The sequence below is a fragment of the Neomonachus schauinslandi genome, chromosome 1 (assembly GCF_002201575.2).
Source record: "Neomonachus schauinslandi chromosome 1, ASM220157v2, whole genome shotgun sequence".
NCBI lineage: Eukaryota > Metazoa > Chordata > Mammalia > Carnivora > Phocidae > Neomonachus > Neomonachus schauinslandi.
The window spans coordinates 83,801,782-83,873,870 of NC_058403.1; the positions used below are offsets into that span (position 1 = coordinate 83,801,782).

The window sequence follows — 72,089 nt, forward strand, 5'->3', positions numbered from 1 at the left end:
ATTAGCCAAACTTTGGTTAATTCTCTATCCTTCAGGATCCTGAACTTTGGTCCATCCTTAACATGAGCAAGCATATAACTGCTCCTCAGGAATGAGACGGTAGGAGGGGAGGAGAGAGAGAGCAAGCTCTTTGGTGTCTCTTATTATAAGGGCACTAATTTCACTGGGCCAGGGACCCACTCATGACCTCATTTAATCTTAATTACTTCCTTACTTTGAATGCAGCCACAGTGGGGACAAGAGCTTCAACACATGTATTTGGGGGGTGGGGGTGGGGTGTCACATACATTAAATCCATAGCACACATACTTACTCTAAAGATTTAAATAATGAGTATATAAAATAAATAGTGAAAGTGATCCCTTTTCCTTTTACTACTTCTACCCCAGAGACAACCACTGTTCCAGTTTTTCCCTGTGCTCACACAAACATATATGGAGGATATATATATATATATATATATATATATATATATATATATATACACACACACACACACACTTATACATGCATACATATAGCCACATGTGTAATATCTTTTTGGTTTTAATGGAAACATACATTCCATTTTCTGCATTTTGCTTTCTTCATTTCACAATACATTCTAGACAGCTTTCCAATTCAGTTCATATGGATCTATTTTATTATTATTTTTTAAAAAGATTTTATTTATTTGACAGAGAGACAGAGCGAAAGACAGAGAGGGAACACAAGCAGGCAGAGGGAGAGGGAGAAGCAGACTCTCCGCTGAGCAGGAGCCCGACACCGTGCTCGATCCCAGGACCCTGAGATCATGACTTGAGTCAAAGGCAGACGCTTAACTAACTGAGACACCCAGGCACCCCTATTTTATTATTTTAAATAGCTACTTAGATTCCTCTTGGTACTATCATTTGTTGAAGGACATTTAGGTAATTCTCATTATTTTTGACTATGCTAACTTTTAAACATTTTAAAGCAAGGACAAAAATCTGTTAATATGGTACAAACCTGGTTTTGAATAAATAAAACATTTTTTAAAGGCTAGAATGAAATAAATCAAAATGTAAAGAGTGCTTATTTCTATAATGGCAGAAATACAGATAGTTTTATTACTTTAAAAAATAATTTCCTGTATCTTCTTCACACTTGGTAAGTTACTGAACAATTTTTTTTTCAGTTTCCACGTACAGTCTTGCATCAGAGTGTTGGAATTTCTGCTGCAAAAGGGATAAATACTTCAACTATTGTGTAAACTACTTCGTTTGGCTATAAACAGTTACCAGAATTACATTTAATTGCATTGTCATCACCATTATCGCTTTAATTACATAAAGCAGTAGCTTCTTTTTGGAGAGATTGTGGTCAACGAGAATGTATGTGGGATTTTGTATTTGATAGACTTGGGTTTCAAACCTAGTTGAACTCTGTGACTTGAAAAGGTAAACTTTACTCCTCTTGACTCAGTGTCCTCATCTGCTAAACATAGAGTTGTGAAAATCAAGAGGTCAAGGGCGTGAAGAGCCCACTTGTTGCATGCTTGCGCAACAATGCTAACACGCCATTTCTTTCTCATTGTATGTGTGGGTGGGGAGTGGAGCCCATAGTGTGTGTCCTGTTCTTCTGGCCCTCTTTTGAATGTGTTTGAAATATATAAGAAATAAAATTGAGGTTCTCGCTCTATAACAAGTTTGCACAGTGGTTAAGCCAGACTTATGTGATTTCTCCCTTAAGTGGTTTTATTCTGTGCTTGCCTTTTTTTGTTATGCAAGCATTTTAAAAGTTATTTTGAGGGGAGGAATATTGCTAACTCCAGGCTGTTTTTCAAGAAAAGGTCAGGACAGATTTTGATGGGTCAGGTTACTTCCTCTGGCATCCTGTGGGAAAGCCTCTGAGCGGCTCTGCAGTGCCCTCGGACACTTCTTCTGCTCAGTGTGAGCAGTTGGGTTCCTGTCACACACTCTGGCCAGGTCTGTTCCCAGACTCTTACAGTGGGAGGGTGTTGGGGTTGAAGAATTGGCTTTCTGAGCACTTTCCCCAGAGCATCAGAAAATGACCTGGCTGCTGACTGTTCACCAAAGCCTGGGAGCACAGGTTTTCTTTAGTTGGAGACAAACTCCTTCCCTTCTGCTCTTAAAGGAAAAAAAAATAAAGCATAGATATCATAAGCTATTAATACAAAGCCGAAAGTATAAAAAACAAAACAAAACTAGAAAGTCTTCCATCTTTGCCCTCCTACCCACTGTTATAAAAACCAGTGTACACAGCTTGATATATATATAAAAATATAAAATATATCCTTAACCCTACATATAGGGTTTCTCTCTCTCTCTCTCTCTCACACACACACACACACACAATCTATCTATATCTATTTTACCCTCGCTGTATGTGTAAATTTTTTTTCTACTAAAAGTGGTGTCATGTTATACATATGTTAGATAGTATAACTGATGCTGGGGTGGCTGGACATAAAATTACAGAAGCATTTTGGCTTCCTTTACTTTAAAAAAAGTAATTTCACGTATTTAAACTTCTTTCCGTCTCCCAGTCCTCCCAGCCTCCCAGCAGGTAGGCCTTGGAAAGCCTCACTAAGATCTTTCTTCTCAGATTTGCCAATAGTTTCTTCCGTGACTAAGTTTCTCTTAGAGTTTGTGCAGGAAAACGGTCTTTCTTGCTTAGGTATTATCTTTGTCATTCATTTTTTTACTTCTTCCACTTTGGAGATTAATAGATGGAAGACACTTTTAAAAATTTTTATTTTTTTAAAGAATTTTTATTTATTTATTTGACAGAGACACAGCTAGAGAGGGAACACAAGCAGGGGGAGTGGGAGAGGGAGAAGCAGGCTCCCCGCTGAGCAAGGAGCCCGATGTGGGGCTCAGTCCCAGGACCCTGGGATCATGATCTGAGCCGAAGCCAGTTGCTTAACCAGCTGAGCCACCCAGGTGCCCCAGGACTTTTTTTTTTTAGAAAAGAAATAATTTAAGTATTTATTTTGAAAATCTTTATTGTATTCTGTTGGTTTTGTGTCTAGCCACACAACCCAGAGTTCAAGCTGAGAAACATACATAGTTCTCGTCAAAGCATTTATTGAATTCTGCCCCCCACAGCCAGGCATTATAATAACTACATTAAAAGGTATTTCTAAGACAATTTAGTTATGCCACAATTTAAGGCTTATGTCCTCTTATTTTCTGAGATTACACAAAGCAGTGATCATGGTTCTGACTAAGCCAATGATTGGAAAATAATCATATCCAAATGGGCTTTAGAATCTTGAATGGTACTTGGGTGCTAACAAAATATTTCTCCTCTGGGAAGCAGGTAGTGTGGAAAAGCACAAGACAAGGTGCTTTAGGGTGGGTTTGCCTAGCAGCCATTCTGTATCTTCCAGGGTTAGTTGCAGAGGGGGACTGGCAAGGAGCACTTTAGTTCTGTAGTGGAGCAAATAGGCATTCCGGCCCTCTGCCAAATTGTTTGGCAGTGTAATTTGGCAGTGTAATTTGCCAGATCTTTTAAAATAAATATATATAGTTAAATTCTGTTTTACTGCCTATTTCCAGGTTGACCCTTAATAAAGTTCTGTCTTTCCCAGGTAGCCTTTAATTCCCAAGGAGAGTTACTGGCAGCCGGGAGGAGGATGGTTTGGACCACCGCCAACCACTTGTTACCCAGAGAGAGGACAGTTGCTCTTTTTCCCTCTTCATGGTTCGTTCAGTCTTTGTCCCTCTAGCCCAAGTGAGTTGAGGTGAACAGTAGCAATGAAACAAAGCCACAACTTTGTGATTATTTTTGTGCCTGAATTGGATTTCAGAAAGAAGTCACAATGAACTGGATATGTCTTACTTAAAAAACACCATTTTGTTCCTCTAGTATATTGTGTTTTAAAGGCCTATTCATTCTTAAGACAATTTATAAGTTATTGTTGTTATTTGTTATTTGGAGCCTTATAGGCTCCATGAGAGCAGAAGTTTTTTTATGCATTGCTATATCTGAGTACCTAGAACAGTCCCTGGCACACAGGAAGCCCTCTATAAATATGACAACTGATATTGTTCCTTTACAGCTTTCAAGGGTCTCAGCCTAAGAAAGACATTATGTGTTATGTGTTGTAGCTGCTTTTTTTTTTTTTTTAATCACCAGCAAATATCCTCAGTTCAAATTCCTTGGTAAGAAACGTGTTCTCAAAGCAACAGGAAAAGAGCTCCCCATAGGTCCTCAGTGAAGGTTGCTGAGTACCGACTTCTTTCTAGTGACATTTGGTTGAGGGATTGTTCAAACTCTGAGCCTTCTCCTGAGGTGGTCAACAAGAGCACCAATGAGTACCCATTTGTTCATGTGGAACTATGGATCATGAACTTTGGTTTTATCGTTTTCTTGAACTGGTGTCAAATGAAATCATTCCTAACTATTCACTTGCATTGCAGTCAAAGCACCACATCCATGAACAACCAGTATACAAATCACCCCATTGTGATGGCCTCTATTTGTTGCATTGTACTTCTCCTGTTTGTCTCCTGATTTATACCAGAAAAGTCTTTTGCATTGTGTTTCTCCTGTTTTATACCAGAAGAATCTTTTGGATGCTTGTCTGTGCCACTATGACATTTTTATGACAAGATATAAAAGATTAGGGCAAAATAGGAACTGGTATAGGAATTATTGTCTTAGGAAGCATCATGTATAAAATGTTGGTTATATGAAAACCATAGTATGAATAGTTAAAGAATTCAATTAACCTAATAAAGTTCAGCTGAAAAATGGAATGAATGAATAAGGAGTAAATGGATAAAAAATGGTTAATATAAAAATCCATGTGTCTAGTATAATTACTCGATCTCAGGAATCTTGTTCTTGTCTCTACATTGGCAGCATATGTAAGCTGCATGTTCGCATGTTTTAAAATGCTGTGTGTGGTTTGTCTATATCACCATAAGAAGAATAGGTCATATTTCATAACTTTCACTGAAAAAGTACTGAGGAAAAGATTTGCAAAGATTGTTTTCTCTCCGTTCATTTATTCATTCTTTTTTCTCTTCTTTTGGCCAATTATTCATTTATCCCATTGCCATAAAATGTGCTAGGTTTGGGAATATCCTGGGGAAGAAAGTCTAATCTTTGGCCTGAAGATGCAATGGGGACTTTGCTATGAAGAATTTTATTAAAATAATGCCTTATTTGTGAGAGATTTGGAAATTCTGATGTCAAAGTCTGAATTAATTGCCAGAAAGGGAAAACTTTTTGTTGTCCTGTTCAATAGGCTCCTGCTTGACAGGGACCTTAAAGCCAGGGTATTCAAAAACTGAGTCCAGAGAGTTAAATGGATTCTGGTCCTCTCAAGGTGGCTCTGATAAGGCAATATCCAAGAGCACTTAGGTCAGAGTGAATGCCCATTTACTTGCTGTTTTCCTTCAATTACTACTTGACTCATCTAAACATGATCCGTGGTTATTTCAGAAATTACCCTTTTCCTACCATCAAAAATCGAACCAGATTTCTGAGAGCAAATTTAACCTATGTTTGAGAAATACCATGGTTGCTTAGAGTGCCTTAGACTATGTTTCCTTTCCTTGATTCAGTGCTTTTCATTTATAATGTTTGTTTTTAATAAAAACAAAAACTGAACTCAAAGGGGGGGGAGTCCATCCTAACATGCCTTAATCATAGGAAAACGTAAAAACATATGGGAGATGGGAGAAAAATTATATTGCGAGGCAGAAAAAAATCCCCACCCAAACACACATTGAATTTGGAGCCCTTCAATACTTTACTGCATGCAAACCTTACTCCTTACTCTTCATTGCTAAAGAAACTTGTTTTAGTTACCCAACCGAGAAGGATTTGTTTTGCACGCATTTGTGGAGATGGCTAATTTCAGTAACATTAAACATATACATTTTTTTACATGTATACATGTATACATATTTATTTAAAATTACCCTTTTTTCCTGTAGGAATGACTTTTGTTGTAAACTGTATTGCTGAGTAGCTTGTGTTTCTATATAATGAAGTACCACTGGAGAGAACAGTCACTTGTGGCAGGTAGCAAAGAAATTTCAATAAAGTAAACTCTTAGTATTATCAAAATTATACATTTGGGGCTGTTAGCATGGCCTAGAAAAAGATGAGGACAGGCTCATCTCATTAAAAGAGAAGAAATAGTGGAATTAGCTTGAATCTAATTACAAGCCACACTATCTAATGTAAAAACATGACTGTTTTTTTCACTCCCATTCATTTTGACTAGTAATTAGTTTTGGCCTCTAAAATGCCACCCTTTAATCATCCAAACACAGATGTGATTTGCCGTGCAATTTAATCTTGCTTTAATGAAGAACTAATGGACGCATCGCAAATTACTTTCCCTGTTGGAGAAAAATTCTATTTCCTGCTTTTCAAAAGATCAAGAGTATCTTGTGATAATAGCCCAAGCGGCCCTGGCAGCCTCACCGCACAGAGCAAACAAGCTCTTTTACTCAACTCCCAATTCAATGGAGAAAAAGAGGCTACAATTAGCAACAAAGCAGGGGAAACGCAGCATTACAGCCGAATCACTTTCTGTAGCTCAACCCCCAGCAACCACTGGCTTGTTAGAGCCAGGTCTAAAGTGTCAGGCACGAACAATGTGCTGTGATAAATTACTCTCTTCAAACAGCTGCACTGCTAATTTTCAATTATACACACAAATGGCTCTCAGATTGGAAGAAAATGGAGTGCATGGGGAGAACAGTAGTAGATTTCTATGTTTGTTTGGTAGTGAGGATGGAGGCGGGAGAGTGACATCTTGAAAAGAAAGCCGCAGCGAGGAGTCAGGGTTTGAAGTTCAGAAGATGAGCCATCCAAAATCTTAGGGAGACCTGTGGGTTCCCCATTTTGTTCTGGGCTCCGAAAGGTGTGAAATTAGGAGTTACTTTCCTTCCTCGGTTTGGTTTTTGTTTGTTTGTTTTGACCCGTCACCCACTTTATGCTGGAAATTCGCTGCTGACCTTGCCTCTGCTCTGTCCTGGTGAGGAATCCCAAAGCCTCAGTTCCCTGGGTCCCCTAGCCATCATCATACAGGTCCTCCCAGACCCTTCCATCTCCTTTCTTACTTCCATAGTTGCCCTCCAACCTCACTGTACTTGGCCCCTTTACTCTTTCACTCCCATCAACCGCCAGTCCGCAGAGCCAGAGTTCAGTGCTTCATGCCTAGATGCCAAAGACACACCTCCTCCACCCAAATAAAAAATTCACCCTCTTAGAGGAAGGAAAAATTTGAGCAATCTCAGGGTTTTTTCCTGAACAAGATTTTTGCCTTCAGGAATACTCGGATTTCTCCCTCAAAGGAAAACAGGCGTTATGAAATATTCCTTCTTATTTGGTGTTTGGAGCAGAGATGAGCAGTATAAATTAACACCTACTATTATTCTGTTTTCTTTACCCATGTGTTTCCCTTGTGTCCTAAGTGCCATACTATTTTTTGGTTGATTTTGATACTAGAGTTTAGGGAGGTACATGCCACTGGACCATCTCTTATTCTTTCAGGAAGGTTTCATTATAGACCTGTGCCCAAACCTGCCCCACCCCAGACCATTGGCACCTACCTTTGTGGAACATATGCTCCATCCCCTCCGCCCCCGTCCTATTTTTCAACCATGGCTATTTCTCAAGAAACAAAAGGCAAGGGGGGCGCCTGGGTGGCTCAGTCGTTAAGCGTCTGCCTTCGGCTCAGGTCATGATCCCAGGGTCCTGGGATCGAGTCCCACATCGGGCTCCCTGCTCAGCGGGAAGCCTGCTTCTCCCTCTCCCACTCCCCCTGCTTGTGTTCCCTCTCGCTGACTCTCTCTCTGTCAAGTAAATAAATAAAATCTTTTAAAAAAAAAAGAAAGAAACAAAAGGCAAGGATTGGCTTTTTCATAGAAAGTCACTTGCTAAAGATCTGAATGGTGGTATGAATTTACTTTTCTTATAGAAAACAGAAAGACTGAAAGACTGTTCTGGTTGAATCTGTTTCTGTCTTATTCCAAGCAGGAGGATAGAGCCACAAGTGTGTGACATGGGCTTCTTCCTTTAGCTCACTGTCTTGGAAATTGGTTTGTGACCACGGGAACAACTCCATTGTCTTGAGGCAGGGATGGTATAGTTGTTATCGTATTTTTCATCTTGAAGACGTTATAAATCTCTTGCTGCTATCAGCATCAGTTAATTGTGTTCAGCAACAAAGATGCATTCAGTTTGGGGGTAACAATCTGGGTAGACAGGCCCCTATTTTACTGTGCTGATTCAAGCCAGGGCTTCCTTTGACTTCAGCAGCCGGAAAGAAGACAACAAACAAATGGTCTCATCTGCTTAAGGGCCACAAATTCGCAGGATACAATCATTTGGCTAGAAGAGGATAATGGCCATTAAATGTTCTGATTTCTATTTTCTAGAAGATGAAATGCAATGTAAATCAATGTTCGAAAAAGGGGCCTCCAGAATGGAATTTGTTTTACGAAGAACCACCTACCTACCTACCTACCTACTTATTTATTTATTTATAACCATTTTAGACGGTAGGGTAGGGTAACCACTTTTGGAGTAGTGTTCTTCAGCAAGGAAAAGCTGTAAACATTATATATTTGAATTAGGAATATTACCATTCAGAAAAGACTATGTGGAAAATTTGAAATGCCAGTTATTAAAAGTTACTTTTCTTGATGCAGTTGGGGAAGGCTACTGAGCAGTGGGGGATGGTTGTGATAGTGAGTGGAAAAGCGGTACTTTCTTTTTCTTTTCTTTTTTTTTTTTTTTTTTGTTGAGGGGGATTTTATTCCTTCTACTTTATAATCGTTACAGAAATTTAAACCTCAAACCATTTCAGCCCAAGCTTATACTAAGCTTGTTAGTGGTTTCTGATGCTGTGAACGATAATGCTGTAGCATTACCATAAATCAGCAGAATTAACTATGATCTTCAGAAGCATGCTTGAAAGTGGGTGACAGAAGTCTGCAATTTGGTGCTCTGAATATGATGATAACATTCTATATTAAATGTTCATAATCTACTTAAAGCTGAGCTTCAAGTACATTTTGTATTTGTGCTTTGCCCAATATTAAAAACCAGTAACAATTATTACAATCCATGTGAGGCTTCATTATTTGCAAATGCAAAATGTAAAAATATATGGTCATATATGTACCAAGTGGCCCTTTTATTAATTTTTTAAAGTGTTAACTTGTTTTTCATTTAAATGTGGTTATTGCTTTGTCCATTTAAGAACTGGCCCAAAATTGTATCTTTATTACATTACCATTCACAAGGAAAATGATCTATAGATTCAAATCCACTTCAGATACTATATTGTAAACTTCTAAAATATGTTATTTACTCTGCCTTTTGCATCAGATGTCAGTTTTCATGTAATCTTATGCTTTGAAAAGATCCGTATTAGGCATCGAGTCCCAGAAACTAATACTCTATTTTGAAATAAACAATAATAAGGTCTGTAATATGTTTTTTTTGAACACCCCCCTCCCTACCACAAAGACATACTCTCTGACTTGGTCCCAAAATGACCCGTTTGTGGGCAAATTGAGGTTTTTTTCTTGCCCTTGCTATTCTGTGTTACATTGCACATATACCAAACCATATTGTTCAATGCTCTAGAGGTGAGAAGAAAATATCTAGGCAAGTCATTCTTAGCAAATCAATAGAAGGCGAATTTTTTTTTACAGTATTGAAAAAATACTGTTGTTCATTGCTTGACCTGAAACCATCACCTAGTTGGTTAAGCTTACTTCTAAATAGCACCTCCAGTAAGGGTTATAGCACAGTCGTTTGGCAAATTTAACAGGTAAGCAAGTTAGACACATTGAGGATTTTAAATATGTAATTTATTGGCCTAAAATGAGGATCAAATAAATGATGCAAAATGTAAACTCAACTTTATTTTCCCACTGATTTTGTGCAAATGTGTGGAAGTTAGAATTTTGACAGTATTTCCCACTTACAATGGTTATATAGAAAAGCTCATCTAAACCAGATCCTAAATGGGATTAAATATGATCTATTTTAAATGGATCATCTTATAAAAACCTCATAAATTTCTAACACTCAAATGCTCTCAAAGAAGCTTTGCCTCTCGGGTCTTGATTGGGGTTGCGGGAAGAATCTGAGTCCTTGAGATGCTACAGTGTATGTGCTTTCTCAGGCTCCCCTCGCTCCCTTCCACGGCGGTCAATGGCTGCCAGCAGCCCTGCCTCTCACTGGTCCTGGGCCCATTTTTCGTCCATAAAAAGAACAGGAAGAGAAAAGATGCACAAAAGCACTTTGAAAAGAGAAACTGCTATGTGCATGCAAGAGATACAGCAGAATAACAGTGATAACAATCACAATCAGATACCTACTAGGTGCTGCAATATTTAAATGCTCTACATACATTATTTCTAATCCTTACAAACAACCGACAAGGTAGGCATTTTAATCTTTATTTTATAGATGAAGAAATCAAATCTCCAGAGAAGGAAAAGTACCATGATCAACAATTTGAGGGGCACCTGGGTGGCTCAGTCGGTTAAGCGTCTGCCTTTGGCTCAGGTCATGATCCCAGGATGGGATCAAGCCCCACTTTGTTGGCTCTGTGCTCAGCGGGAGGTCTGCTTCTCCCTCTCCCTCTGTGCTCTCTTGCTCTCTTGCTCTTGCTCTCTCTCTCTGTCAAAAATAAATAAAAAATATTAAAAAAAATATTTTGAATCCAGGGAACTGATTCTAAAGCTCATAATTTAAATCTCTGTACTACTCTGGCTCTAATAATCTAAATATATCTATTATAGATCATCATTATTTAAAAATGTGTGTTAAAATGGATGCTCTAAATTACATGGTCAATGTGTTATCAGTTATGAAAATTAGGATTTTTGATCAATTTCTTTTCCAAGGGAACAAGATTTGAGAGACATTTATCTCTTGACCATAATATTGGGAAAAGAAGGAAAGATTGGGGTTCTCAGGGGATTGGGGTTCTCAGAACACTCAATCAGGGACATAATGGCTTTGGTATGAAGATGTAGTGGTTGAATTTGCTGCTTAAAGTAGCTTCAAACTGAGACTTTCTTTTTCTTGGCATGATATGTGTTAATGATGTTTTCATCGAAAGTATCATTATTTTCCCCATGAATTTAGCAAAGTTACAAGAATAAATGGGCATGTAAGGTATAAATGGACCCTTTGGCATCATTACTTATAATATTAAAGAAGACTTAGGAAGAGAACTATGTTTAGAGACCTGCCTTACCAGCAGCAAAAGAAGAGGGTATGCTAGCCAACATATGCTAATATGCAGAGGGGTTTTGATTCAAGGATAGACCAAGGACTCAGTGGGACAGAACATAAATATAAGATAGGTATATGCATAGGGATGTAGTTATAATAAAAGCATATTTCAAATCTGTGGAGGGTGCCTGGGTGGCTCAGTTGGTTAAGCGACTGCCTTCAGCTCAGGTCAGGATCCTGGAGTCCCAGGATCGAGTCCCACATCGGGCTCCCTACTCAGTGGGGAGTCTGCTTCTTCCTCTCACCCTCTCCCCTCTCATGCTCTCTCTCACTCTCTCTCAAATAAATAAATAAAATCTTAAAAAAAAAAAATCTGTGGAATAGGTGAACTTTTCAATCCATGTTTGAGATGATTGGTTGCCCATTTGAAAAAAAAAAATGCAATTATTCCCTTACTGTTCACAAAAAAGTCCAGAGGAAGTAATAATTTGATGTAGCAAACAGATAAACACATAACAATGCCAACAAAATAACAACACCAGAAAAATCCTAGAAAAAAATATAGGAGAATTTTTTTTTTTTAACATTAAGGGAAGAAGTTTCTAAGCAAAATGCAAAACTGCCAAGTCATAAATGAAAAAGACGTGACAAGTTTAACTACATAAAAATGAAAATATTTTCTATAGCTAAAGAAAGACCCATTAAAAAACTACTAAAAGACAAGCAATAGACTAGAAGAAAATATCCGTGATATATACAATATTCAAAGGAGTAATATCTACAATATGTAAAGTTCTCCTATAGATCCAACAAAATCCAGTGGAAAATTGAACAAAGGATATGGAGAGGCAATTAATTCTTGGAAGATGAAATACAACTAAGTGGCAAACACAGTTGTGTAATCTCATTAGCATTTAGGGAAATGCAAATGAGAACAAGTTATGTTTTATCCATTAAACTAGCAAAAATTTAAAAGCCTGTTCATATTCAGTGTTGGTGAGGATATAAAGAGCACACTCATACTGTGGTAGAATGTGAATTGAGACAGTACCCATCAAAATTAAAAATACATAAACTACCTGACCCAACAGTCTACTTCTAAAAATAATCCAATAGAAATATTTTGTAAATTTGCTCAAAGATATATGTATAAAGGTGTTCATGATAATATTTCTCATAATGACAGAAAATTGGAGACACACTAGGAGTTTGTCAACATTAGGATAATAAATATGGTATAGCCACATGTCAAATGTTATACAGCTATTAATAAGAATGGGATATAGCCATAGATCAAAGAGGTCCACTGATAAATGAAAAAAGGCAAATCTCAGAATAATATGTGTGGTGTAATCCTATCTATTTCATCATTATGTGTATGTGTAGTACATAGAAAAGTTCTGGAAATTGTTAATATGGGAGATGAAGTGAGACTGAAATTGGCAGGTTGAGGAGTGTGAGTGTATGAAGGTTTTACTCATTATACTTCTGTATTGTTTGAAAAAAATTTTTATGATAGTCTTGCTTTTTAAAAAATTTGCAGTGAAAGTAATAGTAATAAGAAACCCAACCATATAAACAAAGTATATTGTAGCGAAGACAAAAGTTCTTACTAACATATCCTTGTATGTTCTCTAGTTGCTAACTCTTTCCCAGAGTTTAAGCACCTAGTCAAGGGAAAGAGCTTTTGAGTCAGATTATGTGTGGATTAAAGTTCCAGTGGAAGGGTACCTGGGTGGCTCAGTAGGTTAAGCATCTGGTCATGATCCCGGGGTCCTAGGATCAACCCCACTGCTTGTGCTCTTGCTCATGCTCTCTCTCTCAAGTGAATAAATAAAAAATAAAATCTTTAAAGTTCTGGTGGAAAAGTCCTGAAACTTTGGAGGGCTCAGTTTCTGTATCTGGAAAATGGAGATAATGGTTCTTATCTTACAAGATTGTTGTGAGGATTTATGAGGTAATGAACCTCAATTGCAGAGCTTGCAGTCTAGTCCAGTGTCAGAGTTTGATGAATGGTGGCTTTATTTTTGTATCTTCACAACTCTGTGATGTGGGAAGACATATTTAAACTAATTTTTTACACATGGAGAAATTCAGGCTCAGATGAAATGGCTTTTTCAAGATCAGACACAATTTAAGACTAAAGTCTGGATCTAACTATTATTATCTTGACTTCTCATTATTTTTCTTGGAAGCTGAAGAAATTGAAGTTTGGATAATTTTTACTCCACAAAGATTGCCAATTTTTTAAAAAAGATTATATTTATTTGTTTGGTTATTTGATAGAGCACAAGAGGGAGCATAAAAGCAGGGCACCTGCAGAGAGAGAGGGAGAAGCAGGCTCCCCACCGAGCAGGGAGCCTCACATGGGGCTCGATCCCTGGATGCTGAGATCATGACCCAGGCTGAAGGCAGCTGCTTAATCAGCTGAGCCACCTAGGTGCCCCAAGATTGCCAATTTTTATCTACATTTTAGAAACTACTACTTTCACTTGTGAAATGAAAAAAAAAAACCCACCTAATTTGCAATGGAAATTGGCATTTAAGGAGCCCAGTAGCTCTAAATAAATTTTTTATGAATTGCCTGGCCTCTAATATAGAAATATCTTTCAAAACTGGGACCCTAGGGCAGTGAAAGAGGCAGATGCCTGCTCCCTGCTTCATCTGATTCAACTGCTGTCTCCTCCCAGTCTCCTATCTCACCCCAGGTAGCCTGCCCATTCTTGAATCTCAGCTTCCCTTTTGGTTGACAGAATCCTCTGGTCTCCAGCTTGCTCTGCTGTTACCCTGATTCCTCTTTTGCAACTGTAGTGCAATGCCTGCTACCATGTTCATTGAATGATGAATGATTATGGAATTTTACATGCTTTTTGTTTCCCTCATTTGTTAATGGACAGAAAAAGATAAAATTGTTTATTTATTTATTCACTTGAGAGAGAGAAAGAGAGCATGAGCAAGAGCACAAGCAGTGGGGTCGATCCTAGGACCCCGGGATCATGACCAGATGCTTAACCTACTGAGCCACCCAGGTACCCTTCCACTGGAACTACAGATTTCAGTTCAATATAGGGAAGAAATACCTAACAATGGGACAGGTTGTCTGGAAAGGTTTGAGGATCATCTATCAAGGATGTCTGCAATGAGTAGGGAGCTATGAGATCATACAGACAATCTCTCCTTGATTCTGGGACTCTGGGGTTTTATTATTATTATTATCTTTTAAAGATTTTATTTATTTATTTGAGAGAGAGAGTGTGCAAGCTGAGGGGAGGAAGAGGGAGAGGGAGAGAGAGAATCAGAATCTCAAGCAGACTCCGACACGGGGCTCCATCTCACCACCCTGAGATCATAACCTGAGCTGAAACCAGGAGTCTGATGCTCAACCAGGTGCCCCTGCGACTCTGGGATTTTAAAATAAATGCTGAGTATCTTCTTTTGTTTTTGTTGTTGTTGTTGTTGTGTCTTTGTACCAACCAGATGCTTGAATCCTGAAGTTAAGTAAAGGTAATTTTTTTAAAAATTTTTTTCTTCATAGAACTAAAAACCTAAAATTAGCAAGTTGACAGACATGGGAAAAAACATAATCTTAGGGAATCAGTGTTAGGACTGGAGTTTGGTGGGTAGCTTAGAGTCTGGCCAAGCAGGGCATTTGTGTTGGAGTGTGCAGGCACTTGGAGGAAATCTAGCTGGACACAAGATAATATCCTGAGAGCATAGAGACATCAGTAGGTGGTATCTGGTTAGATAGCAACATTAGGTGATACAGTAAGAGAGAGGTGTTCTCAAAGATCAGCAGAGAATCCTAGACTATGAACTATATGAAGATTCAGGAAGAAGTCTGAGGCAAAAGTGGAAGTAGGTAGCTAGACCTTAGACCTCCATCTTCAGACTGGAATTCAGGGACAAGCCTCCAGAGCTACGAGTAACTGGGGAGAATCAAGTAGGTGTCAAGGTACGAACACAGTCCAGAGCATGAAGTCAGAACTCAGTTCAAGGGTATAAGGTAGATGCTTGGTCAAGATAGAAGTCTAGTTACTAGAAATGGTACTCAACGTCAGAGCACAAAACGCCAAAGACAATGAACTAGATTTTTAAATTACTCCTACCTAGACCAACGTTAGGATGAGTTCTAAAACAACCTGTCCTGTCCCCAAAGAGCTCAATCCTGACTTTGGCCAGGTAGCATGTAAAGAACCCTGTTCTTACAGTTGATAGCCAGGTGGGGTGTTATATTGAGTGATAAAATAAACTGATCTAGAGCCCATTTAAAAAGAAAAGATAAAGATACACACTATTTCATTTTATTAAAAATGCTTTCCTCATACCCTCCCACCCCCCATTTTGTTTATTAGGAGGATTTTTGCAGGTGAAATTTCATTTAGTTTTACATAAAAAAAACTATAAAACCACTTCTTTTATGGTAGGATTATTTGCTCAAAATTTAATCCTTATTTTATAGTTAAAAAAAGAAAGATGGAAAACAATTACTGCAAAAAAAAAAGGAAGGAAGAAGAAGAACTGGGGCCCCTGGGTGGCACAGTCATTTAAGTGTCTGCCTTTGGCTCAGGTCATGATCCCGGGGTCCTCCTCAGCAAGGAGCCTGCTTCTCCCTCTCCCACTCCTGCTCCCCCTACTTGTGCTCTCTCTCTCTGTGTGTTTCTTTAAAATCTTTAAAGAAAAAATAAAGAAGAGAAGAAATGCTACTGCTTCTCTGAATTTTTTAATGTAAAACTAAATGAAATTTCACCTGCAAAAATCCTCCTAATAAACAAAATGGGGGGTGGGAGGGTATGAGGAAAGCATTTTTAATAAAATGAAATAGTGTGTATCTTTATCTTTTCTTTTTAAATGGGCTCTAGATCAGTTTATTTTATCACTCAATATAACACCCCACCTGGCTATCAACTGTAAGAACAGGGTTCTTTACATGCTACCTGGCCAAAGTCAGGATTGAGCTCTTTGGGGACAGGACAGGTTGTTTTAGAACTCATCCTAACGTTGGTCTAGGTAGGAGTAATTTAAAAATCTAGTTCATTGTCTTTGGCGTTTTGTGCTCTGACGTTGAGTACCATTTCTAGTAACTAGACTTCTATCTTGACCAAGCATCTACCTTATACCCTTGAACTGAGTTCTGACTTCATGCTCTGGACTGTGTTCGTACCTTGACACCTACTTGATTCTCCCCAGTTACTCGTAGCTCTGGAGGCTTGTCCCTGAATTCCAGTCTGAAGATGGAGGTCTAAGGTCTAGCTACCTACTTCCACTTTTGCCTCAGACTTCTTCCTGAATCTTCATATAGTTCATAGTCTAGGATTCTCTGCTGATCTTTGAGAACACCTCTCTCTTACTGTATCACCTAATGTTGCTATCTAACCAGATACCACCTACTGATGTCTCTATGCTCTCAGGATATTATCTTGTGTCCAGCTAGATTTCCTCCAAGTGCCTGCACACTCCAACACAAATGCCCTGCTTGGCCAGACTCTAAGCTACCCACCAAACTCCAGTCCTAACACTGATTCCCTAAGATTATGTTTTTTCCCATGTCTGTCAACTTGCTAATTTTAGGTTTTTAGTTCTATGAAGAAAAAAATTTTTAAAAAAATTACCTTTACTTAACTTCAGGATTCAAGCATCTGGTTGGTACAAAGACACAACAACAACAACAACAAAAACAAAAGAAGATACTCAGCATTTATTTTAAAATCCCAGAGTCGCAGGGGCACCTGGTTGAGCATCAGACTCCTGGTTTCAGCTCAGGTTATGATCTCAGGGTGGTGAGATGGAGCCCCGTGTCGGAGTCTGCTTGAGATTCTGATTCTCTCTCTCCCTCTCCCTCTTCCTCCCCTCAGCTTGCACACTCTCTCTCTCAAATAAATAAATAAAATCTTTAAAAGATAATAATAATAATAAAACCCCAGAGTCCCAGAATCAAGGAGAGATTGTCTGTATGATCTCATAGCTCCCTACTCATTGCAGACATCCTTGATAGATGATCCTCAAACCTTTCCAGACAACCTGTCCCATTGTTAGGTATTTCTTCCCTATATTGAACTGAAATCTGTAGTTCCAGTGGAAGGGTACCTGGGTGGCTCAGTAGGTTAACCAGTTAGTAGGGTAGTTTGATGAGCGCAGAAAATTAAAATAAGATTGGCATCTTTAAGCCTTGCCTTTGGCCATGGGACTAAAACTAGGTCTCTAATAAAAACCTTTTGAAAGACCAGAGATGGTATGAGTTTTCTTTTGGTTGACCACCATAAGACTTCAAGGACTTGCTTCCCCTATGGAGGCAGATTCTTCAAGACTGTGGTCCAGACAGACTCTCCGGGAAGGCAGTGGGTTGCATACAAGTTTTATGAGGGCTTTGATTTGCATTAAGTCTCCTGCATACTTCTGAGCAAAGGACGACGGGAGGGGGAGATTTTCCATGAGGAGATCCGTTGAGTTTTTGTGCCAATTGAAGACTATGAATTAATGCTTTTCTGATATTCCTAAAATTAAAACCCCATGAACTAACCATTTCAGGGTATTAAGCTTTGCTTCAAAATGCATTCTCCACAGATGAATCAAAGGGCCTAATGCATTTGCTATTTGGGAATAATAAAGCATGAAATGGGGTGCAGGACTTATGTATTTACATAAGAAGAAAGAGCTGGAAAAGTTTAGGAAAAACAACAGAGGAAGGTGCCAGTGTGAGACTTGCTCTGAAAAAGCGGACATGTAAACTGTTCCTCTTCAAACTGCCACCCGGTTTGTGACAATTGAGGTGCAGAAAGGACTGTGGAGGTCTCACCCCTTCCTTTCCCTTGGGTTCCTTAGAACTTTCCTCTAGATTTTGGCACTTCCCTCACCTTGCCGTGTACTCCTGAAAGAAGAAAGGGCAAGGAGAAACAAATGAAAAGAAAAACGTTTTGTGTTTCCCATTCAGTGTTGATCAAGTATCGCAATTAGGAAAATATTTAGAATGGAAGACAAAAAGTCAGATATAGGAACTGTAGGAATAGCAGTGATCTAGTTTTTAACTTAAAATTGAGTCAATTTAGACATTGCATTTTGTGTAAGAAAAAGTTGTCTACATCACATATAAATGTGTACAGCCTTTGCTGCAATCTCCTATACCACCTTCTGGCCCTCAAGGTAATCCCATTGAAAAATCACGGAATCACAGCTTTATAGCTATGCGTTGCGTATTCTGTTAAGATAACTAGGACTTTTTGTTGTTGTTGTTTTTAAACAAAGATATCATTACAGAATCTCTTTTATTTACTCACATCAAACAAATTCAGGTCTAGAGTCATACTGTATGCAGTCCCTGGGCTAATAGAGGCTGTGTCAGTTAGCGTAAGTTTGATTGCATGTGATGACAAGTCCAGGCTTATAGAGACTTAAACAGGATTGAAAGTTTATTTTTCTTTCAAGTGGAAATAATGTGCAGGTAATGAGTCCAGGGCTGATGTCGTAACTCCATGGTCATCAAAGATCTCAGCTTTTCCTGCTTTGCCATTCTGAGTTTATCTCGTCTAGCTAGAACTGCTCCAGTCGTCCTGTTTGCATTTCTAGCCAAGGAAGGGAGGAAGGGAGGAAGGAAGGACATAGAAGATGGAAGGCAAAGGGGATTCCCAGAAGCTGCCATACAGCTCTTCTAGTTGTATTTCTAAAGCCATTGCTTAATCAAATGGCTACACCTCGCTGCAAGGAAGGCCAGGACTGTATTCTTTATTCTGGGCAGGAAAGTGCTGGTGCTTTATTACTAAGGAAGAAGGTAGAATGAATATCAGAGTAGGCAGCCACCAGTCTGTGTCTGCATGCCAACTAGATGCTTATTCTAATAACCAGTCTTCATTCTGTTATTTATTTTGTCCAGGTTTCCCCTGAATGCATGTACAGAGCACTGAAATGTCAGTTATATTATGCAATGCCTATAATAATAATAACAACAGTTAATTGGGAAGACGAGAGGTAGAAATGGTTTCAGAGAAACAAAAAACAAGAAAAGAACCTATTCAACTTTTTTTTCTCTTTGTCTTACCCCCGCCCCCCTCCACACAAACTTGTACTCTAGTTATTTTTTTCTTATTTTTTGGCCAGAACACCTCACTGTATAGTTGAAAATGTTTCACATGATCTGGGGAAGCGAAGGATGACTATTACTTGGCTTTTTTGCACTTAATGGCAGATCATTTCACAGGAAGATCAGCTGGTTTGTCTAGGGAATTAGTAAAGAGGAAAATACTAATATATAAGAGGCATCAGTTGTAAGAGAGACACAAAATCTATTTTTTTTTTAAATCACTGTTAGCTGAAGAAAGTCAAAAGCCTTGAGTTTCTTTGGTTATTTCAAATACTGCCTTTCCTTGTATATCTTTTGCTCTCAAGTTTTTGCCAGCCAAGATAACCAGTAAAAGTGGTGGGTTTTACCTATAACATCAACAAAAACAATGCCTTCCGTGTGAGAAGTTCATTTGTTATCTGTTTCATCTTCAGGGTTGCGTTGCCTTAATCAGGAGAAGTTGTCTGGTGACATTCAAAGATAATGTAGGATGAAGACTTGATTTTGCTGGCCTTGAGAATAGAACGATGTGAGTTAAGATCAATAATGGAATGTGTTGGTTGATTAATTAGCTGGATAATAGTAGTGCAACATGGTAAAAGTAACATTTACCTAGAGTTGTGGTTCTTAAACTTGAGTGCGTATCATAACTGAGGAGCTTGTTAAAAACACCTGTTAGAGGTCCAGCTCCCAAACTCAGATTTAGTGCATCTGGGACAGGTCCTAGGAATCTAAATTTTTGACAAGCATTTTAGGACCAAGCTTTGAGAAATACTGACCTACAAATTCAGGTAGCATGAAGACATTGATAGAGAACATGAGATTTAATACAATAAGAACTGGATTTGACTCATCTTCCCCATTTATTGTGTGATCTTGGGCAAGCTACTTAACCTCTAAATTCAGTTTCCTCATTTTTATTTTTATTTTTATTTTGTTAAGGATTTATTTATTATTAGAGAGAGAGACAGCTTGTGAGTAGGGGTAGGGGCAGAGAGAGGGAGAGAGAGAATCCTCAAGCAGAATCCCCACTGAGCATGGAGCCTAATGTGGGACTTGATCTCACAAGATCAAGGTCATGAGATCATGACCTGAGCTGAAATCAAGTGTCAGCCACTTAACCTACTGAGCCACCCAGGTGCCCCCAGTTTCTTCATTTTTAGAGTGTGTAAACATATAACTCTCTCATAGAATTGTTTTTAAGATGAATTGGAAAAAGACAGGTGACAACATATTGTACATTGCTTGGTACTTAATAAACACATAAAAAAATTACTCCCTCATGGCATAACTTGATGGGGTCCACAGAGACTATGTATTCCATCATAAGTAAGCACCCCAAATTCCTACCAAAGAATCAGGCCTTTGGGTTAAAACATCGTCTTTATTATTTTTGTTTGTTTGTTTTAAAACATTGTCTTTAGAAAACACCTGTTGTGATACAAAGAAGTCACTTGGAACTGCTAATCCTTATCTGGTGCTTCCTGGGTGTGTTCTATGGAACAGGAGTCCCATGGGACATTAAGAGGGGGTATAAAAACAGGTTTCATGGTCAAATAATTTTGGAAAATATGGGATTAAATGGAATCAAAGTTTCTTTAGTGTAAGACTTCTCTGAGCCTTTAAAATATTAATGCAAAATTTGAGTCTATATTTTTTGTATAAACACCTTTCAGATTTAATGGGAAAATCTCTTTTAATGAGAACTCTCAGGGGATTTGGGTCTACAGAACATACCTGGGAAACAATGACGTATTTCCACACCCTGAAGTTTTAGCTTTGCTAGCAGAGAGCAGTAATGTAAGAGAGAGACTAGAATGGTGGTTTAGGGGAGAGGGAATAGAAAAAGGTATGGGATGTGGGATCTAGCCCAGGAGGGCACATCCAAGTGAAGAGCTCACAGCAGCCAAGGACATCCTGGGAGTTCCAGGGGTCCTGGAGGCCCTAAGTAAGAAGGCTTGAAAGTCAAAATGCCTTGGTCACAGTTTAGTGTAGTACTGCTTGGCTGGGGAAACAAGTTCCCTACTTGCTTTCTCTGTTCTAATTTTTTACCTTTATAGCTTCTGATCTCCCTAATTGAGGTCACCTAGGTACTCACAATGAAAGTTCATTTCTCCTCTCTTCCACCAAAAAAAAAAAAAAGCAAAACTCTTACTGGATATTTAACATATGTCAGGCACTGGACTTGGAGCTAAGAATCAAAAGATGAACAAGTTATTATTTATGTTCTTGAACAATGATCTAGTAAGAGAAAAATGTAGGAAAATCTCTGATTATGATTGTGTGATAATGTTAATTAAGTTATACATCCCACTTAAAGTGAATGAGGGGCAGGTTCAGGAATTGAAGGTATGAGGAAGATTTCAGGTTTAAAGTTATGGTTGAGCTAATTCTTGAGGGGATAAGAGTTGCCTGAAATACAAAGGCTTAGAAAAACTAAGGATAATAAATTTCTAGAGGACAGATTTTCATCTGGAAGCAGGGAACACAAATATTTGATAGGAGCACATGGTCCTTTTATGGCATAAAGGACTGGAGGCAAATTCTTAAAACAATGATGCTAAATCCATCCTATAGTTAAGAGCTGTTTTCCATCCATGACACAGTGACATTTATGAAAAAAGTCAGCACTTAATATGCTAGATAGGGGAACCTGATGTGCTGTGTGGGTCACCTGATGTATTCCCTCTCAGATGGGCTTTCTTGGAAACCCGTGTGGTCACTGCTGAGTCTTGAATTTATCATCTGTGCTCTTTGCTTAGACTAGTTCTTGGATCAGATTACTAATCTATTTTTATCTGAAACTGACTCATGCTCTAAAGGGGAAATTCAAACCTCATACGTAATCAGTGTGAAACTTTCCCTGAGTCTTGGTGACCCATGGTCCATAGTACCACTTTTTTTCCTGAATTTATGGTCTAAAAAGAACATTAGACACACAACTCAACTCATTTACTAGAGTTGCCTCTTATATAGGAATGATCCCTGAAAATTTCTTTTTTTTTTTAAAGATTTTATTTATTTATTTGAGAGAGAGAGAATGAGAGAGAGCACATGAGAGGGGGGAGGGTCAGAGGGAGAAGCAGACTCCCTGCTGAGCAGGGAGCCTGATGCGGGACTCGATCCTGGGACTCCAGGATCATGACCTGAGCCGAAGGCAGTCGCTTAACCAACTGAGCCACCCAGGCGCCCCTTCTTTTTTTTTTTTTTAAAGATTTTATTTATTTATTTGAGAGAGAGCACATGAGAGGGGGGAGGGTCAGAGGGAGAAGCAGACTCCCCGCCGAGCAGGGAGCCCAATGTGGGACTCGATCCCGGGACTCCAGGATCACGACCTGAGCCGAAGGCAGTTGCTTAACCAACTGAGCCACCCAGGCGCCCGATCCCTGAAAATTTCTTAAATTGCCATTTAAATTGATAGGGTTTGAGTACTCTGAAGTCCAAAAAACAAGAATTGGCGAATTTTGTTTTTCTTCTCTAATGTTTTGGTTATGTCCTTTCTTCCTTGAAGCAGTGGGATCTGAGGTTTCAATTTAACTATAGATTGACAAACAGAGAAAAGAGGAATTTCTCCCTAAGCCGGGACACTATATGAGATGTGAGGTTCAGGGACATGTCTAATATCTCTTTTTATCCTCCCTGATTTCCAGTCTTATTCCTTGTTGGTTTGTTCGTTAGTTTGGGGAGAGAAGTGCCTACATAGAATTACATACAAGTATGAAGTACTTTCCTGAACAAAAATGGTACTCACTGTGAAGGCAGAGAGAGAAGCTGTCTCTCTGCCTCAAGGCAAGAGGCTCTGATAAACTCCTACATCTTTTTTGCAATGCTCTATGTATTTAAATATTTAAAAACTGGAATTTTATGAAGTAAAGCTGTTTTACCTTAATTTTCAGGAAAAGGAATTTTAAAATATGCACAGGTAAAACAGATACATGTCTATAGACCTATTAATTAAGTTTTTAAGGGGGAAAAAAACTGCTATTAAAGAAATGAGAATGTTACGAGCCACTAATGTATATGCTTGCAGTAGTTTTTGACTAAATGTAAAAGAGAAAAATAGAACACTGTCTCCTTCATAACTGCTATTGCTCCAGGCAAAACTTTGGCCATGAGGTCTGCTGCCTTGCTTCCCTGATTTTCTTGTTTCAACAATTGCACTAAATTCTGGGTAAATTAATTTTCCCTCAAAGTGAAAGGCTCTTTTAATAATTCCTTGAATGTTCACATCATTGTCATTAATGGGCTTTGTTCTCTTCACTGTAGGATAACTTCTTTACATACTTGTCTTTTCAAATGCTTTCTTCCCATGAATAGACATCATAGTAAGTCGCTTGAAAAATCTCCTGTAAATATGAATTTTTTTCAATATTATCAACCATTGTCTCATAATTTTCTTTTATAACTTTGACTTGGAATTACAGAAACCCTGGTCATGAATACCAGGTCAAATTCTATACTTGTAGCTTGAAAAAAGCCGTCTGATAATAAATACAAAGCTTATTGTAGTTTAAAAAAAACTAGTAATGTATCAATATGGGTTAGGATTCTGAAGAATTTATTCTTTAAACATCTTTTGTTCTCATTCTTTACTTTGAGGTTTAAACTGAGAATTCAAGATAAAAATATGAATAGTTAAGAGTTCAAGGAAATGTCATTTCTGGAGACCATATCCTTGAGAAGTTTTTTTGTTTTTGTTTGTTTGTTTGTTTTTAATTACCAAGAGAGGGATTCAGGGTAGAATAGTGTTTAGACCTGTAGGCTCCAATGAGTGACACACCTGATTGACTTAATCCCTTGGTTCTTCCACTCATTAGCCGTGTGACTTTGGTGCATTCATCTATAAATTGGGGATAACAGCAGATACTTCAAAGGGCTTTTATGAAAATTAAATGAGGTAACCCTACATAAAGTGCTTTGTAGTGTTTTAGAGATAGCTATTATTATTATCAAGATAGCTGTTACTGGTTGTTAGTATTATTATTGTCTGTATCTGTCTATTATTTTGGCATTGTATGAAATTTGCAACAAGGAAACCAAATAATTCTAGGAATGAGAATTTAGAAACTTTCTTTTTTCTAGGGCCCAAAAGAACCATTTTCAAGGGTTATAGTACTTTCATTTGGGGGCTCAGGTAAGAATACAACTTTTCCAGGAGAGCTCTGTGATTGAATATTATTTTTGTGTCCTCCAAGAGGCTAGCTAGCCATGTAGAGCCCATTAAACCTATGCTCCCAGTTCTCAGTGTAGAACGAAACATCATCAGGTGGATTGAGAATAAATTTATAGGCCACATACCCAGGTATGTCAAGAAGCACTTTATTTTTCTACAGGTAAAATTAATATCTGACTGTAGCTCTCATTCCACTGAGAGGCAGGAATTCAGTTTCTACTTAATTCAGATTGGAGTCTAATCCTGGAAGGTTTACATGGAGCACTAAAGGTTTCGGGGGCGTGGTTCAGAGAGCTGGGTGCAGGATTTATTCTCCAATTCATTTTAAACATCTAGCACTATTTTCTTTTCCATCCTCCTCTCTCCTTTACCTTCCTCTAGTCTAGACAACCTCTATTTAGACTTTGGGGTAAGATGGTATATCCCCTCACCTTGTCTCCTTCCAATTTTTTTTTTTAATGGATAAGCTTTGTGTTATGAATCCTTCAGATTAGAGTTTTGAAACGCTTTAAGCTCAGATTTTGCAAGTAAAAAGTTGTGTGTTTTATTTGAGAGGCTGTCAGAGAAATGTGGCTAGATATTTGATGATACTAAAGAATTATTGTTTAATTTTTAAGTGTGATTATGCTATTTTGGTGGTGAGCGCTGTGTATTGTGTAAGACTGATGAATCACAGACCTGTACCCCTGAAACAAATACTATATTATATGTTAATAAAAAAGTAAAATAAAATAAATTGACTTAGCACTCAATGCTCAGAACTATATAAAGTCTGCTCTCATAGAGGGATTTAAATCACACCCATGCAAATGAAATAAAGAAGTCTGAACAGGAAAAACAAAAGAGTTTCTTCCAGCTAATACATCTTGTACAACAAATGGACAGGTATGTATAGAGAGAACAACAAAAAAAAAGGCTACATCTTTTGGAGATATATATTGAAATATTTGTGGGTGAAGTGATACATGTCTGGAATTTACTTCCAAAACTTCAGGATAGAAGTGGAGTGGGCTAAGGGTGTAGATAAATCAGGATTGGCGTTGAGTTGATAATGGTTAAAACTAGGTGGTATATATGTGGGAGTTCATTATATTAGTCTTTCTGCTTTTGTATTTGTTTGAGAATTTCCATAATGAAAATGTTTTTTAAAAAGCCATGAGTTCTAAGAGCTTGTTATAGTAATCAGAAAATAAGATGCCTCTCTACTCTGCATTCTTTTAGGTCATCCCTCCTTCTCTGAATAATACTTAGTTCTGACCAAGTGAGAAAAGTCACAGAGTAATATAATATTCTTGGAAGGGAGAGATCTCATTATCCAAGTTTCATCCTATTACACAAACCTACCAGTCAATTCAGACTTTGGTTGTAGACATATTTAATGATTAAAAATACGAATCATTAATACTTCCCTAAGATCCTTTGGTTATTTATTCACCATGTTAGATGTGCAAAGTGATGCAGAAAGTTTGGAACTGCTAAAGTATTTTGTAGGCTTGAGAAAGTTTTTTTATCAACCAATTAGCAAGCAGGTTTGGGGGGTAGGACTGGGATACAGATTACACTATATGAGTTATTCTGCACAGTTTAGCTAATGGGGATTATCCTCCGTGGCCGAAAGTTTGTGTAAGTTGATGTAACCACACTCTTGAAAAACGTAACAAGCTCCTGTTAGAGAAAGAAGCTGGTAAGTGTAAAACATGGTATTTTTTTTTAAGATTTTTTTTTTTATTTATTTGACAGAGAGCGAAACAGTGAGAGAGGAAACACAAGCAGGGGAAGTGGGAGAGGGAGAAGCAGGCTTCCCGCTTAGCAGGGAGCCCGACGTGGGGCTCGATCCCAGGACCCTGGGATCATGACCTGAGCCGAAGGCAGACGCCCAACGACCGAGCCACCCAGGCGCCCCTAAAACATGGTATTAAAATAAAGTGGTGGTAATGTTCATGCCAATATAAAAAAATGACAAAGACAGCTACTGTGCAGGCTATTGAATATCTAGCAATACAGTGGCTAATTTCATCCCTGATTTATCCCCTTATAGCAGAGAATTTATTCATAAAACATTTGTTGAGCACCAATGCTGTGGAAGGCACCAGACCTGAGAACAATGATACACAGACCCCAGTGTTGAGTTCATGGTAGGGTAGGTAGCTGCAGGTACAGCCGAGCCCCTCCTGATTACCCTCTCATCATCTGACTCTCCCAGTTTATATGTATTAAGATCAGGGGTAAGAAAATTCTGCAAAACTTTATTTATAATTAGTTTGAACCATTTAGAAACAAATAGATTTATTCTCCTTAATGGGAAAGCATGGTGAAGATGAGCAACCATTGGATATTATAATTGAATGCATTACTTTTCTTTGATAACTTTGAAATTCAGAGCTAGGTGTAGGAGAAAAGGTGTTTCTCTTCTCAACTCATTTATTCTTTTACCCATTTCTTCTTTTCTTCACTCCCTATCTACCTGCTAGAGCCACAGTGAGAATTATTTTAATTTCTAAAAGGCACTTCTGTGTGAGAGAGAGAAAAAAATGTTACAGTGGAAATAAATGTTGGAACAGGCAGAGTGCCCTCTATGAAGGACACTGAAGTAGCTAATAGTTCCCCTAAGATATTACCATGGAGTGGTCCTATATGAAAGAAAGGTGGCATGAAAGATCATTGCTTCAGTTATTATTAATGGATTGCTGTTCCCACAAAGATCATATGGGGAATGGTTCTGATTGGTTGACTGGTGCCATCAAAGGTAGTTTGTTTAGCTGTGTGACTAATGCCACTGTTTTCAAGGTCTGCTCATGGTACTTCAATTAGATAGGCAGTTAGAGAAGCTTTCCTGAACTCTTTGCTGAGTTTCAGGAAAGGAAAACTTTTCCATTAACTGTGAAGTTTAGAAAAAAAAAAAATCCTGTAATGTATTTCTTAACCAGATTAGAAACCAGAACCCTGGTAGGCTTTTGTTTAGCTATTTTGCTGAGGGTGTTCTGCTAAGGCCATGCAAAGAATGAATAATTCACATTGAAAACCTTAGCATTTTACTTAAAAGCCTTATTTTCATTTTTGGAAAATGTGACAGCAAGAATTAGTACTGGCACTTCTGTTTCAATAATGGTGGTGATGTTTAAATGACAACAAACACATAATTGGACTTACATGCACATTTATGGACACAAAAATGTCATTACCTATTTTAGTGGAACATTTTACACTTACTCTATAAACAACAAAAATCAGCTTATGTTGTTTTTATCTATAAGCAATGAATCAATGTGAGAAACCCTTGTGGCATTCACACTTTGAGAAAAATATCCTTTTTTAAATTCCCTGATTTTGAAAGGATGAAATTGTTTGTTTTAAATAAGATCTTGATGAGTCCTCCTAAAATAAATGTTAACCCATTTTCATAACATTCCTAAAGTTCCTTTGAAGATCAATAATTAGACTCCTCCTCAGATTAGAGATAAACTGTAGCAGAATAATTTAATGCTTCCCTCAGTTTGATTGAACTGAAATTGTCTGAATATTACAGGGTATGAGATTTAGCATTTTATGGTGAGAACAGAGAAAAGAGATTAGGAAATAGAATGTTGTGGGAAGAATGGGGGAACTCATTGATAATACCTTGGGTACCAATCATTTTACCCATGGAAAACACAGGATAAAAACAACTCTTCTCTCAACTATTGCATATATTTCCATTTTTAGAGTAAAAAAAATAAATTTAGGTATTAATGAGAAATAATAATGAGCTCAAAGACTTCCTGGGTCTACTCAACCCCAACAGTGAGGTCTGAGTATTTCCATGCCTCATTGAGTTTTCTGAGACCCACAGAGTCACAAATACTCTTATTATTACTTTTTGTCTGCCAATCTCCTGGCATTATACTGTAGTTCTATTTGTTGACTTGAATTAAGTTTCTTTTTTTTTTAAGATTTTATTTATTTATTTGAGAGGGAGAGGGGAGAGAGCTCAAGCCCGACACAGGGCTCAATCTCATGACCCTGAGGTCATGACTTGAGCTGAAATCAAGAGTTGGACACTTAACTGACTGAGCTACCCAGGAACCCCTAATTAAGTTTCTTTTAAAAATATATTGCTTTAGGGCGCCTGGGTGGCTCAGTCGTTAAGCGTCTGCCTTCGGCTCAGGTCATGATCCCAGAGTCCTGGGATCAAGTCCCACATCGGGCTCCCTGCTCGGCGGGAAGCCTGCTTCTCCCTCTCCCACTCCTCCTGCTTGTGTTCCTGTTCTCGCTATCTCTCTGTCAAATAAATAAATAAAATCTTAAAAAAAAAATATATATATATATATTGCTTTAGGGGCACCTGGCTGGCTCAATCAGAAGAGCATGCAACTCTTGATCTTGGGGTTGTGAGTTTGAGCCCCACATTGGGTGTAGAGATTACTTAAATAAATAAATAACTTAAAAGTATTGCCTTAGTAGGGTGTTTTCCCAGCTGTTGCTAACCTTAAACATTACACGTGCATTAATTCAAGTGGCCATGAAACACTGATAGATTTCTCCTGGAGACCATTTTAGTCCACCTATTCGTTGGGACATATGGATAAACTCTAAGAATTAAATCTATAAAACAACTAGCTATAGATATGTTAAGATCAACTGTTCTGTCTTGAACAGCTTTATAGGATGAATCTGTGTTTTCTGTCTTGCAGTGGCTCAAGAAGCATATGGCTGCCGCTCTTCGTTTTATGTGTTCCTTGTTCCTTTCTCAGGTCCAGGTGATTCTCTGTTCTTGTCTGATCAGGTTGCTCCACAACTCGGGGGCCATCAGGGGTTTTCACATATCAAGAATGCAGTGTCAAACTAATTTACATTTTTATACAGATCAAAACAGATGTTTATTTAGTGCCATGTTCATATATGCATTGACTATGTAAAGCGAGTTAGATGAGCCTCTGAAGACATCTCGTACACTTTGGGCTCCCACTGTTTCAGGTTCCTTTAGTGTCTGAGAATTCCCAGCTAATTCTTCAACCTGCATTTCACATAGTATTTCACCAGATAAATGGTTTTTCTGTTCTTCTTCTACCATTTTCTTTCTTAGATCTGCCTCTGAATGTATTGTCAGTTTAAGTGGTAAATCTTCAACTTTCACAAAGTCTTCTTCATCAGATTTTTGACTTATGTTACCAGATTCTGCTTCATAGTCATTCACTAACACCGGAGATTCAGTATCAGGACTTCCAGCCAGAGAGCTCTCAGGAGTTTCCTGAGCAGATTTAACTTCTTTGACTGTAGGCACCAAGGTTTCAGTTTCAGTTAAAGGTAAAGGCAAAGGGTTAGGCTGTTTAGATGAATCAATGGTAGTGAGAGAGTCCTTCTGGACAGCGCTATTTAAAGGCTGCTCGTTTTCCAAGATATTGAGGTAACAGGGTTTCACAGGAGTGCTGTCTTGGTCATCTTTACTAGTAGTGGGTTCTTGTTCTGATGAGACATTTTTGCTTTCTCCTGATTTTTCAAAGTCATGTTGTAGTACAACAAATACAACTCACACTTCTCCAGCAGATGGTTCAGTACAGTTTGTGTTTATCTTGGGTGAAAGCTTTCTGCTCCTCTCCCATCATATCCCAGCTTGGTCACTTAGTGCCTTTATGCCCTTTTTTCTTTCAAATCTAACCCCAAGAAAGAAGCTTTTAAACTCAACATGGTCTAGGGGCGCCTGGGTGGCTCAGTTGGTTAAGCGACTGCCTTCGGCTCAGGTCATGATCCTGGAGTCCCAGGATCGAGTCCCACATCAGGCTCAGCAGGGAGTCTGCTTCTCCCTCTGACCCTCCCCCCTCTCATGTGCTCTCTCTCTCTCTCATTCTCTCTCTCAAATAAATAAATAAATAAGATTTAAACTCAACATGGTCTAAATGAATTATATTGTTTAAAGTGTTATGTTTCTTAGGCACATCTCCATTTACAAGCCCACACAAGTTTTAGATAATAAATTTTGTCTTTATTGGTAGAATTTGAAGTCTCAAAAGATGTATTGGAAAAGTTTTCTGGGGATGGTGGGGGTGCAGATGAGTCAAAGGGTCTTGTCCAGCACCTTGGAAAATACTCCCAGTCTCTTACTTTGCTTACTTATAAGATTAGTTCTGGTGAGGCATAACTCCCCTTCTCCCGAACCATCTCTCTCTCCCACCTTTATACTGAAGATCAGGGAAACCTCCACTAAGAAGCTTTTCTTGATTAGTCTCACCATGCTTCAGCCAGCCTGTTTAAATTCTGGCCTACTCTTCCACTGTTATCAGGCTGTTAAAGACCTCCCACTTTTATAGGCCTTACCCCACATCATAGCAGATCAAAATGCACAGACATCCCACATTAACTATATTTATTTTTTTCCTGTAAATACAATTTAAAAGGATCATGATACTTTTACATCTAAAATTTTTTAGTTTTGTATAACTTAAGATTGACTATAATTTCTTGGTAATCGTGTATTTTCAAAAATCTTTACAATGAGAAAATATACCTTTTTTAATGTAATGAAGTTTTATGAATATTAAATTTCATAGGCAATGAAGAATGCACTATAGTGCCAGTTTATGGAAATTTAATTAGCACTTGCTAATTTACTTTTAAGGTTTTTTGTATTTTGTAATAAATTTTTTTTTTCAGGTTTCAAATGTTTTTACAAGTTCACAGGATGCACGTAGGCACTCATTTTAGTGAATTCTATTTATCAGGCAGTGTACTAGCAGCTGGAGTTAAAAAGTTGAAAATGCAAAGCCCCTGCCCTCAAAGAGTTCAAGGTGTGAGAAAGATATTTAAGTAAATAATACCGACGCAGTGTGGTAAGTGTGCTAATAAAAATAGCATTAGAAACACACAGAGGACTCTGAATAACTCTGCCCAGCCCAGTTCTCAGAAAAGGTGGCTTTTGAGCATAGCAATGACTGGCTTCATTTATTCCTAGATTGAAGAGCCCCTGGTTCTGGGTACTTCATGGAGGATTGTCTCATTGATTATTTTCACATTCTATTTCATAACTAATACAATCTTGAGTTCTTGTAGAAATCTGGAAGACCTTCCAGAATTGGTCTGACAATTTTCAACCCATCAGGCCACCCTCTGTTTCCAGGTGCCTCCCCTTCCACTGTACAGATAGACCATGAACCACAGGGTGATCCAGTTGCATGTGATCTTCCTCAACGGAGAACGTTCAAGGTCACTGCTATCATGATCCCATTATATAGGTGAGGAAATAACACCTCAGAGAATGAAAGTCATTTGTCTAAAATCAGGTGGGTAGTAAAGTGGCAGAGCTGAGACTCAAATCTACTGTGTGTGTGACTCCACAGCTCTTAACCTCACCACTCTGTAGTTTGGGACACCCAGTAGCTCATTTGCAAACGCATTCATGTGGCCTCTGTTCTCTAGGTAACTTTGTGTGTACATTTTCTCATTAACTTCCTTCTCTGTCGATGAAGTGTAAAAGGATTTTTAAAAAGGGAAAAAAAAACCAACCCTCTCTGTACCCAGGAAGAGGTAAAAACTTATATCGGGAAAAGATAACTCAGAAAGGAAGAAATATTGAGTATAAAATCATTCCCCAAATACCCCTCGCTTTTCCCATAGCTTCTTTTATAAAGTGACAAGCATTTCCATCTTCACCTTATATTTTTGCCTACATTAGCAAGAAATATTTTGCTTGATACATAATTTTTGATAAGGGAAGATTCATCAGAATAAAAAAACTATAATATTTCATATACTTGAATGAATTTTAGGATGGAAGTTAAACAGAACAATAGGAGTATTCATATTATAATCACCATTTTTAATGATCTAATTTTAAGATTTTGTTAGAAGCTGAGAGTAGAATCCACACAAACATTGAGTTAGTGAAAGGTACTAATAGCAAAAATTCCTCAGAGCCATGAAGATTAGTCTTTGCTGTAAGTTAGGATAATATTCTGTTAGAAGAGTTCTGATTTTAGTATTGTGTAAGCTGTTTTCTTAATACATATCTACCCTCTGCCTAGGTAATATTCATGAAATAAGGCATAGATAATGCATTTAGTAACACTGAGCTGAATCATGCAAAACACAATTTGTGTGCAGTTTTGGGGAGTATAAAATAAAAGTTGTTTTAAATGTCAAAAAAAATCCATAAAAATAAAGCATTCTAATCAGGGAAAAAATTTAAAAGCTTGTGTCCTAAAGGAAAACAATTTACTTGTGCCGGTACCCTTAATAAGTGCCCCAAAGCGTTCCAGTGCTGTTACATTCTCTAATGATATTACAGTATGTGGCACATCTCATCTAATCTGTTAGTAAAATCCTAAAGTCACTTATGTCAGTCTCTAATGCAAGCCAAATGAGTCTTTCCAGTAATAAGAAGCTTCACAGAATTAGTTTTCGTTTTGCAGAAAATTGCCATTGGGGCTGGCACTTTTATCTAAAAATTTCACTCGTGCATAAGCAAAAAACTCATATATTATTTGGTTACATTCCATCAGTATGAGAAATAACATTGTGAGAATTCTATGCATGCTAATGATATATAGAAATCCACCTGCTTTCAGATAAAATGAGTTTAATTTTCTGTTGCCCACTGCCTGGTTGGCCTTTCATAAATTACTTATGCACAGCTATTATTAAAATAGAGGGAAAGCAAATTAGAAAGTCCTCCTATCTCTCTACTGGATTTAGCCAAGGCAGGGCTGTGACAGCTAGAGTCAGCGTTTTTGAAAAAATTCTGCTCTCTTGAAAAATTTTGCATCTCTATACAATTCTATACCACTGTTGTAAACGTTCTGACCTGCCTTCTTACCAAATTAACCTAAATCCTTTCTATTTTTCAACATTAATGGAATCCTCTAGAGTCCTGCTGATATATATTAAAATATATTTATTGGTTAATTTGAATTCCAGCATCTTGTACCTCATTTCCAGCACTCCTGTTATATCTGAACAGCTTTGAGCTTTAGCATTAAAAACTTACAAATTAAGATACATACAGTACATCTTACAATTATCAGATCAAAACAACTTAACTTTTATTGGAGTATAGAATGGGAAATTTAACTTTCTGATAAAACAGAAAATGAAGACTGTGTGAAAGAGTTAATTGGATTTCAAAAGGTGTTTTCTAGTTGATGGGGGGTCTTTATTGGTCAATGAATACTTGACCTTTTGGTTTTGGTTTTAAGGACAGGTGAAAAGTTTTTATTTTGAAGTCCAAAGTTCCCAATCACTTACACTAATTTCTGTTAATTATTTTGCTTTGTTCAATTATGGTTACAAATTTCTTAGAATGTATCAGGTGATGACCATGTCTTTGAAGGCTGAGTAAGCATTGATGAGGCTCTACCCTTGCAGTGAATGCTTTGGTGTTAAAAGAGATATCAAAATCCTGTTGGAAGAGCAACTTCAGCTGCGGTTCATAGTGAAAAAGATAACACTTCCGAGCCATTTCATAAAATTTCAGTATAAAGAGATCAGTTTCTAAGACAATTGCATCCTGTGTCAGGAAGGATGGTTACATTACCCAAGTAGTGTCTTAACCTAATTCTGGAAAATAAAATATGCTCATCAGTTTCTGCTGTTAAGATCTTTTTCATAGTGTTTGGATATAAGCTTTGTGCCTAGGTGCAGTTTTTAAGAGTATCTTGGTAATAGAAGTTATTAACACATATAAAATAAAATTAAAAATATGTATTTGCAGTATATGTGTGAGGTAAGAGTGGAGCAGTTTTAGAAAAGTATGTTAGAGTGGGGAGGGAGACACCTCTTTTTTTTGTCATCTGTGCCTCTAATCTTACCTCACCATTTTTTTTCCTCTTTGGGAGAAATCTTTCAAAGATAACCAACAAGCTTATATTAATGTTCAAAATGGATGTTCAAAAAGAATCCCAAACAAACAAACCTAGCAACACAACTAAAAGACATACAAATGATTTTGAAAATCTGCTGTTGTAAGATACTGGAAGAAAATTTCATTTTCAGGTCTGGTCCACAGCAGTGTTCGAATAGAGTCCTCTCTCCTCCTGATAAAGTTTAATGATAAAGTGTTTGTTTCTTGAGAAAACTGGATGAAAAATACTATTTCTATGTCCAGCATCATTAATCCTAAGTTCAGTGTGTAATTATGTGGTCTTAGGATGCCTTTAAAATACAACTATTCTGAAATTTGCAAAGTGAAATTCACTAATAGAGTTTTGTCAGTTGTCTCAAAAGACAGAATACAGAGTTTAAGATCAGTCAACTCCTTGAACCATGATATGTTAATTCTCTGTTTATAAAATACATAACTAGCTGAAACTTCTTAGTTGTCTTGTTTTTATCCTGGCACTGGTGGTTTGAGCCAAGAAATCCCACGGAAGACAATCAGAGTGTCATTACTCCCTAGGCGTCTGCATAAAGTCTAGCACCTGCATGAAAAGAGAAACATCTATTCCTTTAGATAAGTTTAAGTTGTCAGTATGGTTGGCATTGTGCAGACACAGCTTCCTATCCATTCTAAGGGTTGTAGACTAGGAAGAAACATAAATCTAAATTGAAAATAGAAAATGAATTAAATTATCAGGATCATTCAGACAAAAAGCCAAAATAAAGTTTTGCAAATAAACCAATCACATGCTACTTCTCAAAAACTGTAGCTTGCTTTTCCTGTCAGACTGTTTGCTTTAAATTAATTCATCATTTAATTGATCAGTTGTTTCTCTATAAATTGATTGAAAGGCAGCATGAGTGGGGTTGTACAAAGCTAGGAACTACTGAATTTGACAGAGCTAGATTTGAAACTTGGTTATAGCATTACCTAGTGATGCTATTCTGGCTAGGTATATAACCTTACTTGAGCCTCAGTTTCTTCATTTATAAAAATGGGATAATATCTTACTCATAGTTTGTTGGGAGGATTGAATAAGATTATATATGAAAATGATTTACTTTTGAGTATGTAGGTGCTCAATAAATGTTAGGCTTACTTTAGTTCATGTAATCAGCTATAGGTATGAAGGCTTTTTAGAATGTGCTTCAGATCTTATACATTTTTTTTTGTAGTATTAGAGGTATGATTTCCATGTATAACTTTCCTTTGGTCATTTGTAGGTATGTAAAAATATTTTTGTTGTTGTTCTACTCTTAGATCTCATATATGTTTTTATAGTATATTGGTATGACCTCCATATATAGCTCTTCAATATGTACATCCATGAATGAAGCAGAGATCTTGTTTCTTAAAAGAGGACAGGACTTTGAAAATATGAAGGATTTCAGTACATTCTTCAACAAAATCCTTAGGTGCTCATTGTAGAATATTTGGGAATTATAGAACAATATAAGTTAAAAAATGAAAATCTTTCCATATTTCAAAGATCTTTGAATATATTGTCTTTTCAGCTTATTTCTGAACGTATATCTATATATCTTTTTACAAAATTGAGATCATAATGTATTTCCTAAGATTTTTTTTTAAGATTTTATTTATTTATTTGACAGAGAAACAGCGAGAGAGGGAACACAAGCAGTGGGAGTGGGAGAGGGAGAAGCAGGCTTCCTGCGGAGCAGGGAGCCCAATGTGGGGCTCGATCCCAGGACCCTGGGATCATGACCCGAGCTGAAGGCAGATGCTTAACGACTGAGCCACCCAGGCACCCTATTTCCTAAGATTTGATACACATTTAATTTAGTAACATTTGTGGTTCCTCATGACTTAAATATTTTTATAAGCAGAATTTTTAATGACTGCAACATATTCAATTGAATGATCTTACAGTAATTTATCAAACCATTTGCTATTTTTGAATGCTTAGATTGTTTCTAATTTAGTGCTCTTGTATAAATTTGTTTAACATAAATAAGACTTTTTTGTTGCTAGTGGGTTTGAACTTTTAATTGGAATTTTATTGGAATTTGAATTGTCTTTGGTGAATCATCTTTTCTTATCCTTTTATCATTTATCTATTGGTGTGTTTATCTTTTTCTTATTGACTTATAAGAACTACTTATATATTAAAATATAAATCCTTTATCATTTTGCATTTATTTTTGGCCTTTTAATATTATGATGTTTTAAACCTTATATAGTTTTACATTTTTATGGTGAAAAAGAAATCCTTTCTTTTATTTATAATATTATACATTTTAATACTTCTATAAATATTACTTCCAAATATTTTACTTCAGAGAGGGGAAGAATTATTGCTTAAAATTAATTCTCTTTTTATAATTTTATTTTTTACATTTTATACAAATCATGTGAAAGTAATTTTTGTATTTTATGAAGAGGTAGGGTGTTAGTTTTATTTTTTCCATAAAGTAGGGCACTTTTTCCTATTTCTTATATTGGATAAATCTCATGGATTTATGATACTTTCTGACTTATTTCTCAGTTATCTATTAGATCTATTTATCTGCAGATATTTCCCCGCTAATATTGTGTTCTTTTATACAATACAAATCTTAGTTATTTTATCACTATTTTGGCAATAATAAAATAATTATTACAATAAATGGTAATTATGAAGAGGACAAGAATGATCAGTTCAGTCAAGTCAAAGTCAATTTGCTGGGTAACCTTGGTTAAACTGCTTACTCCACTTGGGGTAGTAAAGTGGGAAGGATCTACTAAATGGGGAGAATAGTACCTGGTGAACACTGTGGGTGACTCCTCACTAGGCATTTTAGTCCCACTCTTTAGTGGCCAATTATGGTGGTCTTATCATGGTTAACACAGATTGGTTTAGATAGGGTCCTGTCTAAGCTAATTTGGGCCAAAAAGACTTTAGAAAAGTCTTGCTCGGGGTTTCTGGGAAAGAGTTTCCTACAATTTAACAGATGGGCAGGCTAGTTTCTGTCTGTCTCTGACACACACCTACATTTCCCTTGACCATGAACAAGGAATTCCATTTTTCTGTCTACTACTGGCAGTCATCTTGAGATTATGAGGCAAGCCAGTCTGAGGACTAGAACTGACCCAATGAGAAGGGAAAAGCTGAGAAAATAATGTGAAGTAGATCCTGAAGCCCTTGTATCCCTTTGTCTGAAGCCCACACTACTTCTGACAGGTGACTGTTAGTTGCAGCTGTAAGCATCCTGATTGATACATATTACCTCTTCCAAGTTTAGTGTGATAAGCAAATAAAAGCAGGATTCCATAGTGCTTTAGACTATTGCCAGGAATATGTGATTGTCATCACCAAGATGTCATTAGATATGAAAATGTTACTGTCATTATGCACGAGTTAGTGGATCACACATCTCAACCAGCAAAAAATGTTTGAGCATGTTGCTTTGATATATTTATTTATTAGATGCATTACTGTACACATATGTGATAAAGAATGTATATTAGATACATATAGCATTGTGTATTATGTACATTATAAAAATTCACAAAATAAGAAACTAGAAAGAGATAAATATGAGATAACTAATTTAAAATCATTTATTTTGTTTACTTATGTTACAGAAAACTTGTTTTCCTCACTAACAGCATCATCATTATTAAATTTATTTTATAAAAGTATCTGCTGGTAACACCCCAATGCCAAGCACTTACCATCTTAGAAAAGGTCAACAAATCATGAGCAGTTGTTTTTAAAAAAAATGTCACAACTCTCCTTTACATTCAACTCTTTTAAGTAGTTTTTGAAGAAACTACCAGCACACATCTATAATATACCAGGCTTTTCTTGCTCCCTCCCAACCTACTTCAGATATTGTAAAGTAACATCTGTATATATAGTTAGCCTCACACATAAACTGCAATAGGCCAAAATATGCCGAAGGTTTGTGGAAGAATTAGGGCTTCCCTGTTGACCCTCTACATTGCTAAAATCGCGTATTTCCCTCCACCACACTGACAAACCTTTTACGTTAGGTTGACCAATTTAGGGTGTCACTGTCAAGTATATATTAAATACCACTAGGGTTTATTTTATTCCTTTTTAAGATAAAGATAAATAAAAACTGATTATTTCTTCCCATAGGTCAGTGGCTTCTCTTATGTCCTCTTGGTCTACGAGTACCCTGCATAGGGATCCATCAGTTAGATATCAAGTGTGAGCTACTATTAAAGAAAAATTAACAAAGCCTTTATACAAATCTATTTTTTTGTTCAAAAGCAGCAATCATGAGATAACATGTTGAAAGAGTTGGAAAACAGATCCTAAGCAACAGACAGACTACTCTAGTACACCTTCCACAGCAATGGAGAGCCGATAATATCATATACTTGTGGTAAAATTGAGCTGGCTTTAAAATAAGGTAAAAACATAGTTACATCTGGGTACTCTGAGTTCTTGGCAAGTGAGTTACATTATATAGCCAAAGTGTATTGCTTCTTACAGACTAAACATTCAAAAATCAATGCTTTTATTATATTTTAATATTTCTAGTATGAATTTCAATCATTTGTGCACTAAATAAGCAAATATTTCCAAGAGTGTTCTGTAGATTATTATAGAGGGCTCATGTGACGTGTGTGAGACCATTTGCCACACCCTTAAGTAATTCCACATGGCCATCCTTTTTGAATTCTTGCTTCGCTTTTTATGGTGTCTCTTTTCTTTTCCTTTTATATTGTTGTTTCTTGTTAATATACTAAGGTCTGCTTCTGCAGCCCTTCTCTCCCTTCCTGATTTGCTGCTTTAAATCACTATCGGCCTCGAAACAAGTTAGAAATGTCCGTTAAAGACTAAACTGGTTTTGATTACTGTTCTAAGTTCTCTCCTATGAACACTATAAATTTTACTGCTTGGGTGTTATAACATACATTCTGGTTACTTAATATTCTTTTTATTTTTTGGTTTTGGGATTGGTGAGGAGGCTACAGACCCATGCTTCAGAATGGGTAAACTGTTACTTAAGCACATAGTGTTTTCTGCTTTTGACTTGGTGGTAGTGGATTCCTTCAAACTTGATGCATCTGTTGATCATTAAGCCTTAACTCCCAAAAGGTAATTATGACCTATTTCCTGTTTTCCACCTTCTTAAAATTTTTTTTTTCCTCAGAATAGGAAATTTGGAAAAACATAAACATCCTAAGGAATGCCAAGAAGGAATCCTGTACTGAACACTAGTGACCTCCTACTTAATTTTTGTTATTCCCTTAACCTGAGACCAAATTACAAAGTATTCATTGACCAAGAATTGTTTCTTTTTGACTTCGGGAAATTCAAAGTCATTGCCTAAATTTTTGGCTGAAATGAAGTAAATGAATGAAATTAGTAAATAAAATAAAATAATACATATTTGTTGTTTGCCCTACAATAACTTTCAAATCATTTGACTACTTACCAAAACTAGCTAGAGTTGACAGTATTCATTTGATATTTGAAGTGCATTTCATAATAGATTTTTTTTGCAATTTTGAAGTTATTTAACACCTATTCTTTGAGAAATTACAGAAATGTATTAATCACACAGAATGAAGTCCAATAATACTACCACTTTCTGTCTGCTTTGTATTTTACAATTTTTAAAGCATTCTTTCCATAACTTAATTTTTTTTTAGTTCTTGGAACAATGCCAAGAGGCAAATGGGGCAGGTATTATTAACTATTTTACAGATGAGAAGACTGAGCCACATTAAAATTGCACCTAAGGGACTGACCAAGGTCACAGAGAAGGCTTATAATTAATAGAACTGGGATGAGAATGCTGAGTCAATGCTTTTTGCCCTTCAGCATGCTGTCTGAGGGGACAGTTCACAGAACTCCTGATATGAAAATGAATGCTTAATAAAAACCTGACTGGGGCACCTGGCTGGTTCAGTCAGTGGAGCCTACCAGTCTTGATGTTGGGCTTGTGGGTTTGAGACCCATGTTGGGTGTAGGGATTACTTAAAAATAAAATTTTCCCAACCACCCCCCACCCCACTAATTAATTGATAAAGAAGCAAAACATCTCTAACTGAAGTGAGAAGAGGCAAAGATCTCAGAACAGACCTGGAGAGGAGCTGGCATGTGCCTATGCATTTTTGCTCTCAGTCACTGCTAGATTCTGTTCCTACACTTGATGAAATGGCCCAGGAGTCCTTCTTCCCTGGCCATGGCTATAGCCGCTGTACGTGGAACCACTCTCCATTTAACTAGGATTAAGGAGGAACCATAGAAGAGAGACAAAGGGAGTCCTAAGGGAGTCCTCTCCTTACTAAATAGGCTGAAAAAATGTTCAGATTCACAGCTGTTAGAAACAGCAGGTCTTTGGCACCCTCCCCTTGTGGAAAATGATGATGAGAAGTTCTAGTCCTTCAAAGTTCAAAGTTCCTGGACTTCAGAGTTCTGTTGTTTCTTTGAGTCTTGGGAAAGGACTTTAGGATGACGTAGCACATATCAGTACATACAATATTTTACAAAAGTCAGTCCTTTGTCCCCAGAAATTAATTTTCCTTTTTATTTAGCATAGGACATATCCTAGAAATTTAGTAAAGGGCATGCTACAATACTAAGAATTCTATAATTAATGTTGGCCAGGATTGAATTTAAATCCCTTACTTTTCAGGGTCTAATTAAACTGAGACATTATTGTGAGTGGAATGAGACATTTTCCTGACCAACCATATATTAATGGTTTAATGGGTAAGGATTTTATGTTAAAAGTTTAAAACATATTTGGAATAATGCATTTTCCTTTGAAGTTGAAAAGAGTGAAAAGTTATCTTGCCTTAACATAAAAGGAAATCACCTTTGATATAAGAGGCCTTATTAGGGCAGATATTATTTTATTTCTTTACAATTCTCAGTAGCTCTAAAATACACTACAAGATTGTAAATATAATCATAGACACTACAGCAAGATAACCATTGTAGTTTAGTAGCTTTTGGTTCTAAATTACTAATTCATTTTAGATCACATTTTTAGCTGTTAAATTGAACTCTGGAATAAATGTTAATATTTGTGGGTAGCTTCACTGTAAAACTGTTGATACAACACAATTGTGCATTCAAGTGCTTAATTCAGGTTTTACTTGTGCTGTAAAAGGTAGTTTAATATATGTTCTAGAAAGTAAGCTATAAGAAAATAATCATCTGTTGATGTTTATGGTGTACTCTACAAAAGAAATACTGTTCATTTTCTGGCAATCATTTGTTCCCCCAGAATTATAAATTATATGCATTAACAGCATTAACATCTTAGATGTCTGTAGCAACTTTTTCTCAAATAATTCAAGTGCTTTTTACATCTATTATTTCATTGAATCTTAACATCAATATTCAAACTCACAAATCAATGTTAATTGAAAATAGTATTATAAAACTTAAACCTGAAAGAGCAGTGCATAATATGAAGTTTATAAACTATAAAAATTATAAAAAAGACAAACCTCCAAAAATGTTCTGTTCCATAAAAGAATATTCTTCAAATTTCACAAAGACCAAAATATTAGTTAGATTATTTAAAACTCAACTGATATTGAATAAAATCATCAGGCATAAATAAAGCAGCCAGAAATGCTATAAAATAAGCCTTCAATTTTTGTGTAAAATAAAAGTGTGTTTTCATGCTCATACAAGCTTATAATCTTCTTCTGCCCTACTTCTCTGATCTCAGGAAGAAAGGATCAAATTCTTTTGCTTTTTTCAGTTTTGTCGAAATAGAAATCATAGATCTTAGGAGAAGGGGACAAGGAAGCGCAACAAAGGTCAAAGCTAAGGGCCAAGTGGACTGAAAAGAAAGCTGAATTCATTTTCCCGAATCCAACTGCTCTCTGGAGTTGGCTTATCAACGTCTTGTGTTGTAGTAGTAATGTAACTGTCACTCGGATCTATATTCCTCCTACAAATAGAAAGGTAGCCTGTTAATTTCAGGAAGAGTATAATTGTCACAAAGCCCTCAGATTAAGGCCCAGTGACCGAAAGGAATGGAGGAGCACTCAGAGATGTTCAAGATTGAACTTGGATAATTTACTTTTGTCACCACCAGCAAATCCCAGGCTGGATCTCTTGAAGCTTACTGTGTTTGGTTTCAGTAGCACAGGGGTTAAGTTTTCTTCCAGCTTTTGCCCTAGGCTCTTCTCAGGAGCTGGGAAAGCAGTTCTCGCAATTCCCAAGTAAGTGCATTCAAGACAGCATAAGGCAGAGCTCAAATTCTTCTGTTGAGAACTCATCACTACTCAAACCATAAGGAAATCTAAAGGCTGCCAAAATGCTTCTCTGCTGCCGTCCCCCACCGAGAGAGAGAGAAAGATTTACAGAGCAAACTACAGTGTATGGAATACACACACGCACACACACGCATAAATTTTTAAAAACCCTACCACTTTGTCTTATTTGCATGAACACAAATCACTTTCAACTTAATGCCAGAGAAAAAGGCAACATTCCCTGTGATGACTTGCTGAAAAGCTCACTGTATTTGTTTGATAATGGATTTTAGTTCATTGTCATGTACTTCACTCTTCATCAGCAGGAGCACTTCAGGGTAAAGAAACAGGCTTTTACCACACTGGAACAAAAGCTATATAAGAAAAAAAAAATCCTGAGCAGATGGAATATTATTTGCATTTGCACAAATAGTGCTTTTTAGCACAATTCGTATTTCTCCATTGTGAGCTAAAGTAAGCCAGATGTGTCTACAGCATGCTGCAGACGCAGAATCGGCTTTTTGTTTGTCAGACTCAGAGGTCCCAACCTTATGATATCTTTGTACTTGTATATCCATTAGTTTTATTTCAGTTACTTATCAGGAGGGAAAAGAAGGAAATGGCACTATGTATTTAAGAGGACCATTGCAGAGATGGCCAGATTAACTATTTTTTATTTTCATGAATGAGGATCAAATAGGTTTTAATTATCTGAATGTCCATCTAGAGATCTAGATGATGATGTAAAATTAAAAAGCAGAATGTAAGTGCAATAAAATTCAGTTCTCTATGATTACATTAAATAATCTTTGACATTTTTTCTTAAGTATCTCATGGAATGTAGATCAACAAATTATTTGACATGATTGAATTAAAATAGAATTTTAGGTCTGAAAGGGATCTTGGACATTATTTTGCACAATGCCCTCATTTTACAAATCAGGAAACAGGCTCTGGAACTGAAGTGACTTATAGGGAGTGGTACAAACAAGATTGACCCTTGGTCTCCTGACCTTGAATCCAATCCTCTATCTCTATATCAGCATTTTTAAAAATGGCTTACTTGGGCTCTAAGCTCAAACAGGTTTGATAATTTAGGCTTTGAAACGTTAAACTAACAAATTTTTCTCAGCTGTTAGTGTGTGCCATCTGTGTTGGACCTTTCTAAGAGCAGGAAATAATAAAAGCAGCCTTTTGCCCAAATTATTTGGGACCCCCTTTTTCCATAGTACATACCAAGGGTCACTTGTGTAGAATGTCCTTTTGGGGATTGTAGCAATGGAACACTACATCTCCTCTACAATGAAAAGACAATGAACCAGTTTAAATCATAGGAAAAACAGTGGATGACTTCGATTTCTGGTAAAGATAAAGATACTCTGTTTAATTAAAAACAATGAGTGAGGGCACCTGGGTGGCTCAGTTTGTTAAGCGACTGCCTTCGGCTCAGGTCATGATCCTGGAGTCCCGGGATTGAGTCCCACATCGGGCTCCCTGCTCAGCAGGGAGTCTCCTTCTCCCTCTGACCCTCCTCCCTCTCATGCTCTCTGTCTCTCATTCTCTCTCTCGCAAATAAATAAAATCTTAAAAAAAAAAAACAACAGTGATATGCATATTTTTTTAAGTAATCTCTATGTCCAATATGGGGCTTAACCTCACAACCCCAAGATCAAGAGTCACATACTCTACTGACTGAGCCAGCCAGGTGCCCCATAAAGAGTGATATTTTTTTTTTAAAGATTTTATTTATTTATTTGAGACAGAGAGAGAGAGCAGGAGGGGAGAGTGAATCTGAAGCAGGCTCCGTGCTGAGTGCAGAGCCTGCCACGGGGCTCAATCCCAAGATCATGACCTGAGCCAAAACCAAGAGTTGGATGCTTAACCACTAAGCCACCCAGGTGCCCCAATGAGTGATATTTTTAAAAATAGCTAGACACTGGTTTTTTAAAATTGGTTAACTTTAATTTATTTCATTTCTTAAACCTCTGCTCTCCATGTTATTCAGTATGTTTTATATGTAAATAGGTGCTCATCTCTCCATGCTGGTAGTGGAATGGTGGCTGCTTTCCACCTGTGTTAGCCCAGGGTCTAGTGGGTAACCTGAGGGCCATTTTTATTAGGCTTTGAGATGCTTTCATTCATTTGTCCATTTAGTCATCCATGATAGGGTGGAGCCCCTATTCTGTATCAGGCACTATATTGGGCATTGCGACTATAGAAGTAAGTAAGATAGAGCACTTCTTGAGGAGCTTACAGTCTAGTTAGGGAGAACCAAAAAAACAAATTTAAGAACTAAGCAACAAATCTAAACAAGTAAACAAATATATCAAGAAAAAAAAGAAGTAGTTATGATAAAATATGTTATACTATATTCCATATCAAATCTTATAGCATACTTTCTGATATCATAATATACAATAAGTGCTTATAATAGTATGCCATGGAAGCAAATGAAAGGGTATATTATACAGACCAAGAGGTCAAGGAAAGCCTTCTGCATAAAGGTCTCAGCTAAGACCTGGAGAAAAACCAGATGTCAGCTGTTGCTAGGCACGGTGTGAAAGGGAGAAAGAAAAGGCATTCTAGCGACTAGAATGTACAAAGACCAAGAGGTCAGTGAGGACATGGCATGTTCTGGTGCTATGTTTCCATGTGCTGGGGCATAGAATATGACAAAGAGATTAGAAGATAAATGTCTAGAGAAGTGAGTAGATACCAAAAGATGAAGGTCTCATGAACCGTGTTAAGGATTTGAAACTTTATCCACTGAACAGTGAGTAGAAGAAGCTTCTGAAGGATTTTACTTTGTCAGATTTGTTCGTCAGGATGATCACTCTGCTTGTTGTATGGACTGAAGGGGAGGGGGCCAGGCTGAAAGTACACAGACAAGTTAAGGACTGTAAAATCATTCAGGACAAAGATGGTGGAGAACTGAACACAGTAGTGGTGGTGCTGACAAGAAATGGAGAGTTTGAAGAACATCAGGAGGTAACATATGCACTTCTTAGTGATGGATGACTAGTGCAGACTGAGAAGAGAGAAGACTCTAGATGACTCATGTGGTTGGGGCATTCATATGCCTCTTTACTTAGTTATATTTGGTTTAGGTTTTTTCTCTAACCGTCTGACAGCAAAGGAGAAAAAGTGCCTTTCCTGAGATCTGAAATGATAGTCACAGGGATGCAGAAAAATATTTGTGTTTTTTTTCCCCCCTAAAAGCTGAAGTTAAAAGGAAAGAATTTTGTGACACCTGGGTGGCTCAGTTGGTTAAGCATCTGCCTTCGGCTTAGGTCATGATCCCATCTCAGGTTCTGGGATGAAGTCCCGAGTTGGGCTTCTTGCTCAGCGGGGAGTCTGCTTCTCCCTCTGCCTCTGCCCCTCCCTTCCCCTGCTCATGCTCTCTCTCTCTCTGAAAAATAAATAAAATCTTTTTAAAAAAAAAAGAAAAGAATTTTTCTCATTATAAAAATAGAAATATTTGTATTTTACTAACTTTTTAACTATAAAGGAAGTACTTTAATTTAGGAAAGTACATAATCTACAAAAGTAGAAGAAATTAATCTGTCATTTCTCACTCAGAAATAGTTACTATTTTATTTTTATTTATTTAAGTTTTTTTTAGGATTAACGAGTGCTTAGTGTCTCTCACAAACAACTGAACATACAGTATTTATCATAGCCCATAAAGGAGGGGACTGCGAAAGCGATTTGGTATGAAATGAGCTTATTTTGTTATATAGTCAGTGGAGAAGAAATTGGATAATACATGATCAAACGTTGGACTTACATCCTTCCATCAAGGAAAAAAAGAAAGTTCTTTTTCTTCCTCTCCCTTTCCCAGAGATGTTTCATTGAGATCCACTCCTTAACTCATTCCTTTTCCAAAATCTTGTGCAGATAGCTATCTCTTCTCTGTTCTTCCTTCAATAGCACCATTCCACTGCTAAATTATAATTTTCAAAGTGTTAAAAATACAAGGCTCATACTCTCATACAAATGACTTTCATACAAATAAAGTGAACACATAGCAAAAATTTTATTCAGCTCAAGGGTGTCTGAGTGGCTCAGTCTGCTTCTCCCTCTTCCTCTCCCTCTGCCCCTCCCCGCCCCTGCTCATGCTGTCTCTGTCAAATATATAAATAAAAGATTTTATTTATATATTTGACAGAGAGAGAGAGAGAGAGAGACACAGCAAGAGAGGGAACACAAGCAGGGGGAGTGGGAGAGGGAGAAGCAGGCTTCCCGCGGAGCAGGGAGCCCAATGTGGGGCTCGATCCCAGGACCCTGGACCCTGGGATGATGACCTGAGCCGGAGGCAGACGCTTAACGACTGAGCCACCCAGGCGCCCCTTGGATATTTTTTCTAACACAATCATGAACTCCCCTTTGGTTATATACATTTAAAAATTTTTTTCTATTATTAAAAACAAGCAAACAAACCTGTTCTTCTACTTCTACTTGTTTCACTTTCAAGTTACCTCCACATTTATTTCCCTTTATCAGTCAACTTCTTGCAAAAGTCATCTGGACTTCATATCCCCCCATCTCATTTACACAACAATCACTATAATCTCCTTTGAAACTCAACATTTCACTAGAACTACTACTACAAAGATCATCCAACTCCTATCTGTCCAATGTCATACCATAGTTTTCTAGAGCATTTGGCATTGTTCACCACTCCATATTTTTTGAAAGGCTCTTCTCCCTACTTTCCATGTCCCTGTTCTCTCCTGATTATCTTCTTACTTCTTTGACTTCTACCTACTCATGCATGAATTCGGCACACATTTCCTGAGTGGCTGTCAGGTGCCAGCTACTTTGTCAGAAAACAGAGATACAAAGATGAGTGAGACACTGGAGAAGTCTAGGAAGTAGAAATAAATTTATAAACAAATAATATCTACTGTTAGTCTAGTGTTTTCCATGTGCTAGTCCCTGTACCAAAAGCTTTACACATATCTCCTTTTTTCTCAAAATAACCTTGCAAGGAGGGTGTTTTCCTTTTTTTTACATAGGAAAAAATCATGACTCAAAAGAGGTTAGATAATTTGCCAAAGGCCACACAACCAGTGAATCATAGAGTAGAAATTCAACTCAGGTCTTTCTAAATCTGTAGTCTGGGCTCTTGTCCTCAGTGCTACAGAATAAAAGTATTATAAGAATTACAATAAGAATATTATTGTACAAAGTCCCAGGGGCTTGGCACAAAGGTTGAAGCATTCAGTTCTATTAGAGGACGAAGAATGGAAGATCCAACAAAACCTTGAAGCAATATTATGATTGTGTCGTGTCATTACAGATGAATATACATTCATAAGGTAGACAAAGGGAAAAGAGTACTCCAGAGGGAGGGAGCATGAACAAAGGCCCACTCTTTAAATACTGATGTTTTCACATCTAGCAGGTTCACCTTCTGCCATCTTTTATTTCTCACTTTATGGGCCGTCTGTGAACAGTTTCATCCACTTCAGAGGCTGTAAACACTAGTATAGATATATTAGTCTCAAGCCTATATATTTATGGTGATCTTCTTATGGATCACTAGAACTATATTGTTACTCACTGGATGGCTTTGTTTGGATATTCAACGTGCACTTTAAATGAAACATGATTTGTTCTCTTCCAGCCAGGTTTTCCTCCTATATGTATTTAGATTAACCTGATTTCATAATCTTAGATTTCTTATGTTTCCTCAACATTTAAAATTCTTTGAAAAAAGATCACTAAGCACTATTATTTCTCTTTCTTAAAAAATCTCTTGATTTCTGTCTTTTCCTCCTATCCTGGCTGCTATAAGCCTTAGTTCAGGCTTTTATTATTTCATTGAGAATATAGCTTTCTAATGGAACAGAAGCAATGTAGCACATATATAGTAAAGTGGAAAGAATATAGGCTTTGGAATTGAACAAATCTTTAGAATACAATTTCCAACTCTTAATAACTAAATAAGTATGGAACTTATTTGAGTCATGATTTTCTCCCTCTATAAAATGGGGAATCATAATATCTACTTTTCAGGTTATTGTAAAGATTTAATATGATAATGCCTATAAAGTACCCAGCACCATGCCTGGTATGTAATAGGTGTTTAGTAAATGGCAGGTATCTTTTGCATTTGGTTGTTGAGTGAAGTAAATGCAACTAAAAGACAAACAAAAGGAGAATAATACTGATACATGTAACTGGGAATTTCAAGGCACTGTCAACCAGGGCTGACACAACATCAATAGAGGTCTCTTTTCCTTTTACCTGTGTTCTTGTAATGTATTGATATCTATTTTACACAGACTCACTGTAATGGCCAGATGGCTGCTGGGAGCACTCAGCCTATATCCTTAGACTGTATTGACTGAAAGTATCCATGGGTTAAACCTCAATAAAGAACCCAAATTTGCTCTGCCTGAGTCACATGCTTACCCATGAACCAATCATGTGTCCCAGGAAATATAGCATTAACATTGCCCAACCTTTTGGCTCTGTGGGACATGGTCATTGACAGTCCCACAAAGACAAGTGGAGAGAAAGTTCTCACCAGGAAATGAATGCTTTCATGCAAAAACATGTCCACCATACCTCTCCTACCCAATCTCCTTGTCTCCAGCATTTCTATCAAGTATATCCTCCATGATATAAATGAATTATTTTTCTAAAATGTAGGGTGTATTATATGACTCTCAAAACCTTAAAAACCTGTACCTTACTTAGAGAACATAGCAGCAGCTTCTTTATAGGGCTTCATATATGCACACTATCTGACTCCAACCAACCTTCCATTCTTTCCCACTGTGTACCAACAATACCATCCATTTCCTTAGCACACACTGAATTTTCCCTCTTCTCTTCCTCTTTCCCTCTTGGGCCTTTGCTGAAGCTGTTCTGCGTAAAATGAACCTTTTCTCCATGTTAGCTTGGACTGCAGTGGAATTCATTCTTTTGGTTTACCCAGAACTCCTCTTCCTAAAAGAATCTACTTCTCTCCCATTGCAATGATGTGCTTCTGAAAGCTATGCCAAACACAGTAGTGCCCCAGTTTTGGCTACATGACCCAGGCCAGACAAATCATGCTTGTGGCTGTAGTGATTGATCCAAGGATGAGCCAGTAACTGAAGCTGGTCCAATTGGAGTCCTTCTTAGAATGAAGGTAGGTAAGATAGATACTCTTTCCTTGTGAGTCATTAATTTGGAACGACGTTTAGCCCAAAGCTGCCAGTGGCTGTGTCTCCTGATACAAAAAGAAAGCACACATGCAGAAGGTGACAATGAGGTAAAGTGTAAAGAAAATCAGGTAAAAGAGAGGTAGTTCCGATGTTCCAGTCCTTATTTTAATAGTGCCAATTCATAATTGCTTTATTTTTTTCCCTTAAACTACTTTGAATTGAGTGTCTCTTACTTGAAAGAAGTAGTTTTCTAGGTCCTGCTTAAAAATTTCTTCCTCTGGGCAGTCTGTAAACCATACCATATAGACCTGTGTTATTATACAATTACCGTCTCTTTTTTATTTTTTTATTTTTATTTTTATTTTTTAATTTTTTAAAATTTTATTTATTTATTTGACAGAGAGAGACACAGCGAGAGAGGGAACACAAGCAGGGGGAGTGGGAGAAGGAGAAGCAGGCTTCCCGCGGAGCAGGGAGCCTGATGTGGGGCTGGATCCCAGGACCCTGGGATCATGACCTGAGCCAAAGGCAGACGCTTAATGACTGAGCCACCCAGGCGCCCCACTGTCTGTTTTTTAGAAGGTATAGTTAAGTATTTACGTATTCCACTATGGTCATTCATTCAGTAACATTGACCAAGTGTGATCATGTTTCCAACTGTGCTAGATTGAGAGCTTAACTCCTACCCCACTTAGCACATTGCCTGGTACACAGCAGATTTTAAAAAAATGTTTATTAAATTGAATTGCCAAAGGTCATTGAAAGAAGGGTTTTCTTCCCATTGTGACTGATAACATGTAGTTCTCTCTCCATTCCAAGCTCTGTAGGAGAATCACAAATAATCTAAAATATTTCACTAAAAATTTAATTTTTAAAAAAATATCTGAACTGGAGAACATGAGCTACATTAGAAGCAGAAAAAGGTTAAGTTTTCAAATAACGAACTCAAGCCATTTCAATGTCTTACCTCTAAATAGCAGGTACAAATTGGTTTATTTGCATTTTCTTGGTTAATTACACATTTTGGAATGATCTTTCCATGTGGAAGTCATTGATAACAGGATCTAATTCCAGAGACCAAAGTGCCATTAGTTTCATTGAATTGAAGCATTTTCAGAGGTTGGAGTCAAAGCCTGGGAATTAGAAATCGTGGGTTTTAATTACATCTTGGTCACAGATTGGTTGTTTTCTTGGAAGCACACAACCTCAAAGAATTCAAGTGCATGTAAAATGAAGATGAGAATCTTTGCCTCCTTCAACATCAGACTTTTATGTCGTTTAATGAATATTACCTAAAAACACCTTTGAATTCCTAGGATGGTATGCATTACTTGAATAGAATGACTGTTTAGCATCATGAATGAATAGGTAAATTAAGGTCTCTGGTCCAGTGGAAAGCAAAGGTGTTTGTGAAGGAGGCACAGAAATAGAGAAGGGAAAAATGTTGGTTTGGATTGGGTGCCTACAATACACTAACTGGGTGCTAGGGAGGGCTCTTTACTTATCTTTAATCCTTAGAAAATTTTTAGGAGGTAAGCAGAGAATACATTTTGTTCATAATGAAACTGAACCTCAGATACCTTAAGTAATTTTCTTTAGGGTCACACAAACAACAACTGGATGATGGTCTGTGTGCTGGTTTTTGTAGAATTAATTATGATGTAAAAAGGCTATGCTATTGGTCTGGCAAACTAAGCCATTTACTTGTAACAATAAAAACTAGGCATCCATTTTGGGTATCTTTTCAAAAGTAGTGTTATACATTTTATTCTAATTGTCAGCAGTAACGGGAACTTTGAACTTCAGAATGTTTTTGTTCTTTTAGAGTGACTCATACATTTGAAGAGTTAGCCCTTGTGGGGTGCCTGGGTGGCTCAGATGGTTAAGCATCTGCCTTTGGCTCAGGTCATGATCTCAGGGTCCTGGGATTGAGCCCCGCATCGGGCTCCCTGCTTGGCAGGGAGCCTGCTTCTCCCTCTCCTTCTACTGTTCCCCTTGCTTGTGCTCTCTTGCTCTCTCTGTCAAATAAATAAATAAAATCTTTAAAAAAATAAATAATAAAATAAAAATAAAAAGTTAGCCCTTGAGTTTATCTCTGGATGGAACTATAGGAATGCTGTGGGCAATGGTTCTCAAACTCTAGGTTAGGCATTAGACTCACTTGTGGAGCATGTTGAAAAAACCAACACTGGATCCTTTCCGTGTGGACTCTGAAGACTGTGTGTGTGTGTACTCTCCTCTCTGAAATAGGAAGATAGTGATCCAAGAATGACAGGTTTCCTGTGAGAAGACTAAAGCCAATCTGGTAGAGATGCACGAGAGTGGGAAACTACCAAATCTAGGGTCTCTTTAGGGTAACCTGGAGTCCCTAAATTCACTCTACAGTTGTGGACATTTCTAACTTGGCTTCAGAATTGATCTGCTCTTCAAATAACCCATTTGGCAGAGACATTACCTGGTCCTGGCAGGTTCTCTTCTCTCATCTCAGAGCAGGGTTGAGTCAAAATAGCTAACGGAGGTGAGGAGACAGCATTCTGGGTGAATATGTGAAGCAGCTAAAGTGAGACTCCTTTGGCAACAAGCCAAAAACCATACCATTAAGGAGGCTGCACCCCTTTCAACCACCAGATAAGACAGGATAATACCTTCATGTTTCACTCGGCCAGTTCATAATGTGGCACTCGAAACGAAGCAAGTCTGTCAAGCTTGTGTCTGCATTATCTGATTTAACCCACACTGCCCCTGCTGTCCCCCATTGTGTCAGAAGTGCATTACTTGTTGGAGCAGTGAGGCTCAACCAACGTAGAGAGTGGGGCTGGGAGGATTATGGTGAAGAGCAGTGAGGCTCAACTAATGTGGGGAGTGGGGAGAGGCAGGGAGACATACAACAACACAAGCTCTGCTTTGACTCACACGACCAAATCCAGTTGAAAAGCCAGTTCAGATTTTGGTATAACAACTCTATTGGCAAAAGACAGCAAGAATTTTCCCAAAGCTGTTTCTTTTGAATTCAGATAAAACAGTGTTAGAAGGATGGGAATGCCACTCCCTTAATTTGTTTTATTCAAAAGAGATTTAAGTGTGTGTGTGTCTGTGTGTGTATATACATGTGTATGCACTCATTCATTACTCCCTACATGGATACATGGAAGAAGTCTCTTTTGGAAATGGCCCTAGTGTGCTATAGGATAAAGCTATTTCACTGATATTTTTCTTGTCCGTAAGACACAGAATTTAACCTAATATTCCTTTCCCATGGAAACTGGCAGTAGTCAATATAGCCTTGGTGTCAGATGAGGATTAGGGTGCATGAATTTGATTCAAGGCTGTATCTGTATGCAAAAGCAAACCGTCTGTGGTGTAATCAAAATAATCAGTATAGGCTGACTGTGGATTCTGAATAGTTCATAAAAATGGTTCATTATTAACCAATAGAGTTCTAATAATCACATTGATTATTAAAACTGGCCTTAGAAAACTACAGGGGTCATTTAAAATATTGACAGTTTAATAAGTTTAAATATTTCTGATCATACATGATGCCCTGCTTTTTTTCATCTCCCTACTAAAGAAAAATTTAAATTCTTCAGGTGGGAATACCACTTAGAAAGTACATGGTAACTTTTAGTAGAGAACCTCAAGTGTACTTTTTAATGAACACTAAACAATACTAAACAGTAATAATAAAAATAGCTACCATTTATTGTATAACTACTATGTACCTGATAGAGTGGTGTTTAACACACATTATCTCAATTCTCCTAAAAGCCATATATTCTTAACGCTATATAGTATACCCTTTTTACAGATGAGGAAAATAAAGCCTGGAGAGTTTAAGGTCACATAGCTAAAATAAGGGGTGGGTTTAGGGATGGAACCTATAAAGGCCTGATCCCTGGAACCTGGCTCTTAACCATTACTCTATCCTAGAATCACAGACACCTTCAGCATAACCGGGAAATGTAGCAAGGGGAGTTAAATGGCTTGTCATGTTGAGTGAACTTTTCCAAATTAACAAATTAAGAGTTGTTCACTAGATCACATAAAAGCTTCATTAAAACAAATCAAGTCACCCTCCTTGCTTGCTAGCCTGATACTAATAAAAGATGGACTAGGGAGACTAGATTTCCAGTTAAAATTTGTTCCAAGCATGGTTGTTCATGTAAACTTACATAATGTAAACACCACCCTGCTGTCAAAAAGACCCCAGAGATATTCTATTAGATTCTCTTTATGTTGCATTTATTTATTTATTTATTTATTTATTTATTTATTTATAGAGTGAGAAAGTGAAAGAGAGCAAGTGAGCATGCACATGCAAGCAGGGGAGGGGCTGGAGGAGGGACAGAGAGAGAGGGAGAGAGAATCTCAAGCAGGCTCCACATCCAGTGGAGCCCAACGCAGGGCTTGTTCTCACAGCCCTGAGATCATGACCTGAGCTGAAATTAAGAGTTGGATGCTTAACCCACTGAGCCACCCAGGCGCCCCTAAATTGCTCTTAAATTAAGAATTGCTATTTAGAGAATAAACATACTTTCATTGTAAAAACAGAACAAAAGAAAGAAAAATACAAATATATTCAAGAAAAAAAAAATCACCCATTCATAACATAGAGGCCACTGTTTACATTTGTTGTTCTTATTATATTCTTCTAGTCTGTTTTTTGTCCCCACATATAAATTTTTATTTTTTTAAATAAAAATAGATCTACCCTAATATTGTTTTAATTCACTGTCTTTTCTTATCAACATATTAATATATGATTCCGCAGCCACAACCTAGCTTTACATCGTTTAGAATTGTGAAACTTTGGGAAAATTGCTTAATTTCTAAGTGCCCCAATTTGCTTTTCTGTAAAATAGAGATAAGAGTACTTTATAATGTTGGCATAAAGGTTCATTTTTAATATATGAAAAATGCTTAGAGCAGTACCTGGCACATAGTAAGTACCACATAAATATTTGGTAAATGAAAAAATAAATACTGGAGCAAAGGATATACATTTTTCTTTAAGGATTCTGATACCAAATTACCTTCCAGAAAGATTCTACTAATGTATAGTCCTTATAGCAGGATTTATATCCATTTTCCTGGATACAAATCCAGGCAAAATTGTTAAAAGCATGGGAGATCAGTCTACCTTATCTCAAATTCTAGTTTATTACCCAGTAGCCATGATATCTTGGAATATCTTTGACCATGCTAAGCTTCATTTTCCTTTTCTGTAAAATGGGAATGACAATAAATATCTACTTCACGGGAATGTTGTGAGGCTATGATGAGATGATCTAAACAAGACGCTTAGTATAGTGCCTAGCATAGAAAAAGAGATCCATAAACCTATGTTTGCAGTCTCTCCATTTATAAAGATGAGAAAAATTAGGACCAGAAAGTATATTATCCACGGCTGAGGCACTAAGGTAATAGGTCAAAATGACACAGGAAATCCAGTGCAAAAGGAAATATCTGGCTCCAGGTGATACATTTTTTTGTGCATGACTGACCAGTATACATATCTTTTAAGACAGATTTTCAGGATGCTTTCCTGTGGCTAATGCTCAGCATATATTAATTAGTGACACAGACAGTGAGGGCAGAAAGTATGCTCATTAAACCTGCCAGAGTGAGGGCAGGAGGGAGTGAACTTTATCCTGAGAGGAAGAACCAAGAAGACATGATTCTACAAGGAAAACCACGGCACAAAAGGTGTATTAGCCAGTCTGTGCAAAAAAAAACCTTATGATGAATATAATTCTACAGCTTAAATTAACCTGGGAGACTTGATTAGATAAACTGAGGACGTGGTGGTAGCCTGCTCTTTTTGGGCAACACTGGTCAGCTTTCTATAAGTAACAAGGTGGACTGGGTTGCCTAATTAGAGATCGTCTTGCAGAGTATAGGACGTCATCAGAGGAGACCTACAGTACAAATGGCTGGAAAGATAAAAGAACCTAGCATTATTCACTCTGAAGAATTTAAGTCAGACAATTTTGTTATTCTTTCAAGTACAGGCAAGACTCTTAGAGAGGAAAGTGTACAGTTAGTTGTTTATTTCCACTTAGAATAGAACTACGGGAAGTGGATTTCAAACTGCACCATGAAAGATTTAAGTTAGAATGATTGAAAAAAATTTATTAGTAGTGTGAATTATAAAACATTGCAAGTGATTACCAACAAAAGCTATGTAATCTCTTCAGAATTATTTAAAATAGGACTTTTTTTTGTATTGGTTTTAAATTATTTTAGTGGGTATTAACTAAAGGCAAGAGAATAGGCTGGGTAGACTGTCAAGGTTCCTTTCTATGATTTGATGATAAAAAAGACTTGATCCTATAAAGATTGCTCTGGCTTCTTTTCTATTGCAGCTACCCAAGGAACAGCTGTTGCCTTGACAACAAGGGACATTCTTAGGTTCCTCATATGCTAATAGGAAAACGGCCAATTTTCTTGTTCATAAAAGAAAACTGTTGGTTAATGTGTGCATCTCTCTCTCTCTCCCTTTTTCTCCTACCATTACTAGCCACCCTTACATGAACCTCAGTGAGAGGTAGAGTTAAAAGAAAGAGGGTAGAATAGTTTGTATTTTCAGAAATCCTCACTGAAACTTAAGAAACTCATTCACAAAGGAGTTTGGAGTAAGATAATGACATGGGAATAACAAGAAATCAGCATTCAGTGTGCAGAGAGGAAAAACAATGGATAGCATAAAATTCTTAATCCACAGTAGAGTACAGGCAAATACACTGAACAGATTCCGAGAGGAAAGACTGAGGGTTCCTTCACAGCTGTCTCAACACTGATGACATCTGTCAGACAGTTTCAAACAACCACTTCCAACTATCTAGGTACATGTACACACAGACATCATCGACTTTGGACTGAACTGAGTAGAGTGTATGTGAATAATAATATAGAATGTAGCAGAAGAATAGTAGTTACTTCCACACCCAATTCACTAAAGTAATAGGCAACAATTAGTTCTCCCAGGGCAAAAACCACGGAATAATCCCTGCTTTCTCCTTTGCTACCTGAAATATGGCCAAATGCAGACTAAGAAACAAATTGACAGCTGATAAAAAGTGCTTTGAGTAAACTTCCTCATACATTATGTGGAGAGCTATAGCTCATTGAATAAAGAAGGCCACCTCTCTGCAGTGTCTCTTAAAGCCTTAACTATAAAAAAGCCAAGTTTCTTAGCCTAGTGGAGTGGTGCTTTTTCCATATTGCAGCGTGGGCGGTGCAAGCTGCAGCCCCATACTAGCCTTGTTTTTATGCTGTGCTCACATGAATGGTGTGTACGGCATCATGACAACACACATTTCCCTGTATCTTACCCTACATTTTTCTATATAGGAGTTATATGGTGGGCATATTTTTTTGTTTACTGTTTCTACTACTCCCCTTTACCTCTCAAGGATTTTGGGGGGAGTATTTTTGTTTAGGGGCACCTGGGTGGCTCAGTTGGTTGGGCGACTGCCTTCGGCTCAGGTCATGATCCCGGAGTCCTGGGATGGAGTCCTGGGATCGAGCCCCGCGTTGGGCTTCCTGCTCCGCGGGGAGCCTGCTTCTCCCTCTGACCCTCTCCCCTCTCATGCTGATTCTCTCTCTCTCTCTCTCTCTCTCTCGCTCTCTGATAAATAAATAAATAAAATCTTTGAAAAAAAAAGTATTTCTCCTACTCATTGTAAAGATATAAAAAGTTTAGAAAAGAACAAAGAAGGAAATGAAAGAACCTTTGTATTATTTTGAAGAACAATACTGAACGCAAAGAAGCCCATTATCAATCCATCACCAGTATTTCTTTTACTAACTGCCGGGACAGCATAAGACACAGGATCTATACTTCCTCTCCCTGTCTTTCTGTGTCCATCATGGACCCTGGAGAGTAAGAACACTGATGATGTACACAAACATGCAGGTACCTGTAGGTGTTACTACGTACTCTGATGACTTAAAGAGTGGGATTGTCAAGCACATGGGAGAATATATAAGGCTTGGAAAGCTAGGCAAAAACACATTTACAGTTCGACAGGATAATTTTAAGAAGGTTTTGAAAACTTGGCTATTGGCACAGTACTGCTGGCGGATGTTGGAGCTAGCCTTTCTCATCCCAAGCCCACTGGTCCCTGACATTTCCCACAGGATGAGAAGAACATTTTCATGGTTAGTCCTGCCTCCAGAGAGTCACAAAGTCTGACTGCCTGACGCTTGTCTCTTTTCCTATTTCAGATCCTCATTACTGATCTCTTTTCTATTTATCTCTCCCAATCAAAATTATTTGATGTATCCCTATTATCCACAAGAAAATATTTTTGTGGCCTTGTGCCTTTCAACTTTCCCTGCCTCATCTCATGTTCCTCTCGTAGGCAAATGCTATGCTACAAAAGTCACTCCATTCCCCATTCAGCAGTGTCGAACTACTTGTAAATTCCTCACTTCCCTTCACCTCCCAGGTTCAAGATTTTCCACAACTTTTTTCCTCAACTTTTCACCAGGAAGCTTTGTATCCACATCTTTGAAGTTACAGGTAAGGCCCTATTCCAATGGGGTGACTCATCTGTTCCCAACCGCCTACCACCTGGAGACAGACACGCTTTCCCTGAAGAGTCCTGATAGCTTTGCCAAACTGTGTGCACTTGGTCTGATTTAGTTAATTTAATGGAAGTTCTGGAAGGCAACTTCCTCCTCTGTTCTGTTCACTGATACATGTCCCTATCACTTACCATAGGGGGCATGTCACACATTAGGTGCTCAAAGACTATACAATGAATGAATGAATGAATGTATACCGTGTACCTAATGCTTGGAAGCCAGGGTTAAATAAACTAGACACTCTCTGACTTACATTGCTTAGAGTGTAATAGGGGACATGGAGAAGTAAAAAGTTTAAGTGCCACAATAGTGAAAACATGAAGCTGGGGAAGCATGAATAGGTCAGGGAAGTTTGACATTAGATGGACAAATTTGGGAAGAGTGCCCAAGCAGAAGAAACACATGTGCCAAGGCTTGAAATGGGAGAGACCTTGAGAAAAAGTAAACAGATTCATTTGAGCTAGAATTCCCAGTGTGAGGTGAGGGAGAGTGAGAGATGAGACTAGAGAGGAAGCAGGACTTAGTTCATGAGGGCCTTATAAGCCATGCTAGGGAGGTCACCGAGAGCCAAGGAGAGGTTCTTATTGGGAGGGATGATGTACTGAGATTTGAGGTTTAGAAAAGTCATTTTGGCTGAGGTATGGAGTTTTAGAGAGATTATGAGTTATGAAGGCAGTTACCAGTTAGGAGGCAGCTTCTCTACTTAATGGTTGGTTTCTGTATTTAACAGTAAACTCTTTGAGGGAAAGATAACCACTTTTTCTATTTTGTAACTTGAAGGCTAGGTCAGTGTTTTAACAAATGTGATGTGTCTTTTATGAATGAAGAACTCTACTTATGTTCATTATAATACCTCAGAAAGACAAAAACAAGCCACTTCCTTTGAGAAGTTGTGTCCCTTGTGGCTCATGTAGTCATTGGATCAATGTTACTGTTTCCAGGTAAGCTAGTTACAGAGGAGATTTAGTGGCACCACACCCTGACCTTGCTCTCAGTAGGCATGTAAGTTGATATATATTACCTTACCTTATCTATAACTATTTTTTTTTGTCTTTTTCGTTAAGAAGTCATTCCTGGATTAAGATCATGGCTTTTTCATGTTGTGTAGCCCTAGGAATAACCAATTCAATTTTGCCTCCATGAGTTTGTTCAAGGACTGGTCAAAGAGTTAATGAAAACATGAATGAAGGAAAGCATAAATGACAAAATAGTCATCTAAAAGGTTACATCTGACTTTCCTGTATTTGTATTAGAATCTGGTCCTTAAAGTGATCTAATTCACTGAATAAAACCATTCTATTAAGCCTTTGGTCAGCAGATTATTAATACCTATATTATGTATAGAACTCTGAAATAAGTGACTGCAGCTCTCATTTTTCTTTGGATACAATGAAAAGAGTAAAAAAAAACTTGAAAGAATGTAAAAGGACATTATGAAATCACATCACAGTTAACTAAATCAAAATTTAATACAATAAACTAATACAGTACTGAAAATGTTCTAATTTTTAAATTAGTAGTTGATGTCCCCTTATTCTTGGTTTATAATACAATGATTTCAAAGCGTTTTGAATTTGTGAGCTAATAGCATTACAATCTGCATGGTAAAGGTGACAAAAAATACATAACTTCTGATTCAAATTATATGCCCAGTTTAGTTCCTGTGTTTATAATACGTAAGTAACATAAATTAACTGTTCATAGGTTGCTGGGTGATATGGGATTATTTGTGCTGATACCTAAATAGAGTCTCTACTTTTATAAAGCTTTCAGTTTTTGATGATTCACAAAGAAACAATTTGTGTGGTTAGGCCTAATTGCTGATTTAACAATAAACTTTATCTTTACAAAAATTTATATACCTAAGTTTTTTTCCATGTTATCTTCTTAAATGGTAGATTTATGTGTTGATCTACCCATTACAATCTTAAATTTAAGCTTTCATTGTTAATTATTATCATTGTTATGGCTGCTTCATAATAATAGCAACTAGCAATATTTAGAAGAATAAGAGGGATTCTGATTTTGCATCTGGATGTTTTTAATGCGCTGAGACAGAATTCTGTGTGACATTGAAGATTTTGTCATTTTGGAGTGAGAATGAGCTGAGGAAAAAAAAAACTGTTAATAGATTGTTAGGATGGTATTTGGTCCACAGTTATTTGGGGGGGGTGGGGATTTCTCCTTAAGTACATCTTTAATGCTACACCCAGAGATTTGGCTCAGATGTCAGGAATAATGAGCTTCATTATAATAGTAAATCTTGATGAGAGTTCTGGCTAAAAAAGAAAGAGAGAAAAGATTAAAAAAAAAAAAGAAAAAAGACATTTGTGGTACTTTACATATACAGACATGTAGCACCATCTACTGGATTAGAGTAAATGAATAAAATCTGTAAAATATGTATTTCCACTAGCAAAAGTATGAACCCATGAATATCAGAGCTTCTTATAGTATTGGTTTAGTCAATTCTTTGGTTTTGAGGTTTGTTTTTCTGATAGATGAGAATACTTTGATATAAAGGACCTTCTTTTTCCCTTTGTCCTTGCAGGTGAGAAATAGTCACAGATGACTGTTAGCAGTGATTTAGTTACCCACCTACAGCAATTGACTTTTATACCTGCGTGCGCGCGCACACACACACACACACACACGCCCCCTCTGAGTACCAAATTCAATTATATAATATTTTTTTACAAGGCAGTGGTTGCAATGGGCTAAATACATTTGTGAACATGTATTTCCTAGAAAAGGATATTAGAAAGCCTGTAATTAGAGAGATCTTTCCTCTACTATTTCTCTGTAGTAGAAAATGTTTTATTTAACTATAGTTGTGGCCCCCTGTTACCAGGAGAAATAAATCCTTGGGAATAATCTATTCATTAATTTAGCAAGTATTAAGTGATTACTGTGTTTCAGAAACAAAGATAAAAACATTGAAAAAAAAGGAACAGTGATTTCAAAAATACTGCATAATATTGGTCTGTGATGTAAATGTTCCTTTGTAAAGAGTTAAATCCATCTTTTTCATTAACAGCATCCAACAGAGCAGTGAAATATCTGATTCAGCCCTTGTGAAATGTATACGTCTGCAAGATGTTGTAGATACTGGTCAGTATCTTCGCCACTAAAAATATATTTTGTATAGGTAAGGAAATTGAGGAACAGGACAGGTATGAGACTCCTCTGACATTTTTCCAATAAGACTGTTAGGTCATTATCCAGGTCATTAACTATTTCATAATAAATGGATTTCCTCAGGAGAGAGTGAGTACCTAAGCAGTAGCAGCACAGAAGGATTGCACATTGCTGAAGGGCATGTTGTAGCGCCAGGCAATCTTGGAAGTTTCTTCTGAGTTTACATAAATGCTCTGAATCTAAATCATATGCAACGATTTAAGAATGAATTGCATAAAAGAAAACCTGAAAAAATGGAGACATTTACCATTTTTCTGGGTAGGAAGACAATAAAAAAAGTTTCAATTTTTTGAAATTATTATGTATATTTAGAGAGACTTCAGTGAAATTCCTAGGATTCTGAGTCCTCCTCTTTTTTTTGGAGGGAGATGGAAAACTTGACAACTTGACTTCAAGGAAATGTTTGAGGGTAGACAAGAATAGTTGTGATGGTGGTAATAGCTGTTGTGGTTGGCCCTACCATATTAAGAAGCTGTGCTGCTCAGAACTGTGGTACTTTCATAGAGGCAGATAAATACATTAGTGAAATACCACATATCCAGAAACATATCTTTGTATATATGAGAATTTAGTATTTAAGGGAACATTTCAAACCAAAAAGCAAGATATTTATTTAATAAATGGTGCTGAGAAAATTATTTGTTTTGAGAGAGAACTATGAATCTACTTCTCATACACAAACATAATTTTATGTGCATTAAATTTTAATATATAATTCTTTTTTAAAAAGATTTTACTTATTTATTTGTTCATTCATTCATTCACTCGTTCATTCATCTAGAGAGTGCGAGTAAGGGGGACAGGCAGAGGAAGAGGGAGAGAGAGAATCTCAGGCAGACTCCACCCTGAGTGCAGAGCCCGACACAGGGCTCGATCCCAGGACCGCAAGATCACGACCTGAGCTGAAATCAAGAGTTAGATGCCCAGCCAACTAAGCCACCCAGGCGCCCCTTAATATATAATTCTAAGAATACTAGAAAAACTTTTGGAGATCATTTTTATAGTCTTCTGGAAAAGGCTCTCCCTAGTGTGGTGTAAAACAAAAGTTATCAAGGAAGACTGGTAGATTTAATTACAAACATTTAAAACTCCTCTTTTTATTCATACTGATTCTTTCAGCAGATTTTTTTTTTAAGATTTTATTTATTTATTTGACACAGAGAGAGATAGCGAGAGCAGGAACACAAGCAGGGGGAATGGGAGAGGGAGAAGCAGGCTTCTTGCCGAGCAGGGAGCCCGATGTGGGACTCGATCCCAGGACCCTGGGATCATGACCTGAGCCGAAGGCAGACGCTTAATGACTGAGCCACCCAGGCGCCCTCTTTCAGCAGATTTTTATTGAGCACTACCAGGTACAGGTATTGTTCCAGTTTCTGAATATAGGGTGAACAAAATGCATCTGGTTCCTACTGTCATGCATATTGTAGTCTAATGGCAAAGATCAAAAATAAGTAAACAAGCAAATAAAAACATTAAATGCCAATTGTGGTGAGTTGTCTGAATGAAATTGCTAAATGTGAAAATTTTGTTTTAAGAAAGAATAACAGGAAAAAGCTATGTTGGATTAAATGGGCAAGGAAGATCTCTATAAGGAGGTTATATATAAACTGAAGACTATGGAACCCTGAAGAATACTATAGAACCGAAGAATATACAGAACTATAGTCATGGGAGGAAAATGTTCCAGGGAGAAGGATCAACATATATGAAGCCCTCAAGTCTGGAAGACACCTTAGTTTTTTGAGGTTCTAACAAAACAATTTTAAAAAGCCAGGATAGCTGAAACATAGTGAATGAGAGGAAAGATGGCAAGAGATGAGGTTGGAAAAAACAAGCAGGGATCAGATCACGTAGGACTTTGTAGACAGGTTAAGGAGTTTGGATTTAATTCTAACTAAGCCAAAAAGGTCAGGCATGTTTTTATAAAACTAAACATATACACCTTATCCTATGGTTAGCATTTGTATCCTTTGGTATTTATCTAGGAAAAATAAAAACATATGTCCTTGAAAAGGCTTGTACTGAGAGTATGTTAATAATTATAGAACTAGTTTAAATGTATATTGAAGTTGAAGAAATAAGTAAATGGATGATGAATAGTGGGAGTAAGGTTTCTCACTGTCAGAAGGAAAGTTTCAAATAAGAAGGGCAGGCTAGAATGAACTCTGTGGTACTAGATTGGAGTCAGAGACATCAGTAGGTACCAATGTTTAGCTTATACAGGTAGATAGATACAAAGACAATAATATATATGTATGAATTCTTGGGTTAATATACATACATATGTTATCTAATTCTGTCTGCTGAGAGGACCCAGAAATAATGACAACCCCATAGCAACAAACATACCCAGAGCCCAGATCTTGGTTTCTAAATACCATTCTCCACCAAAAGGAACCAGGGCTCCTTGGAGAAATGGCTAATTCTGAGGCTGGGTAAGGAAAAAAACAAGATGATCCTGGGGCATTTTGCAATGCCAGAAAGTAAAGAGGTGCTCAAAAGGATGAAGGCGTGTCAAAGAGACAGGGGCCAATGGCTCAATCTGGAACAAACTGAGCAACAAAACAGCATAGTTTGGAATCCAAAGTATAAAGTATATATTAGTCCATAGTGCTATTAATTAATAATTGAATAAATAAATGGAGAAGAGATAATCTTACCTATGGAAAAATTTCAAATAATATATGTAGGTACTCCCCTTTTAGGAGGTAGGGTGTAATCTCCCTCCTTGAGGGCAGGCTGAATATTGAATCACTCAGAGTTTGGAAAGGAAAATAGTAGTTTTAAAATGGGGTGAAATAGTGGCGCCTGGGTGGGTCAATTGGTTAAGCATCTGCCTTCGGCTCAGGTCATGATCCCAGGGTCCTGGGATTGAGCCCTGCATTGGGCTCCCTGCTCGGTGGGAAGCCTGCTTCTCCCTCTCAGTCTGCCTGCACTCCTCATGCTTGTGTGTGCGCACTCTCTCTCTCTGTCAAATAAATAAAATCTTTAAAAAAATAAAGTGGGGTGAAATAGATAAAGGGGACCAAGAGTACGCTTATCTTGAGCACTGAGTAATATAATCGTTGAATCATTACACTGTACACCTGAAACTAATATAACACTGTATGCTAATTATATTTTAATTAAAAAAAAAAGAAACCTGGCAAATGCTACCTTAACAAAATGATCAAGATGAAAATCACCAGTGATGTCATGAGAACATGTATTCACTGATATGATGTGATGAGAAGTGCACTTCACCTCTATGGGTTTCTTTCCTAAAACCCATTACTCTGTCCTAATTATGAGAAAACCATCAGATAAACCAAATATCATTCTACAAAACACCTGACCAGTACTTCTCAGTTCTGTCCAGGTCATGAAAAACAAGAAAAAACTGAGAACTTGTCACAGACCAGGGCAGACTAAGGAGACATTACAACAAAATGCAATGTGGTATGTTGGATTGGATGCTGGAATAGAAAAAGAACATTGAAGAAAGGACTGGATATGTTGAGGACACAGCTGCATTTGTGCAGTGAGAAATGATGATAGTCCAAATTGGAGTGTTGGCAGTGAAGATGGAGAGAAGTAGAATCAATATAGACTTGAGGGTAGAAGTGAGATGTCATAGTGATGTATTGGAGGTGGAAGGTGAGGAAGAGGAAGGAGTCAGTAATGACAGCTAGGATTTGATTTTGTACAGCTGGATATATGGCTTTGGTTCTACTGTGCTAGGAAAGACTGAGAAAGAGGTTTGAAATATGTGTGGGATGAAATCAAGAATTCTGTCTTGCACCTGTGTATTAGGTTTGAGGCATCTCATCTAGGACACATCTCAGTGGAACTGTCAGATAGGCGGTTGGACATATGTTTAGTGTAGAAGAGAGATCTGGGATACAGAAATACTAAGGGGAGTTGTTAAAGAAGTCCATGGTACTTAAAGCCATGAAAATGGATATGATCACTTAGGAAGCAAGTGTAAGAAGAGAAGAGTAGAGAGGCAAGCTTTGGGTCTTGAAGAATACCAATATTAAGAAGCCAAACAGGACAAAATAAAGCAACAAATGAGACTGAGAAGGTTACCGGGAAACTGATAGTCCTAAAAAGCCATGAGAAAAAAAGAGGGAGGAATAGCTGAGCTCAATGCAGCGCATAGATCTGGTGAGTTGATGCTAAACTTCCCATTGGAATATGAAGCATACTAATGGCAACAAGAGCAGTTTCTGAGGTGGTATGGCAAAATATACCAAAAACAAAGTTTTAAAAGCCCCAAAAAACAGATTGGGAGAAAAATACTGTTCATACACACATGTCACACACAAGCATGCACAAAGAATACTGTCCATAAAATAGAAAACACTGTTATAGTTCAAAAAGAAGAGACAACCTAATGAGATGGATGGGCAAAGGATATGATACATTTTATTTATTTATTTTTATTTTTAAAAATTCCAATATAATTAATGTACAGTGTTATGTTAGTTTCAGGGGTACAATATAGTGATTCACCAATTCTGAACATCACTCAGTGCTCATCATGATAAGTGTACTCTTCATTCTCTTGACCTGTTTTAACTATCTCCCACCCACGTCCCCTGTGGTAACCATCTCTTTGTTCTCTATCGTTAAGAGTCTTTTCTTGTTTGTCTCTTTTTTTTTCTTTGTTCATTTGTTTCTTAAATTCCATATATGAGTGAAATCATATGGTACTTGTCTTAGGATATGATAAATTCTTAGCAGAAGAAATGTGATGCTCAGTCTCATAATTTAAAAATTGGCAATAAACAACAAGATACCATATTTTTCTCTTTAGGTTATAAAATATTACTTCATAATATGTAGAGTATGCAAGGATACTGCCATATTCTGTTGGTATATAAAGACATTTTCAAAGAATTCAGTAGTATCTATCAAAATAAAATTGCTTATATATGTTTTGCATTAATTTTACTTCTAAGAATAGGTCATGCAGAAATACATATGTGTGCAAGGTTATCTCTTATTCACCAAATCAAAAACACTACTGATTGAAATATGTATCCCAACTTTAGAGATATTCAGATGTGAGAATAAGTAGACCCCAGACTTGATGAAATACAGTATTATAAAAATGTTCATTGTAGCATTGTTTAAAAAGTTAAAATTGATGGATAATACTGAAGTTTAAGCTGCCATTAAAAGACCAAAGATCTAATGTACTGATATGAAAACATGGCCACTATTGTTAAGTGATAAAATGAATCTGCAAAAGAATATTTATAATATGATTCTATTTCTATGGGAAAAATTAATATATCTATGTATATATAGCTTTACTTAAAAAAATACTGGCAGGACACATGCCAAACAGTGGCAAACTCTTGGGAATGAGATTAGTGGGAGGTGAAAGATATCTTTTCCTTTTTCTTTATACATATATGTATTTTTCTTTTTCTTTCTTTTTTTTTTTTTTTTTTACAAATATCACATTATTTTTGCAAAACCATAAACCTCTTCATATTTTAGCCTGAAAAATCTGATTTGGATGAAGTTTATCTACTTGGGAATGCAGTAGTTAAAAGAGTAACATCTACCTTAGCGTTTTGGGATTAAATTGAGTATTTCATGGTCAGCAACAAGGCTTGTAAAACTTCGGGTTTTGTTTCCAAGTCTAGATCTGAGTAAATTCAAGTCGAGTTATAATAGTGGGATTCTAAAAGTGGCAACTGGATGATATGGAATGCTGTGGTGATGAGGTGGAGAAGCAGGAATATCGTTTTAAGGCAGAAATGTAGAATTAGGAGAATGTACGGACATTTTGTACAAAATTCAGCATTGTACAAAATTCCTGAAATTCAGGAAATAGAATCCATGAGACATGAGGAATGGGACTCTTTGCATGGATTTGTCTGCCAGACTTCTGATGTCCTTGGGGCCTGCAGGAGAACATAGCAAAGACAGCTGCAGTCATGGATTTGGCAGCTCCAGCTAACACAGAGGGGGGGGATCAGCAGATTGGCACGGGCTGAGGCAGCTGCCTCAGTATTCACATTAGTAATGGGGATGAGAAATTAGAAAAGAATGTTTAAGACATATGGGCAGAACAACACTAATAATTTTAGGAAGCAGCATTGCCATAACAAATCTCCAGTATAAATAACTATATGCCATCTCAATATGTGCTGGATACTAACATTTTCATTAGTAGGAATGACTAAACTATTATAAAATAAAAGATCATCTTTTATAAGGTTATTTAGCTCTAAATTTCCATTATTCCACACAGGTTGAAATCCCCCCTACAAGCTGTCTTTCTCCTCCACCACCTCGGGAATTTAGGCATTGCAGAAGTGAGGGATAAAATGCTGTGCTAATTCTACCCCCGAAGAAGATATTTCTAAGAATGTTGTATATGTGAATAAGTACAGTGTTATTTACAGTGAATGATGTTTCGCCACACTGTGCTGCATTTATTTTATTTTTTTTAAAGATTTTATTTATTTATTTGAGAGGGAGAGAATGAGAGAGAGCACGAGAGGGAAGAGGGCAGAGGGAGAAGCAGACCCCCTGCCGAGCAGGGAGCCCGATGTGGGACTCGATCCCGGGACTCCAGGATCATGACCTGAGCCGAAGGCAGTCGCTTAACCAACTGAGCCACCCAGGCGCCCACTGTGCTGCATTTAATATACTCCATAAAGGCACATATATAAAAATTCTTTCTAAAGATGGTAGTTGTATATATCGATAAATATAGTATTTCAGTGAAGGAATATGTTCATTACACTTTGATGCATGGAATATACTATAGATAGTCAAATGTATAAAAGTTGTTTCTAAGAATAATAAAATTTTATTGCATCTGAGTAATGTCATTCAGTGAAATAATATATATCACATATGCTACATTTAATACATCTATAAAGTATGTATAAAATATTTCTATGGTGATAGAAGATAAAAGATAAATGCTTTTAAGAATACAAAAAACTAATTTTAGTCTTTGAGACTCTGAGACTAGAGAAACAGTCCATAAGATTAAATATATGGAAAACCATGTAAGCACAAGGAGACAAAACTACAAGATTTCAAATGTATAGTAACAAACCAATGGTAAAAAGACATTTTCAGGACAATTGAAATGGTTATGAAATGATATTCAAGAATTTTGATATTGTTAGTTTTGATAGATGTGATAATTATACTGTATTTATGTTAGAAAATATTGACTGTTAAACATTAGTGATGCATGCTCAAATAGTTGGGGATGAAATGTCATGAGGTCTGCGATTTTCTTTAAAATGCTTCAGCAAAAAATATAGATGAAGTGAATGTGGCAAAATATGTTAAATCAAGATAATGAGTATGTGGACATTCATCATACCCTGTTCTATTCTTTTTTCCCACATCTCGCCCCCCCCTTTATTCTTTTTTATATTTAAACTTTTTATAATAAAAAGTGTAACAAAATAATGGTAAGATAAAATTCAAAAGGGCAAAAAGGCTACAGACAGTTGCTTATTGGATAAGCAAAATTGATTTAAGCTCATGATGCTGTAGTAGAGGTATTTCAGCCAAGAACATTTCTCATGACAGTATAGTTTGTAGTAGGAGATCTGTATCCTGGTTCAAGTGCTGCGACTTTAATCGCTTCACTTTAGGGAGCCTCAGTTTTCTTAATCTGGAAGATGAAATGATTAGATTAGCTGATTGTTTTATTCTTCCCAGTTCTGAGATGCTATAGAACAGAAGCTGTAAACTCTAATGTCTACCAGTGCGAAGTAGGTAATTCAAATTACTGAATTGGTGAAGTGCTTGCCAGTCTAAAGGGGGCGCCTCTTCAGCCAAATAATGCCTTCATGATAATGTGGGCTCAGTGTTTCCTTTTTCGAGATTAGGAAGAATTACAGATTTCTGTGGGAAAGAGAAGATTTGTGAATGTTAACAAATGAAAATGTAAAGAGAAAAATAAGGTGTAGGGGTGGCGAGGGAGAGACCACCAAACTCTGCGCCCCAAGTTTGCCATCTCTGCGCAGTCCTCGTCCGCGGTTAGCTAGGACGCGCTGCAAAGGGCAGATGAGCATTGTGAAGAAGACCAGGAGATTAACACAAAGATCGAAACACACATCAGCGATTCTAAGGGATGAACTGTGCTTCGGAAATGCCAGTCTACTTCAGCCTACGAGATTTCATCTACGGAGGAAACTCAACAAACACCACTTGAAAGTCGGCTTTACGGTTTTCTTTAGCTCTCATCTGCGCGCGATCCGGCAGTTGCGTGGTGCAATGCCATTCCCGTACCCCGTGTAGCCTGGAGACCGCAGGCGCCACCGACTTTACACCCTCCAGGAGCGCTCCGGGGGCACGACCCCAATTTGAGGGAAAGTTATGCTGGCGCCTGGCAACCCGAGCGAGTAAGTGCTTCGCTTCCCTGGGAACTCAAAAAGGAAAAGCTGCTCGTGATCTAGGGACCGAGTTCTCAACCGGAAGTTTTGCCTTGCGGCATGAGCACTTCCTGTTTGGTAACTAAGGGCGCGGGACGGTTGCTAGGGCTGCGGTGGTAATTACAGGGGAGCTATGCGGGTGCGGGGGATTGCCTCGCGTGCTGCTGCCGGGCTCTACGAGCAAGCGGATCTTTCTTCCACAGCCTGTCAGAGGTCCCCTATCCGTTTGCCATCATGAGTAGCGAATTCTTGGCGGAGCTGCATTGGGACGATGGGTTTGCTATCCCGGTGGCAAATGAGGAGAACAAGATACTGGAAGATCAGGTAAGGATCGGGCGAAGAAGGCGGGGTAAAGAGGAGGAAGTTTCTGGTTGGCAGAATACCCCAACCCTTTTATTTCTCCCCTTTCCTTCCCGAGTTTCATCTCTTCTCTCTCACCCGCACCATCTTCTTCCTCCCTCACCTGCCCGCCCTTTTCGGAACTTGGCTAAGCATTACAAAATATAAATTGAAACGATAATTAATATTCAGGACATAAAGCCTGAGTCGTTACTCTGTCCTCTTCTGCTCCACGTACTCATTTCCAGCCTCGTGGGCAGGAGAGGAAAGGCTGATTCCCGGGTCTACTTTTCCTTCCTCAGAATTAAGCGCGGCTTGCAAAGGGACTTCTGCGGTTTTCGTAGCAACAGTTGTTAGCGGATGTTTATAAACAAAACACGTTCTGGTTGACATTTCTTTTTGAGTTTCTGCCTATGACATTTAAAGTTGAAAGTGACTCGAAGAAATGTTTTCAAGAGGAACGTTCTAGTAAGAATGTAAAATGTACAGTTTGCAGCTTTTCAAAGTGAGAATGTTGCCACAGAGTGATACAAAATATTTTACGTTGTAAGGAATATTTTACACCAGCTTGCAACCAATGCATAATAGTTGTTAAAAATAAAATTGCAACCGGCTCAGAAAACTTTTAAAAACCTTTAACAGTCAGTCTAAAGTTCTATCACATGGCAGGGTGTTGTGGAGAAGAGGGTCCAAGAAGAACGGATGATGATTACATTACTTTATAGAATGGAAGAGAAGGTTTTCTTTCCTCTGAAAAATGAAAATGAAAATCCTTCACTGTTTTTTGAAGTTTTTTTTCAAAATACTCTGACATATTTATTCATGTCTAAATTAGATGGCTGCAGTTTTTTGTTTGTTTTAATGAAGGGCAACATTAGGGAAAATAAGAGATTTAGCACTGAGTACTGAGGAATAATAATATTAAGAAGTATCCAGCCCTGGGTTTAGATCCTAATTACCATCAGTGAGCCTGTTTCTTCTATAAACTGGAAATAAATAAAATAATTATTTCACAGGATCGTTATACAGCTCTAAGCACATTAATATAGGTTAAACTTCCATTCAAATGTTAGTTTTTGGTATTATTACCATAATATTTGTCTCATATAATTTTATATACATAGTAATTATATTAGCTATTTAAAAAATATTACAGAGCAATAGAAAGAAGAGTGAGGGTTCGTAATCACTTCACTTTAAGTGGCATTAAAAAAGCAACTCCGGTAAGTTTAAATCATTCAAACAAACAGAAGGGTATAAAATAAAAGAGTATTCCCTCCTCGAAATACCTACTGTTGACTATAGAAGTGTGACTATCATGACATTAAACAAATATTCCAGACATCATTATCTACAGATATGTAGATACAAAAGACAAACAGAAGTATTGTAAGAATGGAATCCTACTATATGTGCTGTTTTTAACATAACAATTTTTATTTAATAAAAATAATCTAATTTTACTTAAGAGACAAAGAGAGGGATTGTTGAATTTCAAATAAATATTACTTGATTACAACAGATAATGATTGCTAAAAAATTTTCTTAGCATTAGGAAAAACTATAAGAAAAAAATGAAATGGTTAAATTATTGTTTAAAAAAATGTTTTGTTTCATTTGTTGACAGTATGGGTTGATTCCCTGATCTTTCATTTTTCATTTTAATTTTTTTATTCTTTTTTTAAAGATTTTATTTATTTATTTGAGAGAGAGAGAATGAGAGACAGAGAGCACAAGATGGAAGAGGGTCAGAGGGAGAAGCAGACCCCCTGCTGAGCAGAGAGCCCGATGCGGGACTCGATCCCAGGACTCCAGGATCATGACCTGAGCCGAAGGCAGTCGTTTAACCAACTGAGCCACCCAGGCGCCCCTCATTTTTCATTTTTAAAACAAAGAAATTAACTCTCACACT

General features: G+C 37.3%; 2 protein-coding genes across 2 annotated transcripts in view; one reads left to right on the forward strand and one right to left on the reverse strand.

Annotated features, from left to right (window-relative positions):
* Positions 1-29,252: 29,252 nt before the first annotated feature.
* On the reverse strand, positions 29,253-42,507 carry LOC110582607 (pericentriolar material 1 protein-like). The gene is made up of 2 exons (XM_044921507.1): positions 42,309-42,507; positions 29,253-29,942 (listed from the first exon to the last, which is right to left on the reverse strand). The coding sequence occupies exons 1-2, from the start codon at positions 42,505-42,507 to the stop codon at positions 29,281-29,283; spliced, it is 861 nt and encodes a 286-aa protein (XP_044777442.1). The 3' UTR covers positions 29,253-29,280.
* Positions 42,508-70,072: 27,565 nt separating this feature from the next.
* CCDC39 (coiled-coil domain containing 39) overlaps positions 70,073-72,089 on the forward strand; it is a 48,548-nt gene continuing 46,531 nt past the window's right edge. Inside the window, 1 exon segment of the mRNA XM_021692499.1 lies at positions 70,073-70,162. Within this exon segment, the coding sequence (XP_021548174.1) occupies positions 70,073-70,162 (90 nt within the window).

What these genes read in the sequence shown, in the direction of transcription:
- LOC110582607 (XM_044921507.1), bottom strand. Translation starts at nt 42,507, where the DNA reads ATGAGTTCTCAACAGAAGAATTTGAGCTCTGCCTTATGCTGTCTTGAA. An exon ending in ATTTGCTGGTGGTGACAAAA is followed by an intron (nt 29,943 to 42,308) that starts GTAAATTATCCA and finishes GAGAAGTGTGAG; the next exon opens with TTGTATTTGTTGTACTACAA.